The 71,394-nt window shown below is 38.9% G+C and overlaps 6 protein-coding genes and 1 long non-coding RNA gene across 8 annotated transcripts in view; 2 read left to right on the plus strand and 5 right to left on the minus strand.

The window, feature by feature from the left end:
• Positions 1 to 3,932: 3,932 nt before the first annotated feature.
• On the minus strand, positions 3,933 to 28,320 carry LOC141426342 (sodium/potassium-transporting ATPase subunit beta-1-like). The gene is made up of 7 exons (XM_074085191.1): positions 28,055 to 28,320; positions 15,387 to 15,515; positions 14,496 to 14,612; positions 12,738 to 12,838; positions 8,733 to 8,834; positions 7,852 to 8,002; positions 3,933 to 6,378 (listed from the first exon to the last, which is right to left on the minus strand). The coding sequence occupies exons 1-7, from the start codon at positions 28,194 to 28,196 to the stop codon at positions 6,254 to 6,256; spliced, it is 867 nt and encodes a 288-aa protein (XP_073941292.1). The 5' UTR covers positions 28,197 to 28,320; the 3' UTR covers positions 3,933 to 6,253.
• On the minus strand, positions 19,913 to 27,900 carry LOC141426169 (uncharacterized). Of its 2 annotated transcripts, XR_012451199.1 has the most exons (3): positions 27,813 to 27,900; positions 20,690 to 20,809; positions 19,913 to 20,065 (listed from the first exon to the last, which is right to left on the minus strand). It is a non-coding gene; the product is annotated as an uncharacterized lncRNA (long non-coding RNA). The 2 variants fall into 2 exon arrangements; XR_012451200.1 differs by lacking the exon at positions 19,913 to 20,065 and having other exon boundaries at positions 20,513 to 20,809.
• A 7,414-nt stretch (positions 28,321 to 35,734) lies between the features above and the next one.
• On the minus strand, positions 35,735 to 45,228 carry LOC141426329 (sodium/potassium-transporting ATPase subunit beta-2-like). The gene is made up of 6 exons (XM_074085179.1): positions 44,969 to 45,228; positions 39,764 to 40,021; positions 39,221 to 39,404; positions 37,269 to 37,374; positions 36,789 to 36,957; positions 35,735 to 36,259 (listed from the first exon to the last, which is right to left on the minus strand). Exons 1-6 carry the CDS (start codon positions 45,123 to 45,125, stop codon positions 36,156 to 36,158), a joined length of 978 nt encoding a protein of 325 aa, XP_073941280.1. The 5' UTR covers positions 45,126 to 45,228; the 3' UTR covers positions 35,735 to 36,155.
• Positions 45,229 to 45,527: 299 nt separating this feature from the next.
• Positions 45,528 to 46,680, plus strand: EMC5 (ER membrane protein complex subunit 5). The gene is made up of 3 exons (XM_074085182.1): positions 45,528 to 45,712; positions 45,799 to 45,851; positions 46,404 to 46,680. Exons 1-3 carry the CDS (start codon positions 45,634 to 45,636, stop codon positions 46,623 to 46,625), a joined length of 354 nt encoding a protein of 117 aa, XP_073941283.1. The 5' UTR covers positions 45,528 to 45,633; the 3' UTR covers positions 46,626 to 46,680.
• A 545-nt stretch (positions 46,681 to 47,225) lies between these two features.
• Positions 47,226 to 48,444, minus strand: Gar1 (Gar1 ribonucleoprotein). The gene has a single exon (XM_074085181.1). The coding sequence runs from the start codon at positions 48,347 to 48,349 to the stop codon at positions 47,633 to 47,635; it is 717 nt and encodes a 238-aa protein (XP_073941282.1). The 5' UTR covers positions 48,350 to 48,444; the 3' UTR covers positions 47,226 to 47,632.
• Positions 48,445 to 48,619: 175 nt separating this feature from the next.
• Positions 48,620 to 57,608, plus strand: LOC141426330 (uncharacterized). The gene is made up of 11 exons (XM_074085180.1): positions 48,620 to 48,878; positions 49,089 to 49,377; positions 49,978 to 50,049; positions 51,207 to 51,317; positions 51,663 to 51,726; positions 51,896 to 51,955; positions 52,819 to 52,987; positions 53,830 to 53,924; positions 54,885 to 55,028; positions 55,406 to 55,666; positions 56,557 to 57,608. The coding sequence occupies exons 1-11, from the start codon at positions 48,726 to 48,728 to the stop codon at positions 56,570 to 56,572; spliced, it is 1,434 nt and encodes a 477-aa protein (XP_073941281.1). The 5' UTR covers positions 48,620 to 48,725; the 3' UTR covers positions 56,573 to 57,608.
• Positions 57,609 to 62,128: 4,520 nt separating this feature from the next.
• The window catches only part of LOC141426333 (succinyl-CoA:glutarate CoA-transferase-like), a 10,718-nt gene continuing 1,452 nt past the window's right edge, over positions 62,129 to 71,394 (minus strand). The window contains exons 2-8 of the mRNA XM_074085183.1: positions 70,262 to 70,439; positions 68,413 to 69,184; positions 66,674 to 66,680; positions 66,250 to 66,285; positions 65,655 to 65,762; positions 63,510 to 63,658; positions 62,129 to 62,468 (exon numbers count right to left, since the gene is read on the minus strand). Coding sequence (XP_073941284.1) covers positions 62,364 to 62,468; positions 63,510 to 63,658; positions 65,655 to 65,762; positions 66,250 to 66,285; positions 66,674 to 66,680; positions 68,413 to 69,184; positions 70,262 to 70,439 — 1,355 coding nt within the window. The 3' untranslated portion in view covers positions 62,129 to 62,363. The remainder of the gene's footprint in view (positions 62,469 to 63,509; positions 63,659 to 65,654; positions 65,763 to 66,249; positions 66,286 to 66,673; positions 66,681 to 68,412; positions 69,185 to 70,261; positions 70,440 to 71,394) is intronic.

The following is a 71,394-nucleotide window of genomic DNA, read 5'->3' on the forward strand; positions in this document are numbered from 1 at the left end:
GAGATACTTAATGGGCCAGAGAGTGATGTAAGCTACTTTTATCCCGGAAGAATGCACAGTTCCCGAGGGAACAGAGCGTGACAACCGAAGGCGAAGCCGCGGGCAAAAGCCAGTAGCTCTATAAAGCGCTGACAATAATAATAAATAACCTAAACCAAGTTAAAAAAGTAGAAAAACTTATATTTTTAAGTTCAATATCTCAAAAATGGCTGAACCGATTTTTATTTAGCTTAGATCCACCACCCCGAAAGGAAATTCGTTTTCACGGGAGCAAAATAACATCGAATTCGGTCCATCGGTTTGAGAGCTACGATGCCACAGACAGAAGTTTCAAAAATATGTACCACAGGCTCTTATTCCGACGCAATAAGGTCACAGTAACATATTTTTGAGTGATTCTAATAGATACCTATTTTTGCACTTGACTGTACCTACTTCAGAATATAGGGTGTTTTTCTTTTCAGTAGGTATGAGTATAATTTTCTAGTGTCACTCACGCTAAGTGATTAATTTGCTTGTTGCTGTGGAGCTAAAAGCTTTTTACATGTTTTAAAAACGTCTTAAGCGACAGTTTATTCAGGGGATGACAGCAAAGTAGGCGGGGCTGTTGACGTATAAGTACAATAAGAGAGTAGACTTTGTTTGCGTCATGCAGAATACCTGGAATCTCAATTTTATTTCGCCTAATACAAAAATAAAGCGTGCACGTGTTGCGGCAGCCGCCGAGTCGCGTTGCTCCTAGGAAGATGGGCTACGAATTAGCCTGAAACATGTCGAGCTAAACTCGATTTAAGACGTGAGTTAAGGAGCGGCCACACCGCTGCTTAAAATACGATGACGGTACAATATCGCAGTGACGCATCGTATGCGCACCGTTTTTATTGCATGCTCTAGTGACGTGCCGTAAACGTCAGGACTTTACCGCATGCTCTCCACCAAAAGTCGTGACGTTTACGGCACCTCACTGTGATTTAAATACATTCGGCATGGGCCACAGATGGGATATGACATGGCAATCGACAGATTGTCCGTGTCATATCGACGTCGGTGGTCTATGCCAGTGCAAATTGTAAGTGGTTAGTGTTTTTAATGTTGTGTTATTTATGTTCCATTGTGTGTTTTGTTTTTGTTTATTATTATTATTACTATTTTTTTTTATTTGTAAGTAATTAGTTTTGTATTTTGGTTTTATTGCTTTTTGTTTGTTATTTTTTAGGAAATTTTGTCGCCTTCCGTGAAGTCGCCAAGCGGTCACAGCGGAAGACCAGCGTTGGCCTACCCGGCCAACACTATGCTGAGCTGGGACCGCTTCGCGAGTTCGCATATTGTTGTTTTTTTCTTTCTTTAATGTATTTTTATTATGTTTTGTGCGAATAGCGAATAAATATTTCTATTTCTATTTCTATTTTCTATTTCGCACCGTTTGCGTATTTTGAGCAGCGTTGTGGAGGGCATGCGATAAACACGGTGCGCATACGATGCGTCACTGCGATTCCGTACCGTCACCGTTGTAAGCAGCGGTGTGGCCGCTCCTTTATCCGGTACAATATCATTTAATACAAAAATAAAGTTTGTTATTCGGAGTTTTTTTTTTGGCAGAGTGCAAATCCAACTCGCACTTGTCCGGCTTTTTATTAGGGTTCCGTAGTAAAAATCACACCAGTGGTATATACAAGGTGTTAATAATTAATATGCCATCACAGAACCTAAAATTGTGCTTTAGACATTTTACGTCATCCAATAAGCATTGCTGAAGTCAAACCAAAACTATTTACCATGGCAAGGTTCTATCTGCCTAGCAATCAAACTGGTTGACGTAGATACTTGTCAGTTGTGATTCGCCGTTTATAGAAGAACATCAAACTAGCAGTAAAACGGCCAGTGGAAAATTATTCGCGCCAGAAAAACGAAGATTCATCTTATGTAAAAATTTACAATGTCAGTGTACTTAATACAAATTAGGTATTTTGACATTTGGTTGTTTTAAGCATAATTATGTCGTTTTGCCATGAAAGTGTTTTGAAGTTTAGGCATTATGAGACTAAAGGTATTTTGAAATTCGGCCATATTAAGGTTCCGGTGTTTTAAGAAAAAACAAATAGGCATTCTGCAATTTAGGTATTTTGAGACCTAGATGATAGATGATAAATTTAACATAATGTTAATAAATAATCCTAATAGATAAAAGGGACATGATGTAATATTAATTGATTAAGAATTTCATAAAAGTAAGTCAGTTTAATGTGATTGTGATATTTAGCTATAAGATAAAATTTATTAATTATATAAAAGCTGCCCTCTTGTATAAATATTGCTGTGCCCAACAGGGTCCATGATGATCACATAATCTCTTTGTAACATCTGTAACCATATATTGTGGAAAAGCAATAAAATATTGAGTATTGAGTATGTTTTGAGATCTGGGAACATTGATAAAGAGGTGAAATAAAATTAAGTAGTTCTAAGCCCAAAGCCTTTTCATGAGTAAAATAGTTGAACAAAACTTTATTTTGAATAATATAATTATTAGGGTGGGTTGCTCGTAAATAAACACCTGTAAGAAAACAAACGTTGTACTTTTAAGTAGATACTTTATTTATATCAAAGGCACATAAATATTTACAAATCTAATTACATTTTTTTTGTACTAACACAGGCACAATATCACCGAAAAAACTAAAAGGTGGGTTTTTCTAATAATACCTACATACATTACAATTAAATAGCTGACACCACTTATCAATTTAGCCGTGGTGGACTAGTGGTTTGTCTTCTAAAACAGATCGTGGGTTCAAACCCAGGCTAGCATCTCTGAGTTTTTGTAATTTATGTGCAAAATTACATTCGAAGTTTCCCACAAGCTTTTCGGTGAAGGAATTTTTTTTAAGGAAATGGTGTGTGTGAAGCTCCCAATTCGCAATGGATCCGCGTGGGAACTACAGGCCCAAGCCCTCTCATTCTGAGAGGAGGCATAGGCCCAACAGTGGGAGGTATATAGACTGGGATAATGGTGATGATGACTACTCAATTGACGTACTTTTTACGAGCTCGTACCTCTTTGGTTGGGTTGGGATCTTCGATTGTTAAAAGACGTAGTGTCAAAGCACCAGCTCCCAGACTTTGAGCATATAATTTCATCATACAAAAAAAATACCCACTGAAATGACATTGAATTAAGTTTCAAAAATCCACCTTGGTATAATGGAGGGTTATCAGTCAGATGATATATCGATAGATGGCGTTAGTGTCATGACATCCGTTTGACGTTTACGGTCTTGCTTGCGATTGGTTACCAATACGTTACAAAACCCAAATGTGACACATGTCAAAGTTGACAAACGGACACGATACTAGCGCCAACTAGCCTGTCACAGAACAGAAACCCTCAATGTTTATACTTGGTTCGGATAGATACCTATTTAACTAAAAGTAAACAATACAACGTCAATTGGTGTCTTATATATTGAAATTCCCTATTAAACTATCTAACTAAGCATTTATATTTCTGTATTGAAATACACTAGTCTAGTTTGTATTACAATGATAGATAATTAAAATGTTTAAAATCCTTGAATGTACCATCAGCCAAATATGTGGTCTACCACCCTAAAGTTGATAATCGTTTGCATGTCATAAAACAATAATGCCAATAGACGTGTCTGTCAACTTGAAAGTTCAACTTTAGCGACATATTCATTTGATAGGAACTTGTTTAAAAATTGATAGACCACTTATTTGGCTGATGGTACCTGGCAGCTGAAGTTTGTTTACATTTAATTAAATACCTATCGAAACCAAGTATAGTGGCGTCAACTATTCTAACACCTCTTATAACATAATCAGATCATAACAATTTACCGCAACGGAAACACACTTCAGCATGTACAACTTTGTAACATTATAGCGTATCGTATCTCAGTCTAGTATCATAATCTTTATTTCGACGCCAAAAGCTACGCGATCGTGCACCTCGCCGTATCCGGCCCTATACAACGAAGTGTACAAATACAAATACATTTCTAATCATAATACCGATATGGGTGAAGACCAAAAAGTTGCACAGCGTTAAAGCTGCGTTAGCACGTAGTTTTAATTTCCGTTAACTTTTTCCATAATTTTCGTGTCACAATGGAAAAAGTTAATGGAAATTATAACTACTTACCTGCTAACGCAGCTTTAACGGTGTGCAACTTTTTGGTCTTCACCCACATGGAAATACCGACCCTGTTTTTCATCTACACACCCATAGAAGCTCATGTCAGTTTCTATGGGCGTGTTTAACATGGGTAATCTCAACTCCGCGAAGTGATCTGACTCACTAGATCCAGCTCCGGTGTCGGTACCGAATCCGCTTATTGAATCCGACTCCTTTATTGACTCCGGTTCTTTCGAGCAATTATTAATTTATCTATGGCCGATGCGGCCCGGCTCGGTTCGGTAGGTACCAAGGTCAAGGAACTGAACTGAAGTACCGATTCGTTTCGTCCTTTTAAGTATAGTCATTCATCGTACAAAGCCAACCCGCACCCCATCCATCCCAGCCTATATACATCCCACTGCTGGGCACAGGCCTCCTCTCAGAACAAGAGGGCTTGGGCCATAGTTCCCACGCGGGCCCAGTGCGGATTGGGAACTTCACACGCACCATTGAATTGCTTCGCAAGTTTGTGCAGGTTTCCTCGCGATGTTTTCCTCCACCGCAAAGCTCGCGGTAAATACCAAATGTAATTCCGCACATGAATTTCGAAAAACTCAGAGGTGCGAGCCGGGGTTTGAACCCACGACCCTCTGCTTGAGAGGCGATAGGTCAAACCACTAGGCCGCCACGGCTTCCCGCACCATCTAGCGATATTTTGCATGTCCAAAAACTCTCATTCAATTTATCATAATATTTCATTCATCTCTCTATACACTATGTGATCACATGTGATAGATTGCATCTTAAAATAGACCAAGTGTTCCATCGATTTTAACAGCAACTCTAATGTCCTGTTTCGCCATGCATTATTTTTTTAAAGTTTTCATAACTAAGTAATAAAAAAATACCCAATAGGTACACAATTACAAAACTTTTGAACGTTATTCACGTTGACGTGATTTAAAAAATATATGGGTTGTCACATTATTTTTTCTCCATTGACTTTAACTGCCCATGATCCGATCGATCTGGTAAGTCTCTATAAATTAGGTTGCCAAATATATTTTAGCAAAATGTTTCTGGCAACTGTGGTTGCCAGACATACACTGCGTCGCTATTGCAGCGCAAGGCAAGAGCAATTCATGGCCGGTTTTTTATTTCACGCGAGCAGCTGAGTGGATAATGGTCACCTCCGATTAGATTGGGTCACTTTGGGCTTCTTCTTGGGTCACTTTCTTCTTTCGTGCAAGGTATAATCCCAGAAGTGGCAACACAGGTGATTATCTTACAGGTAGTTTATAAAATGGACGCATTGCATGTACCAGCAAGGCAATTCAGGTGAATGCCCCAGTGCTCGCATTTGCCGTGTAAAGCTGCGTTCCACCAAAGACGTGCGAGGATGTCTTTGTCATGAACCAATAGAACCGCTTCATTTACCTATCCTCGCTCAGCGCATCTCTAATGGAAACAGCTCGGCAGAGCTAAATTAAGCATTTCTACTGGCTTGGACTCTAACCCAGAAGGAAGAGTACCAGCTTCTGGTGACTGAACGTAGGATTTTTCGGAAGATCCTGGGACCCGTCAGAAGAGACGGTGACACCTGGAGGATCCGCAAGAATGCCGAGATTGAGGACTTGGTGGCTGAGCCTAATATAATCGGCGAATTTAAATCTCACATGCTTCGGTGGCTCGGCCATTTGCTGCGAATGGGGGAGGATCGAGGGGTCAAGAGGGCGTATTTGGGACGGCCAACTGGTCGTCGTCCGGTTGGTCGGCCGAAGTATCGCTGGGCTGATGCTGTGGAGGCGGATCTGCGACAGCTTCAAGCCGGCAATTGGCGTGAAGTTGCGCAGGATCGGGTTAAGTGGCAAGCTCTCGTTTCGGAGGCCAAGACTCATTTTGGGTCACTGAGCCAATCTAGTTAGTTAGTTTTTTATTGGTTCATGAAAACAGATTCTTCGCAATACATCCTCGAATATCTCTGGTAGAAACTTAACCTGGCTGTCACCTCTTAAGGCTAAGGCTAATGAAATTAAAAGTGGCAAATATTGGGGCATTGACAAGCACTCGGACGTTTACCTTAGTTATACTAACTAAGCTCTAATGTGAAGGTCTTTACTCCGCTGTGTTCTCTTCAATATGTATAAGCACCCTGGCGTACCCAGAAGCTTCTTTGATGCTCTTGTTGTACAACACATTCTTGGCTAGCACGCGGCAGCGAATTACTGTGTGGGTGTTCACTGAAATGAAGAGAAAATTATTAGAGACTCGCAGTTTAATTGTTATTTATTTTTATTTCCTTCCCCGGGACTCAAACTATCTGTATATCTACCAATTTTTTTCTAAATCGGTTCATTGGTTTAGACGTGATGAAGTAACAAACAGACTTACAAACTTTCGCATTTATGTTAGTTGACTGTGGGATTTTTGGTTCATCATCCCAGCCAATAGATGTGCTACTGCAAGGCCAAGGGTTCCTTTCAGAATAAGAGAACTGGGGTCTTACTTCCAACACGTGCCTTGTCGAACTTTTTTAGGGTACCGCTACACGCAAAGTGGGGATGATTCTATATCGAAAATACAAACTGAGACATGGATGCACAGAAAAACCAGAAAAAGAGACCAGTGCTGGGAATCGAACCCAGGTCCTCAGCAATCCGTGCTGCGTGCTATAACCCCTACACCACCGCTGGACAGGAATCTAGACACGAATTTTTCCTATGCATACATATCTCAGGTTGCTTATTTCTACTACGCTACTTATGCAGCAGCGCTGGTCTCTTTTTCTGGTTTTTCTGTGCATCCATGTCTCAGTTTGCATTTTCGATATGGTTTCACGGGATACCCGTAAAAGTAACAAAAAGACTCCAAAAAACCAATCATAATGATGATTCTATAGCCGCGTAACTATTAGAGCTGCCTCAGGCCGAGCTGCCTCGACTTGAAGCAAACAGAATCAGTTTGAGGCTGCTCGCTCTGAGGCATAGGCTCGAGGCACGTTGTGGTTCAAGCTGTGCGCGCCTCATCTTGATCCGCAACGTGCGAGCCAGTTTAATCTGTCTCCAATCTCCATCAAATGCACGGCTCGGACTGAGGCTTCTTTGAGCACGGCAAAAAACCGACAAAATATGGCTCGGCTCGCGGTGACGAATTTGCCTCGTGTCGCGTCACCGCCAGCGAGAAAACGATTGGCTATCGACTATTTTTTCGCTCAAGAAACGAACAAAAGATATAAGATCCTGTGTGAGTAAAAGAGACACATATATTAATAGTTGATCGCTGGCTGTTCACACTGTCAGCGAGAACTCACTCTTACATCTTTTGTCGCAGCGACAAGAGCTGTAAAACTTGCTGAGCTATAGATACTCGCTCAGCGATGTCAGCTTGGCGGCCGCCCCGCACGAGCGAGTCGAGTGGAGCGAGTAATCGCCCGTCGCACTCGAACACTCGCTTACAGCCAGGGACAAAACTACACTCGCTTGTCGCTGCTCACCCACTCGTTTCTAGTTACTCGCTCTACTCGCTTCTCGCTCATCGTCGGCGGTGGGACAAGTGCCTGAGGCAGCGTCTCCGCTTGCGCGGCCTCGGAGCGACGCAGCCGCTCGACCCGAGGCTGCCTCTAATGGATACGCGGCGTATACAATGTGGGATATTTGGACGTCGAGATTCCACTGGTTATCTATGGAATTTGTTGAAAAGAGACAAAAGATTACCCTCCGGCGTGAGCTGCACCGCTAGTATAGGGTTCTTGTATTCTGTGTCGACACGGAAGGGCTGGAACCCGGGCAGCGCGCGCCCCCAAGGGTACTCGACCACCGTGCCGTTGCCGGTCTCGTCGAAACACCACACCCACAGTTGGGAACGCTGCAACATTGGAAACATAATGGTGAAGTCTGGTGTAGTTACTTTGGTATGGTTACTCAGAGGTATGCGAACCCTTTAGGTGAGGGGTTAGATCTACGATTAGATAATCTTATAGTAGGGATCAGTGAACTTACGTTATGTTTTTTACAGTCAGAAGTCACTTTTTCTCAAAAATGACCGTAAAAGTCTACATTATTCCTTACATATCAGAAGGCTAAGTGCATAGTTAATGGTCAGCGTTTAGGGACGCTCGATTTTTATGAAAATTTGCACTTTAAAATTGAATATTTCGCAAACACATCACTGAATCGAAAAATCGTCACAGCAACCCCCTAATGGTTTTAAAATACCTATCGAACGATACCCCACACTAAAGGGTTGGATGAGAAAAAAAAATCACCCCCACTTTACGTCTGGGAGGTACCCTAAAAAAAATATTTTTGAATTTTTAATTGTACCATTTTGTCTACATAGTTTACTTATATATCCGTGCAAAATTACAGCTTTCTAGCATTGATAGTCCCTGAGCAAAGCCGCGGACGGACAGACAGATAGACAGACAGACAGACAGACATGGCGAAACTATAAGGGTTCCGTTTTTGCCATTTTGGCTCCGGAACCCTAAAAATGGCGGTATGTTAAATCTTTTCTGACGCATATCACCTGGTGATGAATCTTATTCGTGATATGCCCCGACACTAGACATCTGATTTAAAAGTTTTTTTTCTACCTCGGCCTCGCTTAAATCTTTGATATGTTCTACTAGATCTGCCGGGAAGTCTTCGGGAATATTGTTGACATCATTGTAGTACTCCGGCTCCCAATCCAAGATCTGAAAAGACACGACAAAATAAGTTTTTGTTAGGTACCAACATTTAATTTTTTTAAAGTAAAAGTATTTTTTTGCTGACTGTAGTTTTTGCCGACCGTACTTGCATTGTCATCCGTATGTCATGTCATGTTGTCAGAGTGTTGTCGCTCAACTCAACATAAAAGTAAATTTTCGTGTCGATATGGTTTGAACAAGGTTTGAACATAATTATCTATTTTTAACCCCCGACGCAAAAAGAGGGGTGTTATAAGTTTGACCGCTATGTGTGTCTGTATGCCTGGGTGTCTGTGTGTCGTCTGTGGCACCGTAACTTTTAAACGGGTGGATCGTTTTGAATGCGAATTTTTTTATTTGAAAGCAGGTTATCTAGCGATTGTTCTTAGACATGTTTTATCAAAATCGGTTCAGACGTTTTTGAGATATTGAACTTTGAAGTGACAAAGTCAGGGTTTTCCGACTTTTTGTTGCTTAGGTTATGTGTAGGTGAATTACGTATGGACTCTTAGAGAAGGCTAATCCACTGAAGAAAGTACCTAATATCCTTGCTCTATCTTGGTAGTTCTGCTGGATAATGGTAAGCTTTATCGGATATAAGTTCAGACGAGCCGAAGATTGAGGAAACTTGTCCCAGCTACTGCAGCCAGTATCTGTACCACCATCTGGAGACCATAAACGTGAGTGCTTCCAGCCACAAATCGAAGCGTTTATTTAGCCACTAGCTGTTCCCTCGCGACTCTGTACGCGTAGAATTCGTTTATCGCTATCCCGCGGGAACTACGGAATTTTCCGGAATAAAAACTATCCTATGCCTTTTGCCGGCACTCAAACTATCTGTATACTGAATTTCATCTAAATCGATTCAGCGGTTTAGACGTGATGAAGTAACAAACAAACAGACAGACTTACAAACTTTCGCATATACAATACTAGCTTTTACCCGCGGCTTCGCTCGCGTTAACCATTAACATTTCAAAAAAGCAAGCAATCAAGCAAGCAAGCCAGCAAGCATGCAAGTGAGCATGTAAGCAAGCATGCAAGCAAGCATGCAAGCAAGCATGCAAGCAAGCATGCAAGCAAGCATGCAAGCAAGCATGCAAGCAAGCATGTAATTATGCAAGGAATAGTGCAAGCAATCATGCATTCGAGCATGCAAGCAAACATGCATTCAAAGTTGCATTCTAGCATGCAAGCAAGCATGCAAGTGAGCATGTAAGGAAGCATGTAATTATGCAAGGAATAGTGCAAGCAAGCATGCATTCGAGCATGCAAGCAAGCATGCATTCAAAGCTGCATTCTAGCATGCAAGCAAGCATGCAAGTATGTAAGGAATAGTGCAAGCAAGCATGCATTCGAGCATGCAAGCAAACATGCATTAAAGCATGCAAGCAAGCGTGCAAGTAAGCATGCAAGTCAGCATGCAAGCAAGCATGTAAGGAAGCATGTAATTATATTATGCAAGGAATAGTGCAAGCAAGCATGAATTCGAGCATGCAAGCAAGCATGCATTCAAAGCTGCATTCAAGCATGCAAGCAAGCATGTAATTTTGCAAGAAATAGTGCTAGTAGTAAGCATGCATTCGAGCATGCAAGCAAACATGCATTCAAGCATGCAAGCAAGCATGCATGCAAGCAAGCATGCAAGCAAGCATGCAAGCAAGCATGCAAGCAAGCATGCAAGCAAGCATGCAAGCAAGCATGCATTCAAAGCTGCATTCAAGCATGCAAGCAAGCATGTAATTTTGCAAGAAATAGTGCTAGTAGTAAGCATGCATTCGAGCATGTAAGCAAACATGCATTCAAGCATGCAAGCGTGCAAGCAAGCATGCAAGCAAGCATGCAAGAAATCATGCAAGCAAGCATGCAAGCAAGCATGCAAGCAAACATGCAAGCAAGCATGCAAGCAAGCATGCAAGCAAGCATGCAAGAAATCATGCAAGCAAGCATGCAAGCAAGCATGCAAGCAAACATGCAAGCAAGCATGCAAGCAAGCATGCAAGCAAGCATGCAATCAAGCATGAAAGTGAGCATGTAAGTAAGCATGTAATTATGCAAGCTCTGCTGCAAGCAAGCATGCAAGCAAGCATGCAAGCAAGCATGCAAGCAAGCATGCAAGCAAGCATGCAAGCAAGCATGCAAGCAAGCATGCAAGCAAGCATGCAAGCAAGCATGCAAGCATGCAAGAAAACAAACATGCAAGCAGGCAAACAAATATGCAAGCAGGCATGCAAGAAGGCATGCAAGTGAGCATGTAAGTGAGCATGTAAGCAAGCATGTAATTATGCAAGGAATAGTGCAAGCAAGCATGCATTCGAGCATGCATTCAAGCATGCAAGCAAGCATGAAATTTTGCAAGAAATAGTTCTAGTAGTAAGCATGCATTCAAGCCTGCATTCAAGCATGCAAGCAAGCATGCAAGCAAGCATGCAAGCAAGCATGCATTAAATCATGCAAGCAAGCGTGGAAGCAATCGTGTAAGCAAGCATGTGATTATGCAAGAAATGGTGCAGCAAGCAAGCAAGCATGCTTTTTAACACATTATTAAGTCAGCTCAGTCAGCTCCGCGGTTAGAATACAAAAACAAACTTTTGGTCATCCCTTGGGAATGGCAATTTTTTTCGGGATAAAAAATATCCTATTATTTATTCTGGACCTCTAATATGACGTATGCAAAGTTTCATAGGAATCGGTGCAGTAGTTACGGCGTGAAAGCGTAACAAACAAACAAACAAACAAACAAACAAACTCACTTTCCCCTTTATAATAGTAAGGAAGGATAAGTAGGAAGTAGGATTATTGCTTCAAATTACTTATAGATTCCAAGTTAGTCAAACGATAGCGTGATGTAATCTACAGGCAGCGCCATCTTTTGGATATTTTTATAAGTAATTGTAAGCTCGGTGCAATTTTGTGGGTTTCGAAAGCAAAATATTAATCGCTCGTGTGTCAAATTTTTGTAAATAAATATCTCTCTCTCTCTCTCTCTCTCTCTCTCTCTCTCAAATTTCCTTCCTATTAAATCCTATTATGTTCTTCATATACGTATGTATATATTTTTTTCTAGATTTTGTGATTGAAATTGAGGGTTTTGTGTTAAGAACATCATCATCATCATCATCCCAGCCTATCCTAGTCCTGCTGGGCACTGTTGGGCACAGGCGTCCTCTCAGAATTAGAGGGCTTGGACCGTAGTTCCCACGCGGGCCCAATGCGGGATGGGAACTTCACACATACCATTGAATACCTTTGCAGGGTTGTGCAGGTTTCCTCACGAACAACTGACCAAAATTTCAAGACTAAACCCAGCGTTTGAAATTTCAACATTTTATCCCGTGGGAATATCGGGATAGAAAGTAGACTACTTATGTGTTATTCCAGAAGTCCAGCTACCTACTTACCAGATTTCATGACTATAAACCCAGCGGTTGTTATTTCGTTATTTCGAGATTTTATCCCTATCCCGTGGGAATATCGGGATAAAAAGTAGCCTATGTTTTATTCCAGATGTTCAGCTATCTACATACCAAATTTCAGGGCTCTAAGCCCAGCGGTTATTAGTTCAAGATTTTATCCCTATCCCGTGGGATAAAAAGTAGCCTATGTGTTATTTCAAACGTCCAGCTACCTACTTATCAAATTTCATGACTCTAAGCCCAGCGGTTGATATGTCGAGATTTTATCCCTATCCCGTGGGAATATCGGGATAAAAAGTAGCCTATGTTTTATTCCAGATGTTCAGCTATCTACATACCAAATTTCATCCAAATCCGTCCAGCCGTTTCAGCGTGAAAGAGTAACAAACATACTCACTCACTCACTCACTCACTCACTCACAAACTTTCGCATTTATAATATTAGTAGGATTAGTAGGATTCGCAGTCCATATAAGTATAATCCAAAACCTACCTTGTTTAACTTGACGAAGATGCAAGGCGTGTCGGGATACCCGAAATTATCGGCGCGTACACACACAGTCTGTTCTTTGTAGAAAGACTCGTTCTCATATGCTGTAAACAATAATAATAATAATATTTTATTGATCAAAAAGAGATTGTACATAATTTTATGAAGTCACTAACCACTGAACTAGCTGTAAACCTGCATCTCAGTTGTCAGCAACTACTCCCATATTAATTACAAAAATAAATAAAATATTTATTTCAAACTCAGGGCTCCGTAGTAACAGTATTCTTAGTAAACTAAGGTTAGTAGCAATGTCAAAATTAAATTAAATAAAAGCAATACAATGGAAACTAGAAACAAAACAATACAATACAATATATAGGTAGTAACAATCGAAATACAGACGAATTGTAACCCTCCTCGTGTTAATAATTAGCGTAATATTGAGAAAAAAAGCCGTGGTAGATTAAATTTAGTTATTTGATCTATGACGTCTCAAGCTGATCGTGGGTTCAAAAAAAAATCAAAAAATCAAAATCATTTATTCAGTAAATAGGCCGCAATGGGCACTTTTACACGTCTTTTTTTAAACTACCAGCGCTTTCGGAAAGACCATCATTGCCAAGAAGAATGCGCCGCAAGAAACTTGGTAGAAAGTCCTTTTTTTTCAACATAAAATAATTACAAATAAAATACTTAAAAACTACTGTATACAATTAAATAAAAAAAAAATACAAAATAAAATACTAATAATACAGGGATGAATGGGGTCCCTTAGTTACAAAACTAAACACTAACTATTATCTACGTTCAGTGGAAGTGTAGATAGCTTCCACAGTCATAAATTAAATAAAAAACTGAAATTTACATTTCAGGTCAAGTAACCATTAAGCTTTTGGATTCCGAAGGCAAGCTCACGTCTGCCGCCCCCAAAGTTAGCACATGTTATGTCATGCTCTGAAAGCAGAGCGGTACCGAGGGCATGGTATTGCTTCCGTTCCCATAAGCTCGTCGTCGTCGGGATCGTTTTGGGAACTTCGAGTCTCGCACCTCGAGTATACATTTAAATTTTACCATAAGCGTTTCGGAAGAAAATCATATTATCTCAGGAAACCTCCATTCTACAGCGAAACACACCGTCTCCATAAGGCAGTAAGTATCTCAAAAAAAAAACTCCTGAGGTAATTAAAATAAAAGTGAAGTATTTTTAGGGTTCCGTACTAAGGGTAATAGTACTAAGTCCGTCCGTCATCACTTCATCAGGCTGTATCTCATTAACCGTGATAGTCAGTTGACATTTTTACAGATGATGTATATCTGTGGCCGCTATAACAACAAATACTAAAAACATGAAAAAAAAATATTTAAGGGGTGCTCCCATACAGCAAACGTGATTTTTTGCCTTTTTTTACTTATGTCTGATATTGTATAGATAATGGTACGGAACCCTTCATGCGCGAGTCCGACTCGCACTTGGCCGTTTTTTAGATACCGCCTTTTGCCTTATGAGGGCAGTATAACCCAAGCCCTCTCACTCCGAAAGGAGACCTGTGCCGAACAGTGGGACGTATTTAGGGCGACGATGATAAAGACAACACATGCTGAGTGGAGACCCTTTTTGGTATCCTGCCGTGTCACCAAGTAACATAGTTTTAGTGCTAGTTCTAGTCTTAGCTTTAGGTGGTACTTATGGAGCCAAAATAAACCTTTCTTTCTTTCTTTCATTCTTTCTTTCTTTCTTACATACTGCAACTGACTTACCCTCAAAGAACTGCGCCAGGTCTTTGACGTACTCGTCAGTGGAGTTGGTCTCATCGCGGCTGATCTTCAGTTCTCCACCTGCCGGAAGAGGCCGCGTCGTCACTCCTGGGTTTGATCCTGGAAATATGACCAAGCACTATGAAAAAAACCATTCATATGAGTCCTGAGCTGAGTCCTTTTGGCATCACACTACAGCACAATGTCTCTTATTTTTCTCTCTTCTCCTATTTATGTTTTTATTGTGTTTTTGTTGTAATGTAGTGTGTTTTTGTTGTCAATAAATGTTGTGAGTTTGAGTATATGTCACACGTTAAGTTCTACAACTTAAAAAGTTAGGTAACTTTAAAACACGGATATTTCTTTCTTCAATTACAGTTTTTCCGTTACATTTTTATTTTTAATTAGCAAACCTTTGTAAAGGACTTTTTTAATGATTGATAATGTTGCGTAGACATGTATTCAATAAAACGAATATAAAATATATCAAAATATCACTCATTTAATTATTATTTCGATTGAGTATTATTCGATTGACATCTGTACATACGATATGTTGACGACTTTGGTGTTGCCTTATAGGCATGCATAGGGTCAATTCCAGGGAAGGCAGCGCTGGTTTGCACCGTAGCACCACATCGCCACCCCCACACCAGGGTAGAATACTGCTTTTTTTTTGATTGACTGTTGCTGTTAGCGTCAGGCTTTTACAGCTAACCGGAGACAAGGCGAGCTGCCAGATTGGCCGCTTAGCAAGTGGTGGTTCATCTTAGCATGCCAAAGGGTGCTCCTATTGACCCGACCTCGGACTTTGGACAAGAGAGAGTCATGCAAGCAATCGGAATAGTAGACACTGCCTACTCAATGCATGCCTTTATTTAGCTTTAGCCTTACCAATGAGGGACCGGTCCAGGGTGTAAGTCGGCCGCTTATTGTCAAGACTGAGGAACAGTCCGCCCATGCAGAGAGAGAACATCAGAGCCAGGACTGCGTAGAACACGAGGTAGAATGTGATCACGATACCTGGGAATTAAATAAACTAATATTGAGGTAAACGTCTGAGTGCTCGAACGCTGATGCCTAAAGGTGGGGACACATGCAGTCGCTCGACGCTCGTTTCCAACGTCAAATCTGGTCACGTGGCATTTAGCGGTAAAGCAAAGCACGAGTGCAGTTAAGATAACGCTCTTTAAAGCATACTGCACGTCAATGTACTCGGGTGCCCTGTGGGCGAGCTGCACGCAGCGCTCCGTCAGCTCCCTGCGCGTCCAGTATAATAACGCCTTCAGAGCGCTGTTAGGGCTGCCACGGTTCTGTAGTGCGTCCACTATGTTTGCCGAAGCGCGAGTAGATAGCTTTAATGCTATATTATGAAAAAAAAAGGCATCGCTTCTGACAAGAATACGTGGCAGCACTAACAGCCTCCTGAAGATGATAGCTGTAAGAGATGAGTGCTCTATAATGCAAAATTTAATTAATACCACACTATCACTCGTCCAATATGTATACTAACATAGTTATAAGCAAATTACTAATAATGTATGGATCTTTGTTGTCTGAATAAATAAATGAATTATTATTATTATTAAAGCTGAAAATGTTGAGATTGAGAAATGATAATGGCAAAACAGTGTTATTTATTTTTCATTCACCCCAATTTCTTTTATTTGTACCACTGCCATGACTGCTACTAAATTAAGATATTAGCTTCCAAGACCAGCTGGGCTACTACGAAACTCGAAACTCGAAGTTCGTATCGTACCGTCCCCTCGCTCTCGTATTAAATAGTATAAGTGTCAGAGGGACCGCACGACACGAACTTCGAGCTTCGAGTTTCGTAGTAGCCCAGCAGGACCATTCCTGCAAGAAGCCATCTTGTCGCTGCTGCTCGACGCGGTGACTTGACGCTACTTTTTTGAGTCGCGGGAAATTCAAAATCACCTTCAAAATGGGGTCACTTGACCAGATTTATTGCTGCAAACGAGCGACTAGCGACTGCATGTGGGGGCAATCTAATAGACGACACCCTGCTGCCATCTCGTTGCTAATAATATAAGATTAAGATGCCAACTATTGGGACAGCAGGGCTACTACGAAACAGTTCGTGTCGTGCGGTCCCTCTGACACTTAAACTATTTAATGACAAGAGCGAGAGGGACGGTACGATACGAACTACGAGTTTCGAGTTTCGTAAAAGCCCTCCTATGCTCCATTCCATTGACGTATGCGAGAAATGGGACCGGCGCGGGCGCCGCCCCCGGCCTAAATGCGGCCGCTAGGAATAACTCGCGTCTGCCGGCACGAGCGAGACGGCGATGGTGATTACGATAGGTGACGAGTGGTGTGACGTACGTTGTTGTCTGTAGTATTATTTTTACTATAATGTATACTTTTACATTTTTATACTATACTAGCTTTTGCCCGCGGTTTCGCCCGCGTAGAATTCGGTTATCGCGCGCTGTTCCCTCGGGAACTGTGCATTTTTCCGGGATAAAAAGTAGGCTATGTCACTCTCTGGCCCATAAACTATCTCTATGCCAAAAATCACGTCAATCCGTTGCTCCGTTTCGACGTGAAAGACGGACAAACATACAAACACACGAACACCCAAACACACACACTTTCCCATTTACAATAGTAGATTGTACAACAAGAGCATAAAACGAGACATTTTACCCGAGGCGTTCATATATAGCCACCCGAGCCGATACGGCGAGGGTGGAAAGACACGTCGAGGGGAAAATGGGTTTAGTGCTCGAGTTTTACACTCTGCGTTTCACTTCGATAGCGAGAAAATTAAATAGCAACAGTGGAAACAATTGGTCACTTACTAGGTACCTTTTATTTTTCATGCATTGCTACATAATTATAAATTTTTACTTTTATTGATTTATTTCGATTGATTTGATTGATTTTTAGTTTTACATGAAATAAAAGAAATATATAGATACTTTTTGTTTTTGGCTGTTGACACCTTAGCCTTGGTCTTAGACGAAGATTTTACTTTATACACATACATAAAAAGTAATTTTATATCGCCTAGATCCTGCACAAAAAACAACTTTACGAGCATGAGAAGTGAAAAAAATATTTTTGTTAAGTTATTTTACCTTATTGTTTACTCTGTTTGAAGAACTCTTTTGTATGAAGCGTCAGAGTACTTGGGTTAGTCCCCATTTACATTTTAAACGCATATAGTGTAATCCCTTGTATGCAAAACTAGTTAGCCTTGAATTACACAGGGGGCTACACAATCGGAAGGCCGATCTTGTATGGGTTCAATGGGACCCGGCCCAGCATTCATTAAACTTGATCTGAATGGAATATTTAGGTTTGAGCGTTTGAATAGTTGGAATGGTTGTCGGCTGCAACCAACTGGGGTAAACTGAACAAAGTATTTTTTTAACAATTTAATTTTTCGAAAACCGGCCAGACTCGTGCAGCGATGGTTTCGTACAAACTTGTTGGTATCTATGTATGAATACTCCTAAACGTGAGGTAATTTTGAATCGATGATGGACAAAAACAGTTATACTTAAATAAAAAATTCAAGGTTTTTCGAAATTTTCTTTTAGGTTATACTACCAGCTACCTTCATACCAAATTTTAAGTTTCTGGGACAACCGGAAGTACAACATAGGTTTTGATTCCCAGACAATTTATGTACATATACGGAGAGCGTCTGCAGCGTTCCATTGGCCCGCACGAAGCAGTTTGCTTCATCTTTCATAATGCGAACTGCTAAGGAATGGAATTCGCTCCCGTCGTCCGCAGGGCTACTACGAAACTCGAAACTCTAAGTTCGTGTCGTGTGGTCCCTCTGACACTTATACTGTTTAATACCAGACCGAAAGGGACGGTACGATACGAACTTCGAGTGTCGAAATTCGTAGTAGCCCTGCTGTATTTCCGGATAAACACAATCTAAGGCTCTTCAAGGCTAGAGTGAATAGGCTGTTACTGAAGCAGTGAGATACACCTTTGACCTCATCTGCACTTAACATCTGGTGAGATAGGGGCCATCACGGTCAGTTATAATAATATGTAAAAAAAACCTTCTTTAGGGGAATACTTGTATCACAGTGGATCACGATACAGTTGATTCGATAGGATAGTAGCTATTTGATACTTATTTAGCATATCTATACAATTACGTACATTCATTTGATACCCTAACCTTGTAATGCACAACACAGTTGCATCAAAATACAATCGCGTATTGAATCTTATGCAAAAGGATCACCACAAACGTAACTTAATCAACTCTGACCGAGCAGGTATGTATACCTACTGGGTACCTATACTCGTATCTATCACTATATTATGTGTCGTATATGTCGTATGTCGGTATAACTATGATTAAACTACCTGTTGAATAAGCAGGAAGCGCGGCACCTCGTAACTTATATTAGTAGGTACACCGTAAGATACCAAAATATATTTTGTTAAACTCGTTGCCGTCTCAGAGGCGCACGATTTCAATACTACAGGATATTCTAAAAGTGAAATAAGGACGTAACTAATTTTAAATTATTGCCGAAAAACTGCGCATCTCAACAAAAGGACGTAAGTGCTATGCATGCATACGCTCATACATATGCTGCATATGCTGGTAAACTATTTCAAATTATTTTATAGAAGGTGGGTGTTTCCTAGCTGTCTTTTTTTAATCCCCGACGCAAAAAGGGGTGTTATAAGTTTGACCGCTACGTAACCCTAAATATTGAAGATGTAAGCGAATTAAATAAAAGTTAACGACTTAGCGATATGTTGACTGTTTTTAATTCATTTCGACCACGGAACCCTTTATTGCGCGTAGCTCGACACGCACATAACGATTTTTTTTAATTAACATCATTAACTCGTGTCCTTACCTAGCCGTGTGGTAAAATGGTTAAAGATAAGGATAATAATAATGATAATTGAAATAACAATGACATATCACATAGCTTCTTTATTTACCGAATACACCGATTCTTCTGAACTAAATACGCATGGGCCATTGGCCACGGGCACGTATCTGAATATCGACAATTTAAATATCGATAGATAAAATATCAACGGTCAAAATATCGAACCTATTCTAACCTATTTTCGATATTTTGACCGTCGACTTTTTAACATTAGATATATTAATTTTCGATATTCAGATACGTCCCCTTGCCCACACACACACTTTTAGGTTCCGTAGCCAAAATGGCAAAACGGAACCCTTATAGTTTCGCTATGTCTGTAGGTCTGTCCTTCCGTCTGCGGCCTAGCTTAGAGACTATCAGTGCTAGAAAGCTGTATTGAATTGACATATTTAGCAATTATGCCGACAAAGACATAAGAAAAAATATTGAAAAAAAAATTGTTACAGTGGGGGTGTTTTTTTTTCTTCTAACCTAATCATGTGGGGTATCGTTGGATAGGCCTTTTAAAATCTTTGACTGAGATTTTTAGTTGACGGACGACATGTTAAATTCTATTTCCGTAACACACAAGAAACTGCGTTTGTAACGCTCGAGTTCCATTCCACGTATTTTTACTCCGCTCCGCTGTCTTCATTGAAGGTAGGGTTGCTCTTTGTCCTGCGTGTCAGGATTTTTTTAATTACATACCTAGTTATATTAAAAACTATATATATGTTTTCGTGATACATTTATTAAAAAGTTTACGTAGTTTTCATGAGTGAAATGATAAATTTAAGTAGTAAGTATTCAACAAAACGAATAATACTTCTTTTGAAAGAACTAAAAACAGGATGAGTTACAGCTAAAAAAGAGATATCGATCAATTTGCTTCAAACGCAAGTGCGTCGTTCAAGGTAAGTCAAATCAAAATCTCTGTTAGGTATAAGAAAATGTCACGACTTTCAAGGTGATGTCAGGAATAGTCAGGATTTTTATCAGGACATTTTATTTTTCCATATGGCAACACTGATTGAAGAGTACCCTAAGTAATGTAAGTACTCATAATAAAAGGTCACAACTGTAGGAAATTCTTAATTAAGGGCAGTTTAAAATTAAAACAACGGATGTTTTTAAACGGTTCTATGAATGTAACTCATTGTGCGCCGTAGGGTATTATTATATTTAATTAATAAGCTTTGTTGAAAAGTAAATAATTAGCAGAGTTAGAGATAAGAATGCTGCTGTGGATCTGATTTCATTACTACGTTACGAGTAGGCAAGAGAACGTAGCGACATACTAACATGTAATCCTAATTTCTGGTACCTTCATTAAGTATAATTATATTTGGAGGATCATGGTTGGCTGACGATTTGGGGGTTTCCGAGGGTAAAACGATCAGGGCCTCGAGTCGAGTTCATAAACTGTGAGCAAAAATTTGATCAAAAATATTTGAATACGACTCTATTGTTACGGCGTAGAAGCGTGCTCAGATATTTTTGACGAAGTGCAAAATTCGAACTTCGTATATTGCCGTTCCGTTGACGCTAATTTTATTTAATGTGAGAGTGAAAGGGACGGTACGATAAGAATTTCGATTTTCGAATTTCGTAGTAGCCCCTCTGGCTTGGTCTTATATATCTGGAAAAACGCGTCTTTTGGGGTTGCAGTTTGAGCTTCGGCCATGTTCTTGAAATATAATGTATACTTACTAAACTAAAAGCCACTTATATGTATACTACCAGCCTATACCCGACATTACCCACGAATAAACAATTATGCTTAGCAATTGAAATGAAATTCAGGGATTCCTTAAAAATTCCCGTGGAAATTCCCTAATATTTCATCGTGAATATTGAAGTTGCATAAGCCGTGGTGGCCTAGTGGTTTGACCTATCGCCTCTCAAGCAGAGGGTCGTGGGTTCAAACCCCGGCTCACACCTCTGAGTTTTTCGAACTTCATGTGTGGAATTACATTTGAAATTTACCACGAGCTTTGCGGTGAAGGAAAACATCGTGAGGAAACCTGCACAAACCTGCGAAGCAATTCAATGGTGCGTGTGAAGTTCCCAATCCGCACTGGGCCCGCGTGGGAACTACGGCCCAAGCCCTCTTGTTCTGAGAGGAGGCCTGTGCCCAGCAGTGGGACGTATATAGGCTGGGATGATGATGATGATTGAAGTTGCATTAAAAAATCCCGCACCTATATATCGATACATTTTATAAGTCATCCTACTTATATTATAAATGTGAAAGTTTGTGAAGATGTTTGGATGTTTAGATGTTTGTTACTCAATCAGGTCTAAACCGTTTTTAGCGCGATACTTCGCAAGAGGACAGCCTCCCTGTCACTCCCTGATGTACCGGGTGCGCGACAGTCCCAACAGTCTCCTACAGCTCGTCTGGACTGACCCGGCCTGTGCAATGAGTAGGCACTGGAACTCTGTGCATATGGACTCTAGTGGCAGCATTTATAGGTTAATTAAATTAAATTTTATAATGGCCATTTTGGGTGACAGTCTTTCCCGGCCCGGATACACACAGTATACACGCCCATAGAAGCTCCTGTCAGTTTCTATGGGCATGCACACAAAAAACAGGGCCGGTATTTCCATGTCGGTGTTATCCGGGCTGGGAAAGAGTGTCACCCGCCATTTTGATGAATGTTTTAATTTTTATTTAATTTCATTTTGTTTTGTATACCTACTAACATAGTCTTATAAGTGCTTTGTAACTAAAAATCTATGGATCTGAGGAATTTGAAATAAATTATTATTATTATTAAACCGCTTAACCGATTTGGATGAAATTCGGTATACAGATATTTTGAGTCCCCGGAGGACAATAGGACGGTTTTTATCACAGGAAATTGAATAGTTACCCCGGGATAGTGATAAACGAATACTACACGGACGGAGTCGCAGCAAACGGCTAGTATGCAATATTACTTAGTGAAAACTGGAAGATTAACACATAAATGCTACGCAGTTTGGCAGAGGTTTATAGTTATAAGTATTTCTGTACTTCTTTTGTTTTTTTATTTGAGTAAATAAATAATTAAAAAAAATATATTTTTTTTTTTTTTTTTACCGAACGCATAATATAAACACAGAGTTCTCTTTCAAATTATATCCTTGTAAGACGTTTGGCGGCAGTAAACGCATTAAACCTCCTGCATTTCTATAGCTTAGGATGATCCGGATTATATAATATGCATCCTCAGTCCTTTTGCAATTGAAGACCGGACAGCTGACTGATATACGGTCAGTGGGGGGCGAGAAGGCCATTCTTCCCCTTTTTCCGGGATGCCCATAGGTCTCTAATATACCAAGGTACGTATCTATAGGAATATGAGTATGTTGCTGCAGGACCATGGGCACTATATAAATATCGCCCACGAGTTTGTATTATCATCATTATTATTATAACCTAGGTTACTGTATTACATATTGTATGTAGTAAAGTATGTGGCCTCGATTAGACAAACTTATGCACTGTGTTATTTTTGATTACCGTTAACTTTAAAGGAACATTCCGCAAGTCAATAATTGGGAACTTCACTTCACTTCACCAAACACCATTGAATTTCTTTTAGGTTTTCTCGCGATGTTTTTCAGTGATCCGAAAAGTAACCCACTATGGTAAATTTCAAACGTAATTTCGCACATAAATTCCAAAAAACTCCCCCTGGGTTCGAACCCACGACCCTCTGTTTGAGAGGTCATAATATCAAACCATTAGGCTGCCTCGATTTGTAGGTAAGTACTCGTAAAGGTGACTAATGGTGATAATTACCTTATCATTGCATTTACCTGCGTACCTACTATTTCCAAGACGATCTGACTAAAACCAATGAAAACTGGTAACACAAGACTAAACTTAACTACAGAACAGAAGTTCAAACCGGAATAAAAATGTAAGATGATCGTTTGAAAACCGGCTGACGAAGGTAAATAACTTGTAAATAATATTATTGAACACGTTATATTGCATCTGTTTGCGACATTCAGTCACGGAATGAGGGCTATCGTTTTTTGTCTCACTAGATGGCGCACTGTTGCGTGAGGTTTTAAAGTAAGTATGGCTTTCAAAGTCTGTTATTACGGGCGTGAAAACAAAGTTTAGATTAAAATCATATTTAATACACCTTAAAAACCGTACCATAAAAATATCGAGCATGCCACAGTGTAGAATAGTCCCCGTTTTGTTCGGAAAAAAGGGAGGACAAAGGTTTCCGAAAGACAAAACTGTCTCAAAACACAGACATTCATTGCCCCGGAACGCATATTTGCCATAATTAATATCAGATATTGCGAAATATTCACAAAATTATTCTAATTATAAATAAACCCGCTTAGCTCACCCAAAAAACTTTGAGATTTGACATTTCGGAGACCTCACGCTACACTAGCGCCTCTAGTGGCGAATTCATACGCGATAGCCCTCATTGTTAGCTACCTATATACATACAACAAGATTATTTCTAAAAAATAAAATAGATAATTAAACAGTTTAACCTAGGTTCAAGCCACGATTATAAGTAGGGGGCTACTAAGAAATTCGAAGCTCGTATCGTACCGTCCCTCTCACTCTCGTATTAAATAACGTAAGCGTCAGCGGGATGGCAAGATACGAAGTCCGAATTTTGCACTTCGTAGTACAGGGCCAGGAACGGTCCGACTAGTTTCGATCTTTCGTTTCGTTTTCGAGTTTTCGTTTAATATTGTTTTTTTTTTTCAAATCAAAATCATTTAATCAGTAAATAGGCCGCAATGGGCCCTTTTATACGTCATTTTTTAAACTACCAGCGCTTTCGGAAAGACCATAATTGCCAAGAAGAATGCGCCGCAAGAAACTTGGCAGAAAGTCACTTTTTCAACAGAAAATAATTACAAATAAAATACTTAAAAACTACAGTATACAATTAATTAAAAGAAAATACAAAAAAAATACAGGGATGTATGGGGTCCCTTAGTTACAGAACTAAACACTATCAAATAAGTACGTCTCACGACAGCTTAATCAATAAGAATAACCCTCGCGAAATGCAGATGCGACTGTGAAGATAGACTGCAATAGAGAGATCTCTCTAGGCAGAACAAAGTCCGAAGGAAGAGCGTCGGAAGGAACCCAATGGTGGATCCATGATGTGGATATAATAGGATATTATAGCAGCGCAAGCGGCTCGGAATGGTTAGGTCCAAAGGCTAAATGATAGAAATTTCACGCGCTCCTTAGTCGCCTTTCACGACACCCACGGGAAGATATAAAACAGGGCACGGCGTGGAGTCGCGGACTGAAAAAGCGCACTCAATAATATTTTTATTCTCTTTGTTACCTTACTGTCACGCCTATGCTTACTCTGTGCATTCTGCGATGGTCGTATTAAGTGACTGAAACCGTACACCACCGTAACGAATAGCTGATAAAGGTTTGCTCGTAATGACTATATTCTACCTAGATATTGTAGATGTAGGTCAGAAAATTGCAGCTTCAGAGATTTTTCAAATGTCATCCCAACCTATATAGGTACGAGAACGTCCCACGGCTGGTCCTCTTACAATGAGACCCTATCTCTTTTGCGTCGAGGGTTCAAAGCAATTTTGAGGGTCGAACAAAAGACCAAAACGATTAATATCGGTTAGTTTGTGATGGAATCACCGCACGTTTTTAGTGTTCCACGCTCCAATCGCGGCTTTTAAACCGACTTCAAAAAAGGAGGAGGTTCTCAATTCGAATGTATGTATGTATGTATTTTTTTGTATATTTGTTACGCGATAACTCCGCCAATTCTAGGCCGAATTTCAAAATTCTTTTTTAGTTCTTAAGGACATACTTCCGAGGTGGTCCCATTGACACCAAGTCAGGATCTGATGATGGGATCTTAGAGATATCGAGGGCAACCCTAGAATTTTTAAGGCACACCTATAGCGATTTTGGCATTTCTAACATCATGTCAAGTATTTACATTTAGAAAGTATCATTTGGTGAACTGGACCCTGATAAAACAGACCGTAGGTGGTACTCTGCTATAAAATGATATAAGTAACTATGCTGTTTTTGAGCTTAATGGAATCGTTGTGAGATGCACTTTGGCTTACAAATCACTAAAAACAATGAAAAAATTTTTTTTTAACAAAAAATGGAACAGACTTAAAAACCTTGCAAATTTTTTTCTACTACTTTGAAGTCGGTGCCTCAGCACGAGCCCGCAGGAGTGATTGAAGCCCTATATATGTAGGTATAGTATGTAGGTGAGGTAAACGACTATAGTTCCACTCCTGCTGGCTCGTGCTGAGGCACCGACTTCAAACTAGTAGAAAATTATTTTCAAGGTTTTTGAAGTCGGTTCCAGTTTTTGATCATTTTATTTATTTATGAATGCTGACATCAATATTAAAAAAAAAGTGCAATCGGTTCACGGTTGGATTGCATATTATTATCAAATATAATGAATATAGTTTAAGTATATAATTGCTTTTTGAAATTTTGAAAACCTTAATAAAAAAGCATTAATTATTATGAGTTACACATTATGAGAGACATGTTTGAATAAGAGTCTATGTGATCCATATTTTGCAAGCGCTGGATAAGGTCATATTTTTACAAGCTTTTGTGACAATCCGATTGTCACATTTAGTTTCACCTGTCTCGTTGTCTGTCTGCCTGTAATCAAATCTTGCAAGTTAAATTCAACCAACTTCCAGTAGTCGGATTGGCTTAAAATTTGGCATACTTATGTAAATTGCGTGACAATACAATAATCTGGTAGTGACATCCTGGTAGTCCAGCCAGGATCGTCTCCGCGGGACGGAACTCTTCAACGGTTAATGGCATCATATTTGGAACGCAAATGTAGTTTGGGTGGCAATGCAAGTAAAGTCGACAAAAAAGGACAGTCAGCAAAAAAGCTTTACTTATTAAAAATGTTTTTTTTTTACCAAAAACTTATTTTACTCTCGGCTGTACTTTATATGGCGATGACTAGGTACTGTATATTGATGACAAGGTTTGTTTATAAAGTTAAGTCGCGTTTAATGATAAATTGATTGATGACTTGACCTGGCCTTTAAAATATTACCTATATCATTTATTTGAATATTTGTAGTATACCTATAGGTAGGTACTGAATGAATGAGGTCGTCATCCTAACATGATTAAACTAGCTTTCGCGCAGGTCTCCGCTTGTGCACGTTTGTCATGAAATTTGTCGGTTTTGCGAATGTTTGTGTGTTAACAACTTATATAGTAAAGTTAAAAAAATCGACATTGTCATTTCAAATACTTATCTTAAAAACGGCTTAACCGATTTTAATTTAATAGTGCTGATAACCGATCGCTTTCACGTAAAAAAGTGCATCGAAATCGGTCTCTCCGTTTGAGAGCTATGTTGCCAAACACACAGAACATTGGTGCCAAACTTCGTTTGTTGTTTTTTGTTAGTTTTCCTTGTTAATTTGATATATTTACTACCATCATGATTTTGTAAAACATTTTCAAAACAAAGGTGTGGCGGGACGCTCGACTTTAACAAAAATTTTCACTTTCAACGTTGAATATTTCGCAGACAGATCAGATCACTGTATCGAAAAGTCGTCTTTATAACTCCACCAACTACTTTCTTACATTTTTAACACCCCATTAGGTATTTACTTTGTTATATTATTGGCTAGGGAACCCTAAAAGAGGTTTTAAATAATAAACGGTTAGTATTTACAATGTAAAATTATGTAGACTGAACAAATAAACAAACCTTATCTCTGAAATTTTAATACCTGTTCAATAGTCACAATTATTATTATAAACGTAAAACTACCCTTTATTTTTTGTTGAAAATGTTTATATGCACACGGTAAACATGCCTATTCATTATGAAGTAGGTGTTACCTGTTGTGGTGTTACTTACTTCCAAATGTGAAACAGACTTTTCTTTCGGTAATCTACGACGTATCTATTTAGTTTGCATAACATAAGAACAAAGTAAACAAATCTTGATATTTATTTTCACTGAAAAATATTTTTTTTATAAAATATTTTTTAGAAACAGCGATAAAAAACTAAATTATGGTGTGATATGTCAGTTATTAAGCCGTGGTGGGCTCAGGGTCGTGGGTTCAAACCCCAGCTCGCACCTCTGAGTTTTTCCAAATTCATGTGCGGAATTACATTTGAAATTTACCACGAGCTTTGCGGTGAAGGAAAACATCGTGAGGAAACCTGCACATACCTGCGAAGCAATTCAATGGTGCGTGTGAAGTTCCCAATCCGCACTGGGCCCGCGTGGGAACTATAGCCCAAGCCCTCTTGTTCTGAGAGGAGGCCTGTGCCCAGCAGTGGGACGTATATAGGCTGGGATGATGATGATGTCAGTTATTATAATTTAATAAAAAAAAACTTTTTCCAAAAATAATAGGTCAGATAATTTACCTCGCTTCCATTACTGATAAAACCTCAGTAAGTATAGTAAAATAATAAATAATAAGTTGAAATATAACTGTCAACAACCGCATCTTTGTATCCTTTGAACAACCATCGAGACTTGTGTAAAAACACATTGACCGCAACACCATAACAACCAAAAATAACCTTTGCTTTCCAAACTCCCTCATCCATTTACGCATAAGTAATATTTTTTCATTTAGCATTCATAAAAGACAACAACCACTTACCCCATCTTTTGGGTGTTCTTCCTAGGAAACTTTTTTCATCGGGGTTATAAATAGCCCTCCCTACCCTTCGCCACAAGGGTCCCGAAGGAGGGGGGGCTCTAGCCCACTCCGACACATCCGTACCATTGGATTTACTCGCCATTTATTTGATAAATAATCAATTTTTATGATTTTTGCGATAAAACGACCGTCCGCTCCCGTCGGCGGTCCGGAGTCGACTGCGCGGTTACGTTATTTATTTGACTCTATGCGCGCGCGCATGCCGCCGGTGCATAAGAAAACACGTGTGTAGTGCAGCAGGGCTACTACAAAACTCGAAACACGAAGTTCGTATCGTACCGTCCGCTCTCGTATTAAATAGTATAAGTGTCAGAGGGACCGCACGACACGAACTTCGAGTTTCGAGTTTCGTAGTAGCCCTGCAGCGACAGTTGAAGGGTTCGAGAGGTCTTGCCTGCGGTTCTGTGTTTTTTGCATGCTCCATATTTTTATTTCTGAAGACATTTAATTTTTTATTTTAAGAAAAAACTATCCTATGTCCTTCCCATCGTATTGCCACTATGCATACCAAATTTCACCTAAATGGTTCAGTGGTTTAAGCGAGAAAGGGTAACATTCAAACAGTTACCTACCTGGGCTACCGAGTATTGTAAAAAGTAGGTAGGTAAGCGAAATAATTACATATATAAGTATATATATATAGAGAGAGAAAAAAACTAACTCATCCGACCTAGATCTGAACAGTTTGAAAATTATGCAAATCAAACCGTTTATGGGCGTTTTCAAAAAAAAGTGTACCCATTCTTTTTTTTTCTTTTGGAAAAAATATGATTTTTCCTACTCAGAATCAAGAGCAATTGTGCTTCCGATCGTTTAAAAAAACGCCCCCATTTTTCCATACAAAATTTTATGAGTCAGTTTTGTCGCACCCACACTGAGTGAAAAAAACGTCGCAAAATTTCATTTTTTTGGGGTCATTTTTTTAAACTATCGGAATCGATTGTGCTCTTAATTCTAAGTAGGAAAAACCATATTTTAACCAAAATTAAAAAAAAAGAAAGCTTACACTTTTTTTTGAAACGCCCTTATAATTCGAAAACACGCGTTTCTCTGGCTGGATGGATTGTTACACCCGAAACTCCTCACACAGCAAAAACTTCGTCGTAATTATTAGAGGCAATTAGAGCCATTTCTGAGATCCCCGATGTAAATAAATCTATAAATATAATAAAAAATAAATAAAAAAAAAGTATCCCGGGACAATTCACACCAATTGACCTAGTCCCAAAGTAAGCTTAGCAAAGCTTGTGTTATGGGTACTAAGCAACGGATAAATATAATTATATAGATAGATACATACTTAAATACATAGAAAACACCCAAGACCCGAGAACAAACATTCGTATTTTTCATACAAATATCTGCCCCGACACGGGAATCGAACCCGGGACCTCAAGCTTCGTAGTCAGGTTCGTCAAAACAAATAAATATAGAAGAAAAAAAATATATATAGAAGAATAAATATAGAAGAATTGCTTGCATAAAGATGTAAGATTAGTATGAATGGATATAAATACACTCCAACACCTAAAGCGACACCATTTCTATTCGTCATAATAGTTTGAGCTATCTTTGGCCCATTGTATAGACGTAACATCTGGAGGATAAGTAAACAAATTTAATGGATTTTTGCGATATAACGTTCGTCTAGCTCGTCGAGACAATGGGTAACAGTTAAATCGGTTCGAAGATAGATTTTATCTGTGACAGAATACCTAATTTCGGCTGAAACTTATTAAAGGGCAGTTAGTTCTAGGGAAGTGGGTAACTACCTAGTACTATACAGTGTGTTAACGACAGCCAGGCTTTTTTTAAGGAGGAAGAAAGTAACGAAGTATTTCCGATTGGTTTTTTGGAGTCCTTTTAATATTTTTTATTTCAACTCCAAATTTGTTACTTTTACGGGTAATCCCGTGAATATCGAAAATACAAACTGAGACATGGATGCACAGAAACCAGAAAAAGAGACCAACGCTGGGAATCGAACCCAGGTCCTCAGCAATCCGTGCTGGCGTGCTATAACCCCTACCGCTGGACAGGGATCTAGACACGAAATTTTCCTATGCATACATAATATCAGGTTGCTTATTTCAACTACCTACGCTACTTATGCAGCAGCACTAGCGCCATCTATGTTCCGCTCTCATCGAGAGACGTCACATTCTTTCGGAACTAACCGCTCACCCAGACAAGAGATGTCGCAACTAAGCAATCAAATTATGATTGGTTTTTGGGGTCTTTTTGTATTTTTTATTTCAACTCCAAATTTGTTACTTTTACGGGTATGTATCCCGTGAAACCATATCGAAAATACAAACTGAGACATGGATGCATAGAAAAAACCACGGATTGCTGAAGACCCTGGGTTCGATTCTCAGCGCTAGTCTCTTTTTCTGGTTTTTCTATGCATCCATGTCTCAGTTTGTATTTTCGATAACGTATTTCTGTAACTTAACTATGACATTAATTTTATTAATTAAAATAAACTAAAAATTCAGACTTTGTTAACTTTCTAAAAAACTATAATTGCCAGCAATGTACAGCAAACTAAATTGACAATTAAGTAATTAATTAAGTAAGTGTAAATGACAGCCGACAGATAGATTATTACTTATCAATTTACTTTGCAGTGGGACGTATTGGGGCGTATAGGCTGGGATGATGATGATAATTCCATAACAAAAAAAATGACGCACCTTCGATTCGGACCGATTAGAATGAGTACCCTAAATAAGGCGTCAAAATTTTCATCCGCCCCGGGCGGCTGATCCAGACGCTACGCCACTGCGTCCCCCTGGCATGCTCTGGTCCTTCTGCACGCCAGCCAAAGCCTGGAACCAAGCTTGATCGTGTGCTAATAAACTGTGGCGTTTCATAGCATAAAACTATCATAGTAAAAAAGAAGTATGCACACTCCGACCCTTTAGGAGACTTAACTGCCCACTCCGGCCCGACGCTTAGGGTTGTCGATGTCTATTTTAGATTAATTACCTACCGGAAAATAATTTTAGTAGGTACGAAAGTTAAATTGAAATTGTCTTATGTCTGTCTAGACAAACAAGATTCTATGTCGTTATATTATTATTATTATACTAAATTTAAAATTCGCTGGAGTGGTGATGGCGACTGTGTACATACTACTCATGTTTACCTACACATAATACTATAACTTTATTGTTCATAGGTAGGTAGGTAGATATCTAATATTTTTTCATGTGTCCCTACACGAACGAAACTATTACACTAAACTTATATACTACTAATTTACAACTACATCTAATACAAAAATACGTAAGGACGAGTACGCGAACGTACAAGGTGATCATCTCGCGAAGCGAGCGTAAGACGAGCGAGCTAAAATCAAAACGTACGGCACCGACGGCAGCGCAGCATTGACTACAGAAAACTTAATCCTCTTTAAATTATCAGTGTACGCGTGCGGCGGGTGCGTGCGTACCGGCGCCAACCGACGCGCACACATTTAAGCCGCGCGATGTACTTTTGTTTGAAGTGAGCCTACTTGTCCTCTTTTACTATGATAATACTGTCATACTAACATAATCTATTTTTCCTTTAATTATATCGATTATTAATAAGAGATTGATGATAAGCTACGATGGGCAAACCACATTGTCCGCAGTCGATTGAAGGAACAGGAAAAAATACGTTCATTTGGTATTCATTTATTTATTTATAAAAACCTAAGGCACACATTTTACAATAACTGTGGTAAAAACATATAAAAATTAAATTCTTGGACGGACATTTAAGTATTTGTCATTTTTATAAGACCACTGAGCACGACATGCTGTCCATCAATGTTATTCTTGCTCCATTTTAACTAGAAAAACTTTTTGACTAAGGGAAATTAAAAAGAATACTCTTAGAATTAATAAATAAGAAGAATAGGAATGTCTTTGTTTTGTATTTCTGTCAGGGTTTTATTTTTTTCAATCTTCATTAATTTTCTCAGCAAATATTGTTAAGACGATGTTGAGTTAAATTTTATGAAAACGAAGTCGATGCCGATGTTGAATCTAACATCAAAATTGTACTAGTTATCCATCAGACATGGTAACAGTCCTGGCTTTTTAATCAGTGCTCGTGCTTTGAAGTTTAACTTTTTTTTTCGGCTCTTCGTCCACAATCCTATTTCGTTACCTTCTTAAATCGTCCACAGTGCCATGTCGTCAGACTACAATTCCTAAATCGTCACCTTCCTAACTCGTCCACTTTCTGATATCGTCCATATCCCATTTTGTCTACATTCCTATTACGACCACAGTGCCAACTCGTCCACGTTTACCAGACGTTGTCTCACAGAGATGGTCAATTTAAGCGTTTAAATAGCAAAATATCCCGAGAGAGTAATTTGGAAAAAAGCCCCTTTTCAATAATCATTTATAGAGATTCATATTAGTCTGGATAATGAACGATGCAATAATGTCTTGACGAGTTGGCACTGTGGTATAAATTGGAATGTTGACGTGTTAGCACTGTATTCGAAAAAAGACTGCTGACGAGTTGGTACTGCGGCCCACGTAAGCGGACAAGATAGGAAAGTGACAATGTAGGAATGTTGGCGAATCAGAACAGTAGACTGTATGAGAATGAGGACGATTTAAGAAGGTGACGAAATGGGACTGTGGACGAAGTCATCCTGAGCCTTTTTTTCGAACGGACGTTGTTAGGCCCTACGCTAGCTGCCGCGGTTTGCGCGGAGCGAGTGGACGCTAATTGAAAAATAGTAGGAGCAGCGCTAACTGCGCCCGCGCAGCGCATCCGCGACAGCTCGTGTAAGGTCTTAGGTTTTAACAGCTTACAGGAGAGCGAGCTGCCAGACGGGCCGCACAGCAAAGGCAAGTTTGTCTAACGCCACATTCCTGTACCTCTATTAGTATTGTGGATAAATTCTGAGAAACAGCATGTTAAGCAGAGTAGAACTTAAGTAACATATAAAATAAGATTAATTCTATAAATAAAGAATATAAAATGTTTATTGTGTTAAGAGATTTCACTGGAATGTTAAAAATAGAGATGTAAATAATAAAAGTAAAAGAGTTGACTTGACACCTATGGATCCATCCTTTCCTAGATTTGAATTGAATTGAGATTTCTTTAAGAGTTTTAAATTTTCTAGTAAGTAATAAAGGTCGGTAAGAGTAAATTAATATCAATGTTATCAAAATTAAAATTAATTAAGATTCGTGAGATTCTGTTTTGAAATTACTAAAAAGTCTTATATACAAAATATATTACACCAAAAAAAGTATAAATCTTAAAATCTAAAGCTGTCATTCTAGTCTTTGAAAATAAATGCTACACTCGTTAAAAAGTTTAAAAAGGCAATGCGGTCAAATACAAGATATAAATAACAAATAATGTTCTACGGTGGGTCCACTACTCTTATCTAGATACACTGCTGTTCATTAAATTTCACCTTGATAAATTATAAATTGGATTTGATTTATTAATTTACAATGATCGGCAGTGTAGGCACTTCAACTTATACAATAATTACGAATGAGTAAATAGTCCTTGTGAAGTCCACGCTCCGTCCTTGTCCTGCCCAAATCCAGAACCCCGAAGCTTTCACTCTATTGCATAATCGTTCCAGTGCTAGCCGAATGCAAAACAGCGGACGAGATCAACAACGGGCTGGTAGAACTGTCAGGCCGTGGGGTAGTTTTCAAGACTCCGCGCCGGAAAAGACCTCAGAAGCTCTCCAATGAAACCATTATTAATGGAACTTCGGAACGAGATGAGGCTGCAATCTTCAACTGACATGTCGGAATATGGCAGACTTAATAGGCGAATCTCAAAATCCATGCGACACGATGTGCGTGCCTTTAATACTGCACGTATTAAGGAAGCAATTGAGCGGAACCAGGGCTCTAAAGTGTTTGCAAAGAATTCGTCTATTGGGAAAAGCCAAATGACTAAGTTGAAGATCGACGATGGCAGTATCATCTCATCGAAACCGGAGTTGTTGAGAGAGCTTGAAAGGTTTACGAACAGTTATATGCCTCGACACAGAAGCCCGTTGTAGGTGCAGCTCAAGATACCAGAGCTAAACTAACCCGTCATTACACTGAAGACATCCCAGATATCAGCCTGTACGAGATTAGAGTGGCTCTCAAACAACTTAAAAACAACAAGGCTCCGGGGGATGACGGAATCACGACAGAACTTCTGAGAGCGGGTGGTAAACCGGTACTTGTAGTCCTCCAGAGGTTATTTAATTCCGTCATACTCGAGGGTACCACGCCGGAGCATGGCACAGGAGTGTGGTGGTGCTCTTCTTCAAAAAAGGCGACAATACCTTATTGAAGAACTATAGACCCATCTCACTCCTTAGTCATGTATACAAGTTGTTTTCGAGGTCATTACGAATCGTCTCGAGCGAAGATTTGATGATTTCCAGCCTCCCGAACAAGCTGGATTCCGTAAAGGCTTTAGCACCATAGACCACATTCACACACTCCGCCAGATTATACAGAAGACCGAGGAGTATAATCGGCCACTATGTTTAGCGTTTGTGGACTATGAAAAAGCCTTCGATTCAATCGAGACCTGGGCTGTACTGCAGTCCCTCAGCGATGCCATATGACTATAGATACATCGAGGTGTTAAAGAGTTTGTACAGCAGCGCCACTATGTCGATCCGGTTGCAGGACGAGAGTACACAACCAATCCAACTGCAGCGAGGTGTGAGACAGGGAGACGTTATTTCTCCGAAACTGTTCACAAATGCGTTGGAGGACGTTTTCAAGCTCTTGGACTGGAACAGGTTCGGCATCAATATCAACGGCGAGTACATCACCCATCTTCGTTTTGCCGATGATATAGTCATAATGGCGGAGTCGCTGGAGGAGCTCAATACTATGCTCAGTGACCTCAGTATCGTCTCCCAACAGGTGGGTCTTAAGATGAACATGGACAAGACTAAAATCATGTCAAATGTCCATGTCACACCCGTGCCGGTTATCGTTGGGAGCGATGTACTCGAAGTTGTTGACCACTATGTTTACCTTGGACAAGTTGTCCAGTTGGGTAGGTCCAACTTCGACAAAGAGGTCGCCCGAAGAATCCAACTCGGATGGGCAGCGTTCGGGAAACTTCGTGATGTCTTCTCGTCCAATATTCCGCAGTGCCTGAAGACTAGAGTCTTCGACCAGTGTGTGTTGCCAGTGATGACTTATGGCGCTGAGACGTGGTCCTTAACTGTTGGCCTCATAGAGAGGCTCAAAGTCACGCAACGAGCTATGGAGAGAGCTATGCTTGGAGTTTCTTTGCGCGATAGAATCCGGAATACGGAAATTCGTCGAAGAACTAAAGTCACTGACATAGCTGGAAAAATATGCAAATTGAAGTGCAGGCCACATCGCTCGAAGAACAGATAACCGTTGGGGGAGAAAAGTCCTCGAGTGGCGACCACGAACCGGAAGACGAAGCGTTGGCAGGCCTCCCACCAGGTGGACTGACGACATCGTGAGAGTGGCGGGAAACCGGTGGATGCAAGTGGCAAGTTGTCGTTCATTGTGGCGTTCTAAGGGGAGGCCTTTGTCCAGCAGTGGACGTCTTCGGGCTGATGATGATGATGAGTAAATAGTATCAAAAAATCTTCATGGACGGAGATTTATGTAAGTGTACAAAAATATGTCTTAAATATAAGATTATTGCTGTCAATATATAGCAGGTTATAACTGTTATAAGTATAAAACTGTAGTTGAGATATGTTGAGATTCAAATATTTATAAGTCATTTTATATTTGGTCTACTGAAAAGACGATATCGTCTACTGAGAAGACCAAATCGTCTACTAAGTAGAAGATATTTTTTTTCGTGTTACATCAGAATCGGATTATTATGAAAAAATAACACGGTCTTTTCAGTAGACCAAAGTGGTTTCTTTAAATATTATTTTCATGTTTTTAAACCAGCTTAACGCTTTCAACTCCCATAGTTTACCTGTAGCTGCGGCATTAATTAATCATTCACTATTTTTTTTATCAATATTGTAGTAGACTGGTCTATCCGTCTACTCGATCATAATCTCAAAATGGACGACTCCCATTTTCTCCTTTCTGTCATATTTGATGTTTTTGGCCCACGCCCGGCATTCTATGTTGATAACTATACCCGCTGAAATAAAATAAACAATTATAGTTAGCTTTCACTTGATACCCATATTGCATTATAAAAAAAAAACCTCCATTTTTTTTGCAGGCGCCATATAGATAATTAATATACCTATCATAATCTCACTCCGACATTTTACACGAATCTAATAATACCAAGACGCGTGATTTTGTCAAAATTAGACATTAATGACATTGTAATAAGAACCATGGCACGCGTCATCGTGAATTCAACGCGTTAACAAAGAGTGCCAAAAAATAGACATACAGTCGAAAAAACGCGTACCAGGGTAGAACCTTTTCATAATAAATTTCGTTATCACTTGTTTCATGTTAATATGACATCAAAGGACCTAAGGTTCCATCTTGGTACGTAATTCAGTTTGACTAAAAACATAAATTAACTAAAAGAATTGATATGGGCCTCCGCAAAGTAACACCTGATTCAATAAATTATTCCAAAAACATAACCCCCCTTCGGAGTCAGGTAATAAAAGCTTTAAAAAATATCGTGCATTGCGAGCAGTACTCACTTCTAGGTCTCCTAAGGTGCAGCGCCACCAGCGGACTGAGATAGCCCTCAGCATTCTCGTACGGATAGAAGTACCCCGGGAACCCAGGCCGAGGCAGGTACGAGACCGGACCTATGTTCTCTTTGTCCGCTGGCGTCTCGCCTTGGCACGTTATCCACACCATGTTGGTCTGGAAACGAAACAGTATGATTAGAATAGAAGAGAGTGAAAAAGAAAAAACTGGTCAATTGAGAGTTGAACTTGTGCACCGAGTGTATTTATGAACTAATCATAATCACTTCACTTATCATAGTCATCATAATTTAATCTGCCATAATTTCACCTGCCATAACAATGTTTGTCATAAAATTTAGTTATAGTACCGTGCTGTTTTCAGAACTTTGTTATATATCATCTTAAAGATTAGAATTAGGTTAGGTTTATCAATTCTGAAGAAAATACTGTTTAAGAACTAAATTACTCTTATTCAAATGAACGGACCTGATTGGATGTAGCGGAGAGGCTGCGGATGTGAGTCTGTAATTCTTCCGGCATGTCTGCAGGCAGCTCATTGGGCTGGTAGAATTCTGGACGCCAGCCATAGATTCTGAAAAATAAAGGAACTTATTGGAAAAAAGATTAATTACGTACTAGCTGTTGCCCGCGACTCCGTTCGTGTAGAATTCGTTTATTACCACCCCGCGGGAACTATATAACCTCCCCGGGAATTCGAACTATCTGTATTCCAAATTTAATTTAAATTGGTTCAGTGGTATAGTCTGGAAAAGGTAACAAACTACCAAACAGATTTACAACCTTTCGCATTTATAATATTAGAAGGAGAGGCAGGCATTTATTAAGCAGTTGAATTTTTAAAGTTATTTTTATTTTAGTCAGATAAAAAAGCTTGATCAAAGCAAAAAAAAAGTCTTGCTACCGGGCGGCGCAGTCGTTCGTGCTGAAACGCAACAACACGCTTTTCCTCAGATATATGGCCCACGCCGCACTACAGCTAAGCCGCCGCGGTTTTTAACCTTTTAACCGCCACGGTCGGCCACAGTCGGCAAAATTTCTGAAAATCGTCCCATATGCGCCTCGAAATGCCGACATGGCCACTATGGCACTTTTTTCAGCTGTCGCGTTTTACCGACCGTGGCGGTCAAAGGCCGCGTGACTTTGTGAATCAAGTAAACTAATGCAAGCGGCCACACTGGCGGTTTTAAGTTTGCTTGTATAAAAAAGTCACGCGGTTTAAAACCGCGGCGGTTTAGCCGCAGGTAGTGCGGCCTCGGCCTAAGACCAGTGACTATTGTCTGACGTGCCCGGGCGTTCGATCGCTTTTACTATCTCTTTCTACCCTCATCCTGCACCGAGTGTGACAGAGAGAAGCGCTAAAAAGATTGCGATACCGAGTACGTCTTACTTACATTAATATTGCTACACTGTCCATCTACAAATTTGTATCGAGCCCTCAATGCGCGAGTTCAATTTGCACTTTTTTTTATCAAATACGATCACCGCCGCCCATGGACACCATCATTAGGACTGCGGGTGCGTTTCCAGCCTAAAGGGAGGGGTAAAGGGGGAGGGGGAGGGGGAGGGGAGTTGGGCCTCCAGATCTCCCACTCACCGTACGAAACAGTAGCAAAACTACTATTTCACGCCGGTATTCTGTGGGAGTGTGGTACTAACCCGGTCGAGCCGGCCCATTCGTACTGCAGCCAGCAAGCTGTTACATGTAAAACTTAGGGGCTGTTTCACCATCCATTGATTAGCGTTAACCGCTGGTTAAATGTGATACCGTCTCCGTCTACTCGAACAAACCAAATAGAGACGGCATCACACCTAACCGCCAGTTAACACTAATCAATGGATGGTGAAACAGCCCCTTAGGGTACTAAGCGTCGCGGGCTACGAGCTTTAAATCTCTTGGATTGTTACACAGTTTAACGTTCGTTTCGTTTGATTATATATAGCGTGTATTTTTGATACTACCTCAAACTGTTTTTTGTTACCGTACAACCTACGGCAAAACCTACTAGACACTGGCAAAATTGTCCTCCAATGGACAGAGCCATATTTTTCTAAAAAACGAACGAATAAAAACAAAGTAGTATCACGTAGTGATACATTGCGTGCTAATTAATTTTGTAAGGAAAATAATAAGTCTATTTTTTTTACTAAAACATAATAAAACGTGATTATTAGTGCCTTCACTAACTACCCTTAAAGTTTATCAACCTATCATTATTAACCACACAACGATTTTATATACATTTTAGCACAATAAGGGCCTGTTTCACCACTTGTCGACTAACTTTAAGTGTCAGTTAAAAGGAATGCCGTCTTTCTTTATTCGGACAAAACCAACAGAGACGTCATCACTGATATCCGTCACTTAAAGTTAGTCGACACGTGGTGAAACAGGCCCTAAAACTAATATATTATCTTACTTGTTAAGCTTCAAGAATATGCACGGTGAGGACTTGTGGAAGGAGAAGTGGTTTTCTTCGATGCACGGCTCGTACCCCGTCCGGATGTCCACGTCGCAGACCTTGCCTGGCGGAGGCAGGCGTTTCCAGTCACAGTTGTAAATGTTCTGGCCCGCGCCTGCCGTCTGACCCTTCTTTTTGTACACTGGAAACCAGAAAATCAAAATCAAATTTTTTTTTCAGGCGCTCTGCTGCTGGGGGCGGAGGGGGGCTGCTGCCGCGACCAAGAGCTGCGCCAGCGGTATGGGCAATTTTGGCAAATTACTCACAAATGTGATGAAAAACATTGAACTAAAAGAATTTCTTTGCTCACCAAAGTAACGCCTGATTCAATAAATTATGAAAAACATTGTATATTGCACAGGCGGTACTAAAATTACAAACATAGACTCATTAAAGCCTTCATTCAACTTCGAGCTTCTAATACTCTCGTTCGTAATTCATTATTTACCGGGCTTAGACACAATGTACTATTAAACGTGGGATGCTATATCAAATACTCACCCGACAGAAATTCTTTCAGCTGATCCTCCCAATACTTGTAGCTGTCATATCCAGTCCCCTTATACCATATGAGGGTACTCCTCACATCAGGAGGCAGCGGTCTGAACCCTAGTCCTGGGCTGGAGCCGATGATGCTGTACTCCTGTTGCAGCCTCGGTACACGAGGGTTGATGAACTGTTGCAGGAATGTCACCATACAGATTGCAAAGAGGACTACCAGGCACGCGTAGAAGATTGAGTAGAAGAGAACAAGTTTTCCTGAAAAGGTAATCTGGAATTGAGCAAGTACAAAAATTGCCAGAATTTTTTTAATGGATCTTTTTTCTTCATACATTAAGTATTTTCTAATATTTTTGAATAAAAAACTTAATATTAGGGCCATTGCACAGTACATTTTAGAAACGTGTTGACAGTCGCGTAGCTACCGGAGGGCTAGACGGGGCAGTGCCCCGGGGCCCCCAAGCTCAGGGGGCCCCTCGGACTCTGACTTACAAACTATAAATGTCAAATCTGGATTACGTCGAATTCGGAACACGACGAATACGTAGGGCTGCCATCTCTAAAATTTGGCTACCAGGACAAGACGCGTGAAAACCCCGGATTTTGGAGCCCAAAACCCGGACATGTCAACAGGTTTAGGTTTTTATTAAACTTGGTCAGTAGGTATAATAAAAATATAGGCCAATCAAGATAAGATCCTTATAAAACGATTTAAAGCTTGCTGGAAATTGATTCTTCGAAAAATTATAATTGCATTAATCTAAAAATTAAAAATATTTTTAAACCCGGACTACAAATGGATCCCCGCCCGGACGCTCCCCGGACGCCCTCTAAACTAGGACAAATCCGGGGAAACCCGGACGGATGGCAGCCCTACGAATACGGAACAAACGATCTCAAATAGTTGTTGGGGCCCTAGTTTATTTTTTGCCCCCAGGCCTTTGGTTACCTAGCTACGCCACTGCGTGTTGACAGTGCGTTTTTCTTTCCATTGAGCAACCATACCTACAACCGCGTTTATACTAATACTAGCGCGTATAATTGCGGTGTGCACAGGCCCTCACACTGACTCGTCGAAGCTCGCCCTAAAGATTTAATAAAACTCAATAGTTATCTAAAAGAAACAAATGAAAAAAAAAAGATTTTTCAAAATTCCCACAAATAATAACACAATAAAAGATATTTATTCAATAGCTAGTTTACAAGTTACAGGTACATCACATCACAAATAATACAATCAAACTATTAAAATGGAAAGCGACTCAGCTTATGCCTGCGCCTTGCAGAACAAAGTCCCTTGGCTGACAGACTCTGTTTTTCAGTCGCCCCCATAAACCATAACCGTATAAATTTTTATATTTTAACAAACATTGGTAACTTTAACATCCATTTCCAGTTATACATCACACTCAATGAAAGGAAAAGAGGAAAATCTATGTTCCCCAATCCCCATTACTCCCCACATATTTCCCACCAGTCCAGTCCCCAGTAGTTAGGGTTGCCAACCATACTATAAAATAGAATATTGTACTATGTAATATGATATAGATATCATGCAGGCGTACTCTATAATTTATAACACTAATAGCTAAAATACTCTTTTTTTTTCACCATGTTTAGGTACTATACCAGTCATGTAATATTATGCACCATTTATCATAACTAACCAAAAAAAGTCCACACAATATTCTTTACTCACCTCCTTTAAAATCAGACATACTCTATTTCTGCTAATAAAGTTGGCAACCCTACCAGTAGTATCCATTGGCGTGCATTGGGTCGGTTCCAGTATACCTAGGCAGTTTATACTTTGCGCTAAAGCAAAAGAATTCATAAACTTGTTAGCAAAAATTTCATCAAAAATATCTGAACACGACTCGATTGACAACGGCGTAAAGTAGAAGCAAGCATGTTCAGATATTTTTGATCAAATATTTGATCACAAGTTTATGAATTCGACTGTACTAGCGCTGCCGCGCTGCCTACTCAATGCAGGCCATAGCCACTACTAGGATCATCTCCTCGGTTTGGTTTTCATTCCCACATCAGCTCACGACAGACTGTAAACTTCATTTATCCATCAAATGGCAACAAAAAAATTATGACAAACTTAATTAAATAATACAACAAATATATGTATGTAACAGGTAACCTGCCAATTAACTATTTCCTAGCAACAGTTTGACCTCTGATTAATTGGCTTACTGAGGCTTCCAGTAATTGGATTAAAGAGCATAGCAACTATTTGTGATTGCATATAGTATACATACGTATTAGTATATGTACTACTAGTATACTCCACACTAAGATACTGAAAATTAAGATTTAGCAAAGAAGACCTTTTTGTCTAACTGACAATTTAACACATGTATATCTTCATATTAAAAAAAAACTTCCACAACTCGGTTTGTCAAACAATAAAGATATACCTACATGTGAAGAAACAAAATGATCTGATTCTATCTACATATCCATACCAAATTTCTTCTTAATCTGATCAGATGAACTTTAATTTACAAGATTGCAAGTTACATAAATTCAAGCTTGTAAGAAGTATTCAAACAAATCTTACTTCTGCTCCATGGTAACCCATGCAAAGGGCAAAACTTCATTGAACATGACTACCGATACAGCAACTAATCAGCATTTCAACAACTAAACAGCAGGAAAGACCTAAAAATACTTGAACAGCAGGAATATAAAAACTTGAAAAATATAAGTGGCAAAAAATCTGGCCCTCAAATCTATGCAGTAATAGGTAATTTTGTATGAAGAGTGTGCTAAACTTTGTGCCGCTAAGTAGATCCCTTCAATTGATGATGATTATAGACAAATCTAAATGTCTTAAAAGCTTCATCTACTTTTAGACTTCAAGTACTTATAGTGCAAATTTTTCATGCACTCCAATTTCTGGCCAGAGTTAATCATTTTAATTAAAATATTAATCATTTTAATACAGTTTGTTTTGGACAGCATCCATAGGGGGTTAGTATACAAAAGAAAGAACTTAATATACTAATACATTTAGGGGCTGTTTCACCATCCATTGATTAATTTTAACTGACAGATAAATTTAATGTCATGCCATCTCTGTTTGTTTAGTTTGAATAGACGGAGACAGCATCACATTAATCCGTTAGTTGAAATTAATCAATGGGTGGTTAGTAAACAGCGCCTTGATCTATATTAATAAAAAAGTAATTAATAAAACTAACTAATAATTTAACTGTTTCACCATTTTTACCAATTTTAACTGACAGATAAATTTAATGTCATGCCATCTCTGTTTGTTTAGTTTGAATAGACGGAGACAGCATCACATTAATCCGTTAGTTGAAATTAATCAATGGGTGGTGAAACAGCCCCTTGATCTATATTAATAAAATAAAATAATAATAATAAAAAGAAATAATAACCGGGTGTGGCTTTACCCATTGTTGGAGCAATATATATAATTAATTATTTTAATTAACTAATTTTAATCTCAGAAGTCCTGCCTGACTTAATGTAACATACACACTGCCCCTCTTAAGGCAAAAGGTGGTATCTCAAAAAAAAAAAACTTCTAATTTTTGATATGTGTAGGTACCATTTTATTTTATTTTTTCATTATGAGAGGGAGCAAAACAAGCAAGCGGGATTTGGTGGTAAATGATCACCACTGCAAATGAGTACCAAAATAAATGATGCAGAAAAGTACAAATTACTCAAATTTTTTTTAGACGGCTTTGCTTTGAGGGCATAGTTCTACAGATCCAGCTGAGAATTCCAAATTAAAATTATTTCAATAAATTTAGTTCTTATTTTATGAAATGAAAAATTGTAATCCACAATTCAGCAGTTATACTTCTCATTGATTTGTGTATGTTATAAAGTATGAGAGGACTTACGAGGTTAACCTTTTGTATGGTTTAGCCCGATCATTTTATTTTATTGTCGTCAGTTTTTCTTTACATTCCACTTTCAAAAGGTTTAGGGGTCAGACTATACCAAAGGGGGCAACAAATATTTTTTTTTTATTGCTTAAAACGCGTCAAAACATAGGAATCAAAAAGACTGCCATATTTTCGAAAAAAAAGCGAAAAAAAAATTAAAATTTTTTGGACAAAATTTTAAGCAAAATTACTATGGAGCCAGGACAAAATTTGAAACAATATTTTTTTTGATGTCAGTATAAGCCCTATTTTAAATGATTATTATAATCAGAGAATGTTAAAATGAGCATCTTTTAATAGGGGTACTTTTCTCTGTGACCAACTACAGATGAGATAAGATGTAGAAAAAAGAAAATGAGCATTCAACTTATATTTTGATCAAACAATAGCTAAGATTAACACCTTAATTCGGTTCTGGCACTTCGCCGGCGGCTGCCGCGGCACGCTCGCTTCGCTCGCTCTGCTCGTGCGTTGTGGTCACAACTCATAGTAACCACTCTTTGCTTCGCTCGTTATACCTAAATTTCAAACTTTGGGTCTATATCTCGGCTATTTTTGATTACAGAGAAAAAAAACAAACAAAATACACTTATTTTAATGTATTCTATACAATAACATCATTTAAAATATGTCATCATTTCATTTTGACAAAAAAAAACTGTCCTGGCTCCTTGCAAAACATTCAAAACTTTGGGTCCCTTTATCTCGCGCATTTTTGATTACAGAGAAAAGTTGTACAATTAAAATATGCTTATTTTAACGTATTTTATTTGATAACATCATAAAATATGTGTCATTATGACTTCATTATGATAAAAAAAATCTGTGCCCCCTTTGCTACAGTCCAACCGGTTTAGGAAGCAAAAAATAAAATAAAAAAAGTAAAAGTCCCTAAATAAAAAATATACAATTTGAAGTGCATTGGTTCTTACTATATACAGTATTTTTTATTAATAAATAAATATATCTATATCTGGCAGAGGACACGATATTGATATCTTAAAAAGTTTGTTCTCAGATTATTAATACTAAACAATCTTTAAACAAGTCTTAATTACTCACGAAGTGCTTAAAACAAAAGAAAACCAAGACAAGTAGGTCACCGGCGAACTTAGGTACGGAAATGCGAAACTTGCAAACAAAGTTTTGAACAAGCATGCCACACCCATGATCGTTTTGAGCATTAACGTTTACTGAATGCATTTACTAAGTTTAATGAGCCTAAATTAAAATAATCATGATAGAATGGTATATTGCTTCCGAAACTCACCCCAGTCTTTCAAAGATCTATCCCTAGATGGAGTTTTATCGAAAAGACGGCTGGTTGAATGTTTTCGTGTAAAGAAATCACTGCCACCACGCACGCCTTGGAATCTGGATGGCTTTCTTTCTATTTCGAATTCTTCTAGCTTTGGATTTCGAGACATATTGTAATTTTAATTGCTATTTTACTAAAAACACGAATAAAATAAACAAAGCTAAATAGTAAACTCAGCGGCGTCGCCGTCGCCCAACCGAACCGCTTTTCGGTTTTCGTGAATGTGACAGATCTAGTGGTTGAATAGTCCCGTTTAAGCAACTTGTTACCGATTTATCGATTGCACTAATTTAATTAATTTACGGAAGTTTTCAGGCGTTCCCTTAAAGATTAATTGAAAATTTATTAATTTAAGTAAAATGTTAGTCTGAAAATCCCAAAACAAAAAATTTATGCCTTTTCAGTGGAGACTAAAATAATGCTAAGCGCATATTATCACTCACATGCTGAAAAAGCAATATCGTTAGTTTGTGGCTACTATTTACATTATTTATTCTTGTCGAAAGAAAAAATATCTGTCAAAATAAATTGTCTATTGAGTGAGCTAGGAAGTGAATTTATCTCATCTCAACTAATTATAATTATTAAAATTAAGCATTTTTTTTAAGTTTTCAATAATGGCATCGTCTTTAAATAAAATGATTATCATCGTCGGTTTTATATCTCTATTTCATTCAGCATATTCAGCCGCTCAACGTAAGATTTAGCACTACGTTTTCGTTCATTATCAACCTTGTTTCTGGAATATAGTTTCCACATTCAGTATTTATTTTATTTTCTAGATCGATCATACTTAAGGATCACCGCACAAGAATTTACTGGCCTACCTTTAGATGTGAGTATTAGTTCATTAACCTTCGTTTTATACAAACTGTAATCTATAACATATAAATTTGTACATAAACACACATACATAAAGACACATTTATTTACTGTGATTTACTAATAAAACTGTTCTCATTAAACTCACAAAACTTAAAACCAACTTAAAATTTGTAGAAAAAAAGAATTTACCTAATCCATAATTTTGTTTCATTAATTTTATTTTGCAAGTCATTAAGATTACATGCATGGAAAGATTGATGAATGTAGAGGAAGTGAGCGTTGTAAGTGGAAGGATGTAGTCTCTGCATACCCTGTTGGGCAAGAGGCTTGATTTTATCCCTTTGGATCCCAGCCGTTATGATGGTGCGAGTTAATTCCATTTGAATTTGACATAGATTGTACATAAGCTCCACTGTCATAACTCTTACATTTGAATTTTGTACACAAAGTCCATTGTTATAATTCTTTTCATATTTGGCTGGGTTCGAAAGGGTTATAATGTATGTATGTTAAGATTATACTAGTGATGCTTGTTAATGGCTCCCTTATTTTTCTTTTTCAGATTGTAGTCCAAGCAGTTACCAGCTTGTTTGCTGTGATGTGGGGAGTCCTCAATGTTGCTGGAAATCTCCGTGAGATCCCTGCTGGGGCAGAACTGAATGCCACTAAGTGGGACACTCAGCGGAACCTGCCATCATTCTACATCTTCAATCACCGCGGGAAGGCCCTGTCATCGCAATATATACCAGCCAGCTCTAAAGCCGAGCTAGAAAATTTAGAATAAATTTATAGATTAATTGTATTTATTTAAAGTAAGGGAAGTAAATTGGTTAATTTAATTCTATTGTTATTTTATGCCTCCCTGGTGTGCCATGTTAAGCTGTCACTCATTATTTGGTCCCTTGTGTTCACACATTTTGTCATACTTGGAAACAAACATCACACATTCAATTTATGGACCAATCAACATGTAAGGAAGACAAGGACAGCAAACCTTTATTGGCAAATGGGTCATGTTATTTACGAAAACCCAGCAAAACCAGACTGACATATCATCAACATAGTCACCTCACAGGTTTGTGAAGCCACTTGCCTCTGTTCTAATTTAGTGTAGTTGTACCCTTATAAATGTTATCATTAATGAACCAGAATAGCATTACACAAACAAATTACGAACTGGCAGGGGCAAATGGCTCAACAATGCATGAGGACTACATACATTTGATGACTAGTGATGTTCCCAAGTTATTTTGTCATTAGTTTTGCCACCTATAATCTCTTATTTCTGGGTCCAAGTAAGAATCAATTCTATTTCTAACTTGTTTCTTATGCTCACATGCACAAATAGCCCAAATGTTTTTTGGTAAATTAGCAAAACGAGTAATGAAAGAATAATAAACTTTATTCTTAATTTAGACAATTGTTATAATAATAGTATTACTTACTACAATAGGTATTTCTTGGCCCTCGCCACACAAGAACAAACATTAAAATTATAAAATCATCCTTATTCTTATCATTATCTAAAACCTAGGTATACAACTTACAGACTGTAAATAACATGTAACCTGCATGGATCAATGATCCTACATAGTTTGCATTACAGCCATGACTTCTTATCTGTGGAAGAGAACTCACTACATCATCAATAAAGTTAACAAACAAAATATGGCTGTGCTTTATTTGGCAACAGCAGTCTCATCCAAACAAATTGAGCTTGTGTGGCGAGGGCCGACACACACTTTCATCCATAACACAGTCAATACACACTGGAGTAACAGTCCTAAACTATCATCGTCCACCTCTAAACCCACCGCCGCGGCCACCTCCTCCTCTGCCAAAGCCGCCACCACCGCCTCGGCCTCCATAACCGCCGCCACCGCCGCCTCGGCCCCCGTAGCCGCCGCCGCCGCCGCCTCGGCCGCCAAAGCCTCCGCCACCGCCGCGCCCTCCAAAGCCACCACCTCTGCCGCCGCCACGGCCCCCGAAGCCGCCGCCGCCGCCTCGCCCTCCTCCGCCTCGACCCCCTCCGCCGCCTCTACCACCGCGACCACGTTTCGCACCAGGGGGCTGTGGTAGAAACCTTTTCAACGGCAATAACTTCGCAGGATCAATATAGAACTGCTGTCCCTCCTTAAAACTCTTCGCTTTTATGTTCTCCCCGAGCTTAACAGACACGAAATAGTCGCGTAAGTTGCCGAAGATCTCGTCAATTTTTCCAATTTGTTCCTTGTTTTCGAGGAAGATTGGGGCGTTGAAGTACGGCACGTCCTCGATGTCGACTTTGCACACAAGGTCGTCTTGCACCGTCCAACCGTAGTGACCAAGCGGCGTGACGCTTTCAGGAGGCCCAAAGTCCTGTTGTCTGAAGCCGCCGCCTCCGCCGCCGCCGCGACCGCCCCGACCGCCGCCGAAGCCCCCGCGTCCACGGCCTCCACCACCACCACGGCCACCTCCAAATCCTCGGCCGCCACCGCCACCGCCGCCTCCTCTACCACGGAATGACATTGTCAGTAATAAACACTGAATGGAACAAAACTAACTTAACCTCAAATCAAAACGCCATGCGTCGATTCGGTGAGATGAATGTCATGTCATGTCATGAACGTGTTTATTTTGACAGTAGAGAGTTGGTGCTGCCATAACCAGAACGTTAGTAATGAAAGTCGAGGTGGTTCGGAGGTGGTTGATACGGCGTTTAGGCGTACCGTAACGGATCTCCCGAATTTCCATGTTTTGTTTTTTCCACGATTTTGTTGCCTGTGGCTTTGATTTGACTTTCTGCTCGTTTGTTCTCTATGGTTTAGATTAGTTAATTTTCGTTTTGAGTTTGAGTTGTATTTGTCAAAAGAAAAGAAAAACAATTAAATACAAAATTGTTTTCATGGCGACCCATGAAGATGAACTTAAAGATCTTAAAGAGAAAAACAATGAGTTGGTGCAAAAAGTACAATATTGGAAGATGACGGCGGCTCAAAGGGAGAATGAAAAACTTGAACTCATGAAGGAAATTAACGAGCTAAGGCTGAAAGTGATTGTAAGTAGCATGCGAGATATTTCGATCTTTAGCATAGTAGGTACCGAACAGCTGTCTTGTCAGGTGATTGAACTTCAGAAAGTACTTTTATAAGTATCCTGTTTTCTAGAAGCCTACCTTATCTGCTGTATTATTTTTATCCTGTTTATGTGGTACGGTGCACATCTATTTGACAGGCACAAAATTTTCATATTTTTCTTTGCCATTCAGAGACTAAAAAGCGGTGGTGCTGCTGAAGCACGCAAGCTGGATGCCGCCATCCAATCAGCCAGTGAAGAAGCCCTGTCTCACCTTGTACAAGCATCCAGCGCAGTGGCCCGGACCATTGAACTAACCAAAACATACATGAGAGACCGGCAAGACTTGGAGACTTTGTCACCAAGGTGGAGCAACATCAGTAACACCACCGAGAAGGTGCACCGAGTGCCACCTATGATGGGTGGACAGTCCATACAGCCTGTTGTGTCTTTGAGTAGGACATTGAATTTAAGTGGACAGAGTAAGCTTTTTTTTATTTAATGTTTTACCTTTTATTTCATGTTGCATGGTATTTTTTTACTCTTGTATTTGACAAGTCAAAATGTCTTTATTGAATTTAGGTTTTAACAAGCACTTAGGAATGTCAAGGAAATTCTGCCACTGGTTAGGTAAAAAAACCTCTGTTGAGAAGAATCTGGCAAGAACAGCTTAAATACCCTAAGGCAGGGGTCAGCAACCTTTTGGCAGACATGGGCCAAATAGTGAAAAAAATAGGTAAAGGCCGTGTACCTGTACCTAGTGTAAAAGACTAATAGATATCACTACTACTACTGTTAACTACATTGTATGTAAGGTTGCGGGTGAGCAACGAAATTCTTTTAGTTCATTGATATGGACCTCCGCAAAGTAACGCCTGATTAAATAAATTACCTATTGTAAGTAGGTATTATAAGTGATATTACAAAACAGTCGCGGGCCGCAAGAAGATTGGTCTCGAGCCGCGCGTTGCCGACCCCTGCCCTAAGGTGACTAATTCAGCGTCATAGGGAGGGATTCTCTAAAAGAAGGCCATATGTGAAATTTTTTAAAATCAGAAATAATTAAAGAGTCTTTTTTTCAGGAGCATCTGCCAGGAGTCCAAATTCGGCACGCAATGTTACAGTGAGAGCAGTGCCAATGCACATGTTACAAGGTATTTATACAAATACTAGCTTTTGCCCGCGGCTTCGCCCGCGTGGAATCTGGTTATCGCGCGCTGTTCCCTCGGAAACTGCATTTTTCCGGGATAAAAAGTAGCCTATGTCACTATCTGGCCCATAAACTATCTCTTTGCCAAAAATCACGTCGATCCGTCGCTCCATTTCGACGTAAAAGACGGACAAACATACACACAAACAAATATACAAACACACACTTTTGCATTTGTAATATTAGTATGGATTATGAGAGTTGTACAATCATATTTGTGTATGGGATGTAATAAGACTGAAGACCTTATTCACTGTCATGTGGAATGTGATCAGAATAAGGACATCAGAGTCGGGTATTTGGATGGTATGGGCTTGTTCAATGGAGGTGTAAATGTAATTCTCAGTCGACCACTTTCAGAAGAAGCGACGCGAATTTACAGATTCATTGGACGGGCCTTTGCATCCAGAGACGTGGTTTCAGTGCAAGGGAGTGTAATATCTGTCTGTAGTGTGGTGTATATATCTGAGGCTCTCCATGAGGCTGACATAGTCACATTTGCTGTGCTAAAGCCTCGTTAAAATATCACAGGGAAAAAAAAAGTATGGATTATAAATGCAAAAGTTTGAGAGGTTCTATGAATAAGTACCTGTTGCCTACAACTTTATATGTGCTGAATTTATCGCACTGCCAACAGCTACATAATATACGTAATATATATTTGCCATGCAGGTATTTTTTAAATCCATGTTAACTGTTAAGTTAACACATTTTTATTCCAGAAAATTGCATAGTTCCCTTGGAAAAGTAGAAAATAAATTATTTCAGTATCTCTTTGATTTAATCCTGCATAATATATGCCAGATGCCATATCCAACCTGCACCACCTCCACCTGTTTCCATGCCTGTCGTATTGTAGTTAGGCTTACACACAGCATAAGCAGGCCACGATAGATATGGAACAAGGCACATGAATGCTACAAAATTACAAGTGTTTCCGGCCGAACCCCTCCTAATTTCCCAGTACCTGTACGCGTAGCTACATATTAGCAGCAAGCATATAGAATGGAGGCCACATGACATGCTACATTACTACAATAGCCTTTATGTTTATGCAAGTGTTTCTGCATAAGAAAGGTTTACATTTTAATAATTTTTCAGATGTATACATACCACTAACGCGGATAGATACAAGACTGATCCCAAATAACAATGACACGGAGCAGCTGGAAGTTGTGGCAGATAATGTTGAGGAGAACATACCGTTTGACAGTGAGTATTATAATGTTGATGATACATATTTATGATGATATTTATAGCGATACCAGTTATAACAACATTCAATGTAACAACCAATACTCCCAACCGTGATCTGAGATACCAAAATAACAGTAGTTTTAGCGACTAACCACCAAATATTGCTATCCCTTCAATTAGGCAAGAATTATTTGTTTTTACTACAAGCTTATATTTCACTTGTTTGAAATCCTGCAAGTTAATTTTAATCTGGACAATTTAGTCATAAAAGTATTGGCCAAATTACATAACTTCCGACAAAGCTGAATTTTGGTGGGGACCTTTGGGTACGTGGGTGATTTGACTAGTTTTTTTTTGTAGCCAGTATGGAGGAAGCGGCAGATGAATCTCAAAACATTACAGATGAAGATGGCTATGAAACATCGTAAGTAGCTGATGTTTCTTTTACTCACCGATTTTCGTTAAGCTTTTAGTCCCCAGGACAGAGTCATAATTGCCATATTGAAAAAACTACAATAGCATTTTAACTGAAATGGAGATCTTTTGCTCTTGCTTGGTCAACAAGGATGTAATGTTTATGTATTATTTTTCAGGCGCAGGCTAGACATAGTTGAAGAAGACGCGGAAGAAGATGTAGTGCTAACACCACCACGGTAAGCGAACGTCATTAAAATGTATAATATGCTAGTATCATAAAAAATCGAATTAGTCTGTCAGTTCATAATGAAAAAAATATTGGATATGTATTTTTCTTTTTTGTCAATTAAAGAAAAAATTATGAAGATATAGCCTCATATGGGCCCGCCCCTCTCGAACTCTGATGCGCTTCATCTTGGTCATTTTTACCCGACTGCCCGAAGGAGGGTTATGTTTTTCATATGTGTGTCCATTTCCTGTCCTCGCTGCAGCCTAAGCGGCTGGACGGATTTTAACATGATAACGAGGTATCATTGGATTCGTCATAACTGTCGGAGTGACGTAGGGTATATAATATTACAATATGGCGTCTGCGGAAAAAAATATGGCGGAGAAATAAAAACTATTTTGTATTGTAACAATATGGGTATCAAATGAAAGCTAATAATTAGCTCATTCTAATATGTATGGGTTATGGTACTTTAAAACTACCATTTTCACAGAAATAACAAAGTATAAAATAAAATATTAAATTCAAAAAATCAAAAAACCCGACTGCCTTAAAAACTTAAAGGAAGAAAATGAGTCTAGTGGTGTAGAACTCATGTTAAGTAGCAAATTTAAAGTTCAGTCGGATCCCATTCAAATTGTGACCAGCTCAAAAATTTTTGGTTATGGGTCCCGACTAATAATAATAATAATTCGTCGTAATTAAATATTAATAGTTATATAATGTTTTTTTGTTTAATTAACAAAAGAAAATACATTGTCATCGAACCTACAAGGACAACGCACGAACAGTGCCTAAGTAAAAAAAAATGTTAAAAATTTTTTTTTTTACTAAATACTTATTTTTAACTCGGCCACTATTATTACCCAGTGCTAGGGTGGAAAACCCTTTGGAAGGTCCTAGTTGGCTGCTAGACGCGTTGGGTACGCAGCGGGAGGCCACGGAGTCCAGAAGGCGCCCTAACTTGGAACCTGACTCGACGACCCAGGGCGAGGAGGCCGGCACTCCGCCCATGGACCCGCCCAGGGAAAGTCCCGAGGTAACATACAATGCACCACTCATGAACAAGTTCCTCGTTCATAGTGACCGGTTGTATGTTTGTGCACAAAACCAATATTCCCATTTTGACTTAAAAAAAGATTTAACCAATTTAGATCTGATACTAGTTTCTGTAGAAGTTTGGTAATTTATTGGCACGACATGCAAGTTTTTATTGCATTATTTACTCTAACACATTTTTTTTAAAAGCTAAGTTTCACACATTCAAACACACAAAGCATTTTTAGTTTAATTTTAGTCTTCATAGATACCTACCCATGGGCGTACACAGCTGCCCCCCCCTGGAAATTGTATGTTCTGCAATATATTACGCCTCGTTTACATTTTTGATTAGTGATTAGGTCGAGTTCATGTATTTTGTGTACCTACATAAAATATTTAAGTCGTGTATTTTTTAGCTAAATTATTAACCTGTATCTAGGTAGAGTAATTCACGATGACGCGTGCCATGGTTCTTATTACAATGTCATTAATGGCTAATTTTGACAAAATCACGCGTCTTCGTAGATGGCACTAGGTATTATAATAATTGTAAGTTTGGAAAATTAAAATAAATGAATTAATAAATATTTTTTTACTCGCACTCGCAGAAAATGTATGAACTTGCTCCGTATGACAAAACAAGCGCGGGTGATCTGACCTAAAAATCTGCCTTGCACCCCCTTAGGCCAGAAGCTGGGTACGCCAATGTACCTACCTTTTAGTTATGAATACATTTTTTTTATACACACACACACACACACACACACATACAACGGCTTTCTTGTCTAATTTTTAATCATCATAGGTACCTATTATAATTATGAACACCTTTTTCTTTAGTTGGAGTCTCCGGTGGAGCCCGCGCGCATGTTCACGCCGACGGTGCGCCGGCGCCGCCGCGTGTCCCCGCCCCGCCCTTCCCCCGCTAACGACACGTAAGCCATTTGTGGGTCAATCAACTTGTTAGTGTATTTTATTCTGTCCCGTTACTTAGGAGATATCAGTGATACGCTTGGTTAGAAAAATGTTTGTAATAATAATTTAGCATGCTTAGGAGATGAACCTTGAAGGAATTGCCTTAAAAATGTCACAGCTCCTAACTTTTAGTGGATTTGTACTGTACCCCAATAAATCATAGTTTTAATAAGCAGTAGGAGGACGACGGATACAATTTACGTCAAAATCATGTCGAACAATATACGTAATATGGATATGACTACAATTGGTTTAATAAAGAGAGCATAGTTGAAAAATGTTGGATAATTTTATTGTTGTAGTAAATATATTACATATTTTTACTGCATTCCTTTTATAATTCACTATCCACTTATGAAGGGGAAAATTACCTCGTTACATCTACAGATGTAAGTGGTACGTATTTGTAAAGTGATACTTCACCATTATTAGGAAGATTATCACCATCACTCAAATTTCTATACATTTTTACACAAAAATATTAATCGAAGTTTAATAAAAGTTTTATCCATCTTATGCTTTCGTCACCATATTGCATCCATCGTCCGCCCTTTATTAATAAGTAATTCAGAAGATGTTACCACGGCAACAAGCCAGACTAAAAAGTTGATTGACCCTTATAACTCCTTCCCGGCCCGTATACTACCGACCCTGTTTTTAACAGAAGCCCATAGAAGCTCATGTCAGTTTCTATGGGCGTGTACACAAAAAACAGGGTCGGTATTTCCATGCCGGTATTATCCGGGCCGGGAAAGAGTGTCACCCAAAGCTAATATTAGCACATTCTAAATACCTATACGCGCACCTGGCCGCTTTTATTTAACTTGAAATGTATGTAGGTAAACAAATATGCAGATTGAGCTGAAACTGATACGCTTATTCTATACCATGATAATAACCTATATGTGTATTGTCTTCAGGCTAAGGCAGTTGCAAAGCGAACGCGTGCTCCAAGTACTGGTCCCGAAGATGCGTCTGGAGAGTGACGCGTCGCCGCCTAAGCGCGTCATGCGGTTTGACGCGCCCAGCCCCAACGGCGCCACTGACTCGAGGGTCATTGTGTCGTGAGTCATTTTGTTAAATGTTTTTTTTTAATGAGCCACAATTTTTTTATGGTATACAAACTTACCAAATGACCGAATAACCAAGTGGTTAAAGATAGAGTTGTACAATTAACTACAGAGGTTGAAACAGCCAAAGTTACAAAAATATGTCGTGTATTGACTAAGTGAGAAAAAAAAACATGTTAAAATTTTCATGTTTAAAGTTAACGTTACACACAGGGACCGGAACTTGCCACATATTAAATTAACATTATATTTTCTTATACTTATGGTTATTTTTATTTATGTATGGTTAATAAATGATTTTTCGTTTTATTTTCTTTCTTTAACTGAGAACTCGGACATGATTGATATTTTTTCTATACTATGTATTCTAGGGAAGAAGTAGCCCGCGCCACAAATTCCCGGCCATCTTGCGATGAGGGCCACAAGCCGCCCGGCACCAGCGACCCCCGCGCCCGCGGCGACAACAGCGATAATAACGACATAACTGACAACCGCGACATCACACAAGCCAGCCAAGAGAGCCATCGGAGAGAGAGCGGCGATAGCGACAGCAGCGGGACAGGGAGAGTTAGCGAGGGCAGAACGAGACGGAACAGGAAGCCGGTCACTTATAAGGAGAAACCGCTTAATAGGTAAGTTAAGTTGATGTTGGAGTTTCTTGCGGCGCATTCTTCTTGGCAATGATGGTCTTTCTGAAAGCGCTGGTAGTTTAAAAAATGTCGTGTAAAAGTGCCCATTGCGGCCTATTTACTGAATAAATCATTCGATTTTTTTTTTGATGATTTACCAGGAAACAGTCAAGTGGGTCTTGCGCAGAGGCCCACAGTGTCCGGCGTTTGCACTTGGCGACATCGGTGACATTAACTGCTACTGCGACATAAGTTCCATAAGCGATATTCGCTACATTAACAACAACGAGTATACTAGAGACAACTGCAACATTAGCAATAACCGCAATAACACGCAAACCTGCCAAGAGATCAATCAGAGAGAGAGAGGGGGAGAGAGGCTTGCCCAATCTGAGCTTGTCTGGACAAAATTACAATAAAAAAATGGTATCGAAAAGTACACAAAACTATCAAAAAGAAATACCTTCTGCTTCTTGAATCTTATTAAATAAATAATCTTATTATTATCACCATATAGTAGATTGTGCAACGAGAGCATAAAACGAGCCATTTTACCCAAGACGTTCATTTAGCCACCCGAGCCGGTACGGCAAGGGTGGATAGACACGTCGAGGGGAAAATGGGTTTAATGCCTGAGTTTTACACTCTGCTTTTCTCTTCGATTGTGAGGAAATGAAATAGCAACAGTGGAAATAGTTGTTCACTTACTATGTACCTTTTATTTTTCATGTATTGCTATATAATTATACATTTTTAGTTGTATTGATTTACTAGCTTTTGCCCGCGGCTTCGCCTGCGTGGAATTCGGTTTCGTGCGCTGTTGCCTCGGGAACTGTGCATTTTGAGAAGTGAAAAATCTATTTTTTTATTTAATATAAAACCTATTGTTTCAGAAAACTACGAAGGTGATTGGAGACGGTATAAGAATTAATTATTTATTTTATGGTTACAGTATTTAATATCCTCTGTACCAAATATTTAATGAATACCCACCTAAACTAATTATATACCCACTTGAGGGCACGTGTCACAATTTAATCCCACGGTGCTTTAGCAACGTGTAGCTCTTACTTGGGCGATTTAAGTTGCCTCAAAGCTACCGTAACCAACGATTCCAAGGCACCCATGATTTTACTGCACTACATGATTTTTAATGCTCATTTAGTGATAATTTTTCCCGGTTTCGATAAAGTGGAATGTTCGGTATCAACCGATCAGAGCGCAATTAGTTGCCAGCAACTGAGCAATTTAAATCGCCCCTCGAAGAATAGTATTTTTAAATTTGTATTTTAGAAATTGTATTTGTAGATAGTCTCTCCAAAATTTTATGTTTATGCCCGCTTTCCACTACAAAGGTAACGAGCGGAAATGCAAGGGCTACTACAAAATTCGAAAATTGAAGTTCGTATCGAAGCGTCTCTCTCACTCTCGTATTAAATAATATAAGTGTCAGCGGGGCGGCAAGATACGAAGTTCGAATTTTGCACTTTGTGGTATAGGGCCGTGCGCCATTGCGAGTTGAACGGACTCCGTACGGCCTCCGTTCCGCTTGCTAGAAGGCGGGCATTGCTTAAGTTTGCGTGAAATAATAATGTATAGAATTAATCGATTATTCAAATTTAAATTGTCAATCATTTAATTCAAATAGCTTTACAATTATCAAGAGTCGGTGAAACGCACGCGACATAGCAGGTACAGTCGCGAACATAAATATCGGACCAGTCTAGTTGGCCTTGTATACTTGTAGCTTATCGACGTATGTATCATAATGTTGTTTCAATATATCCTATACTTTAAAAGATAAATTGTTATGAAATAGACAGATAGATAGAATATATGAAGTACTTAATAATTTATTGAACAGGCGTTACTTTGCGGAGGTCCATATCAATGAACTAAAATAATTTCCTTACTCACCCGCGACCTTACACCCTTGCGACCTTATTTTGCAATGTTCTGCCGTCAGAATGCAGCACTCAAACCGTAAAAAGTTTTTTTAAATGTCTTAAGTAGGTATGTCTTTTAAATGTCCGTAGGATTGATATCATATTTTCTTGGAAATATAGCTCTATCGTTACCATCGATGTAAATATCACGTTGTTCTTTGATTACCTATATACAACACGGTGTTGTATATCATCAAAGATGTTGTTGTTGTTTTTTTTTAATATGGCTCTGTCAATTTGGAGGACAATTCTGCCAGTGACTAGGAAGTTTTGCCGATGTACGGTGAAAAAAATCTGGAAAACGAAATATGAGAGGTAATTGTGGATGAACGATAACCAAATATCATGTTATTATGTTACTAATAAATGTCATGATCCGTCATGGCGACAAACTATAATATAAAGAGACTAGCTTTTGCCCGCGGCTCCGCCCTCGTGGTATTCGGTTATCGCGCGCTGTTCCCTCGGGAGCTGTGCATTTTTCCGGGATAAAAAGTAGCCTATGTCACTCTCGGGCCCATAAACTATATATATGTCAAAAATCACGTCGATCCGTCGCTCCGTTACGGCATGAAAGACGGACAAACACACAAACACACTTTCGCATTTATAATATTAGTATGGATTGTCGTGGCTATGGATGTGAAGCTGGTTACTAACATTTCAAGCCTAGCGGCTAGAAACGGCTTATTTGGGTTATTACCTACCATTTCTAGCGATAACCAGCGGCTGGGAACGACTCCTTTCATTTCATTGCACAGAAATTAAAATAAAACTAACCTAAACTTAAAATACCTATTACTTAACTTATGACAATTATGACAAATTCAAATTATGGAAAACGATACATTATGGCATATGAATTTTGAGCAAACGATAGAGAACCTTAAATTTGATATGCGTCGTTGTTTAATGCGCGGGCGCTCGTGACCGAATCCGCCATCTCTTTCTACCCTCGTGCTTGTACCGTTTGACAGAAAGAAATGGTGAAAGCGCTTGTGATTCAGAGTGCGTTATAAAGCCTCTAGTTTGGGCTTGACAAAGCCCTTGTGTAATAACTCATTGTTTATAGACTGAAATATAATGTAATATTATAAATGCTGTTTTATTACTCATCCCAAAAAAAAACCCTATTAGAATAGTTGTTTTCTCATTTCTCGCTGAAAATATTTTTCCTACATGATCCATTTCGACTGTTTCATATGGACGAACCTTTTATTATCAGACTGCGAAGGAGGGTTATGTTTGACCCGCATGTATGTATGTCTATTCCTATGTCCTCTCGCAACTACTCGACGGCTGAACCGATTTTGGCAAATGATACGTCATTGGATTCTTCTTGATGACGCGAGTAACACGGGGTACATGAAATTCCTGAAAAATCAGAATGACGGATTTTTGGCGCCTATATTTCTAACCTATTGAGTAGGGTATCAAATGAAAGCTAATAATAAGCCTTTTCTAAATATATATAGATTGAATCTACCATTTCAACAGGAATATTAAAAAAGTGTGAAATAAAACAATACTTTAAAAAAAAATCAAATAACCGCCTGCTTTAAAAAATACTAAAAAGAAGAAAACAGGTCGTGGGCTACAACTCTGAGTAGCTAACTTAAGTTCAACAGTCGAGACCTATTCAAATCGTGACCAGCTCAAATTTTTTTACTACTTAATAGCCTTGTTTTCTACTTTTTAGTATTTTTAAAGCAGTCGGGTTTTTGATTTTTTTAAATTGTACCTAAGTACAGTCAGCATTAAATGTAGCACACTTTTGTGTTTTGTCGTCTTACAGCAACGTACTATACTTACTTCGTTTTTTAGCATTAGAAAGAGGTAAAAAATCTAGTCTTTATGGAAAAACGTTTTAAAAAAAACAGTAACTATTATGATACCAAAAGCACCTAAATGATCATAATGTCCTTGCTAATTGTTACTATTTGCTGTGACTTATTTTTCAAAAGTGATTTTCAATAAAAAGACATCAAGATCGCTTACCTTCTTTCTAATGCTAAAAAAAAAACGAAGTATAGACGCCATGCAAGATTGTCAATGTGTCAATGCGGCATAGTAAAGATTGTTCAGGATTGTTTTGTGTAGTTTTTTTTTAAACTTGTGGTGTTCTAAGGGGAAGTCCTTTGTTAGAAGTGACAAAAAAAACAAGAGTATTTACAAATATTTATTACCATCCTACAAGTAACATACATTTAAATATTAAGTAAACGGTCAACTTTGATTTGTTTAACAAACATCAACTTAGTTTTAACACCGAAATCTTATACAACATTTTATTATCTATATTTAAGTTTCGCCGACGCCTCCTAAGAGCAACGCGTACGCATGCTCTTTTAAAACACATCGGTGTGTACCATATGTGGCACACGACGACATGGTGTACCATATATGGCACATCTACAAGTCTACTGTAAGAATGTTACAGCATTCCAACATGTCGAACAGTTGTCACAGCAATAAAAAGTAGAACGGCTATTAGAAATTCAATTTTTTTCCGAGTGACTTGCCATATTCAAGCTTTTTAAGTGTCACAAATGTGACAGTTGTTAAAAAAGTTGCCCTCATTTAATTTCTACTTTTTATTGTGACACTTCACTCATCTTCATTGTGTCAAGTGCAAAAATAAGTATCTATTCGCACCACACAAAAATATGTTACTACGGCCTTATTGCGGCGGAATAAGAGTCTGTGGTACTTATTTTTGAAATTTTGAATAAGTTCATATTTTTACACTTGACTGTACAAAATATATCATGCATGAATTACGTAGTGGTTATATTCTCTTTGTTATGTATGACCGCGGTGTAGCGTCAAAACGGTTACCACTTTTGATTCATTACACAAATGGAGTACACAAAAAAATTAAAAAGGAATATATTCCATTATTTTTAAGGCACTGATCGCTACATTATGAGGTATTTAAAAAGAATAAAAAAAATGGAATTGGAATTTAAAAGGAATAAACGGGCCAGAGTTCGATGTTTAATTTGTTACGGAAATTAAAGTCGCAGAACTAGTCATATGAGGGATAGATTTTAAGAGAGGAACTGTTCGACCAGTTTCGGTCTTTTCGGAAGACCTTGTTCAACACCGATGCAGTACTCATACTACGCAGCACTCTGTACGCCGTGAGGTAGTGCGGGAGACACTAACGTCATAAAGTGTGAGTGCACTTGAAAAAGGTCTTCCGAAAATACCCAAACTAGTCGGACCTTACCCGACTTAGTTTTGTGAATCATATATCACGAGACTCTGGTAACAGAGAAGTCCTTATATAACTATGTATTATTGAGTAGGTACAGTCAAGGGCAAAGATATCGACACGGCCAAAGTTGCAATAATATGTATACACGGCCTTAATGTTAAGTGCATAAAGTCGTGTATACATATTTTTGTAACTTTGTCCGTGTCGATATCTTTGCCCTTAACTGTACCTACGCGTTTTATGAAATTTATAGATTTCACTAAATTACAGTGCTCATGCTCACATGTTAAAAATAATAATTTTCGAAATCTTTTCTATTGTTCAGGCTATTAACCTCGTGCGGCCCAATGTGCAATAGAATGTACACAATAAGTTCAAGGGAAATAGGAATCTATGACAATGTAACAAAATAAAAATTCTATTGTTTTACACCATGGCAGTTAAGCTGGTTTTCCACCGGCGAGACGAGACAAGAATTGAAAATGGTAGCGCCCGCGGCAGCTCGCGACTTCATTCTCGAAACAATTAAATTCTAATTGCTTTGTCAATTGTTTTCAAAATATTTTTATGGTGGGCTATTTTTAGGAGGTTATCTCGAACAGCGCTACGTAATAGACAGAGTCGGGAAAATCTTTTTTTTTTAAGCCAGATAGGCACCACACAATCTTATTATTAGTTCTGTGCCGAAAACTACAGATAATTCCAATTAAAAAAAAACTAGGTGATACTTGCACTAAATTTGATTGTAGTAAACTAGTAATATATAATATTGTTGACGTCACCCCGATCCTAGTTTATGCCTTTGGTGTACTACATATTATTATATCGATGCCTTCGTTCAGCATTGATCGATTGGTGTAGTAGAATCTATCGATTATTGTGGCAATCGCCCTTCAGTTCAAGGGCAGACGAGAAAACGGACAATGACTATTATGGTAGAGTCGAACCAAAACGATAGGAGCGCTCGCCATGCACTTCTGTATCGTTCCGGCGTTGAACTGTGTTTCATGGTACGTGAGTCGCTATCTGTTAGGTTAGACATAACAAACATCTTTCGACATGTCTATTTTGTTTTATTATTATTTGTGATTATTTAGTATTGTTAATATGTAATTATTTTCATGTTTTGAAACTTACAGCGCATTATTGGCATCAACTGTACCTAACCGGATGCTAAACACGGATTTTTATTGATAAATAATATGTAATTATTCTCATGTTTTGAAACTTACAGCGCATTATTGGCATCAACTGTACCTAATGCTATACATTTTTATTGATAAATAAATAAACGTTTATAACGACGATTTTTGAACGTCATCAAAAAACATTGACCGTGGTTGGCACAAAGATTGTCCTTTTTTCCGCCTGCCCTGTAATAGGTATTTCATAGTTCAGTAACCGTTTTTTCAACCGCCCCATATCTGCCTCTCACTCAAACCCATTATGCATCTCGATACTGACGTATTAGACATAAAGCAGTTACGTTCAGACTTCTTGTCTCGACTGTATCTTGGTGGTTCCAAATTGGAGTTTATTCGGAGGTGGAGGGCTTGTCTTTGTCGGGCGGCGCGGGCGCCGGCGGGGACTCATCCGGCCGCAGCGTCACCGTCGTCGTCGGTTCAGGCGTTGGACCATCCTGCAAAAAAAAAACAGATTCTGAATTTGAATTTATGTGTGAAATTGAAGTTACACTTTATAGCGCCATCTAACGGCTCGGCTTGGGACTGGACAGGTGACAGTTACGTTGCGCGTAACGCCCGCGCGTTTCAGCCAATAGGAGACTATCTTTTCCCCCAATTCCACAATCATATACTGGGGACGCTACTGTTGACTCTCGCCTTACAACTCTGTTATCCAAACTTTTTTCCTACTTAATAAATGACAATCCCCTTTTGGAACGCACTACACTGGCGCCCAACGTGTGACTTATTTGACCTTTACCTTATATTTTTTTTCTATAATTTTATGATTTGCCCGAAAGTGAATTATCAGGTAGAGAACCAATGAACTAAGCAGTCTGTCGAAGTTACCTGTACCCAAGAAATCTACTGTCTACCGGGTAGAAACGATAAGTGATCTCGCTCGATTATTTCTAAACTATACAAGATATCGAAAAACTGGTTACTGGTCCTGGAAGTGCTTCACGAGCTCTATCAAACGGTATCAATATTAGGTTAGGTTAGACATAAAATTCAATGTTTCCAGCTCCCATACATTTAGTACAGCCCAGCCACAGAGATACTATTTTATCATTTAAGTACACCACTCGAATTTTTTTATTAAGTAAATAATAAACTCGTAAATTGCATTCTTATTTAAAATTATTTATGGAAAACATTGGTTTTACACTTTACTTGCTATGGTATTATCAATAGATGCCATGTGGCTATACAGTCACCAGCACTAATATCTGTCACACCAAGCGTACTTAAATATCTGATACGACTCTATTTCTAGGGCCGGAAGGACGTGTCAAATATTTTTGCACGCTCTGCTGTGGCAGATATTAATGCTGGTGACTGTACTAAATGTGTGGGAGCTGGAAACATTGAATTTTATGTGTAACCTATTATTGTTACCATTTGATAGAGCTCGTGAAGCACTTTCAGGATCAGTAACCAGTTTTTAGATATCTTGTATATTCCACCCAGTATAGTCAACAAAATGGCCGCCTTACCTGCACGTCAGTAGTGGTGACCGTAGCGTCAGCCGCATGCTGCTTGGCTTTGCGCTTCTCAACATGGCCGAAGCAATGCTCGCACTCGTCATCGCTGTCCTCTGAATCGGACTCGTCGAAGCGCCGCGGCTTCTCGTAAATACAGCAACCTGCAAATATTACAATTAAAACAAAAATAAAAAAAAATATTACGGGACAATTCACACCAATTGACCTAGTCCCAAAGTAAGCTTAGCAAAGCTTGTGTTATGGGTACTAAGCAACGGATAAATGTAATTATATAGATAGATACATACTTAAATACATAGTAAACACCCAAGACCCGAGAACAAACATTCGTATTTTTCATACAAACATCTGCCCCGACACGGGAATCGAACCCGGGACCTCAAGCTTCGTACTCAGGTTCTCTAACCACTAGGCTATCTGGTCGTCAAGATTGGCCACAATTGGCCAATTACTTTTTTTTATTTCTACCGAGACCAATAAAAAAATTTAAAATTGGTACTCAAAGAAAGACTGCCTTAATTTTTTTTCAAAGGTAGGTATAATCAATTCTAGTATGCTGAAACTCTTTTAAAATACAGTCGGGACCCATTTAAAATAGTGACCATCTTAAGTTCCAAGTAATGCAATGCATTTCGGGCAAAAGTACTAGTTCGATCCTTCAACTCATCTACTACACTAATATGTAGGTAGTGCATAATGATCTTGGATCGTATTTTATCGATTTTTTTTTCCTGCTTTCTCAATTAGCTTTAGTAGGTGAGGTAAACGTCCGAGTGCTCGACACGCTAATGCCCAATAGACGACACCCTGCTGTCATCTCTATTGCTAATCACATAAGATTAAAGATGCCAACTATTGGGACGAACACTCGTGCGTTTACCTTACCCATCGTACAGCCGCATATTTTTTTTATTTTAACATTTGACATTCAATAATAAAGTTCCTTATTAATAGATATGAAAAAGTCACTCACTTAATCGTCGAATTTCGGTTGAGATCAGACTTTTACCGATGGAAATATGCACTATCTATACTTAGTATAGTGAACGATTGCTTTTGGAGTCGTATTTTTATTTCAACTCAGACTTTTACGGTCATGGAAATATGCACTATCTTACTGTAGTATAGTGAGAGTAAGACAGCCGGTGAAATTGGAGTCTTTGTATTTTTTATTTCAACTCCAAATTTGTTACTTTTACGGTCATCCCGTAAAACCATATCGAAAATACAAAATGAGACATGGATGCACAGAAAAACCAGACCCAGCGGTACCAGCGTTAGTGTAGGGGTTATAGCACGCAGCACGGAATGCTGAGGTCCTGGGTCCAATTTCCAGCGCTGGTTGGTCTCTTTTTCTGGTCTTTCTGTGTATCCATGTCTCAGTTTGTATTTTCGATAGTGAACTAGTGTTCCAGACTACCATAGTTCTCCCTAGGGTCTCAAAACTATTACCCTAAACCCTATTAACCTAAATCGGTTCTGCGGTATAAAGCGCAACGCACACAGAGCGTGTGCAGGTGGGTTCGGTTCAGATGCGTGAGCCGCGCGGTTCGTTATATTCACACAGAGAGCAGGTCGGATCGGGGACCGGCTACATTTTCAGTATCAGTACTTATACGCCCGTCGCGGGCCCTGCACCCGTCGTCTGTGTGTGTTGGGCTTAAGCGTGACGGACGTGGTAACAGGCAGACGGAGTTACTTTCCCCTCTATAATACTGTATACTCTGTTTATTAAAACCAAGATACTACAATGACGTTTCATGTGTTACCTGTTTTTTACATCTCATAAATAGCGTTGTGCCATAACCGGTAACCACCGAAAAGTTTCTGTAAGTACCTAACTAAGTTATTCGACTTTTTGTAGATGTTGATGTTTAAGTTTCATTTTGATTCTAAGATTAACTGCCTAAAAGCTCAATGCTTATGGAAAGTAGAATATTGAGTTCTTTAATTTTATTTTGTTTCCATAAAATATTTTGTTTTATCGATTATTTGCAATTATGTCGAAAACCGAAACCAGAGAGCAGCACTATTCGTACTATGCTGACCACATTGTTTATACATTTGACATTTCATACTGTCACTTTAGTATCTTGGTTTAATAAACAGAGTACCTATAGTAAGGACGGTACTCACACTTGGACTTCTTCTTGTTCATGTGTTCGTTGTCGACGGTGTCGTCCGTCCAGACGACCTTCTTGCGCGTCGCGCGCGTGCGCAGCGTGATCACGGCAACCGGCTCCGCTGGCTGCGGTCGTTTAAACGTTCACTTACAAATATATTTTTAAAAAACGGACAAGTGCGAGTTGAACTCGAAGAGTCGTAGTATTGTATAGCTGGGCTACTTCAACTTTCGAATTTCGGAGAAGGCCCTCAAGTCGATTCACGAAAGTAATGTCACCTTAAACATTTTTGAAGGAAAATGACATGCACGGTCATTTTTACATTTATGTGAAGTGTATTGGACACACAGACGCTTTCATTCACTCATTCAATCCATTCGTGCCAGCTCTTGTGAGTCAACCTGTAATTTTTATAAGTTTTTATTTAGTTTCACCTATCCCGTTGTATGTCTGTCTGCCTGTCTGTAATCAAATCTTGCAAGTTAAATTTGACCAACTTCCAGTAGTCAGATTGACTTGTAATTTGGAATACTTATGTAAATCGCGTGACTATACAATAATCTGGTAGTGACATCCTGGTAGTCCAGCCAGGATTGACTCCGCAGGACGGAACTCTTCAACGGTTAATACGTGGGTAGCATCGACTTGATATTTGGTATGCAAATGTAGTTTGGGTGACAATGCAAGTACAGTCAACAAAAAGTACAGTCAGCAAAAAAAGCTTGTATTAAAAAATATTTTTTTAATAGTTAGATTATTGTTTCTATGACCCCTTTGGTGTCACCCCACATTATCGCGAACAATGACGCTAATTCTTCTGACCCTTGCTCATTCATTACCAAGCTTCTTAAGGACCAATATAAAAAACGTGGCATGGGGCCTGATAACTCAAAATTAATAATAATAATAATAATTCATTTATTGCATGTAAACGAGTACAGAGAGGTAAAAGGTAAAAATAAAAATAATTAAGTACATGACCGTAATCTACCATATTCATGGTGTACAATATTCAGATAGATTAATTATTACATTTCAGCTACTATTTCATACTAATTTACAATGTCAGAAATTACAATAATTATAATATAAATAAATTACAAATAATATCCAGATGTCACATAGGTATTCATGATATAAAAAATTAAAGTTAAGTTTGAAACGCAGATTTAAATTAAAACTAAATGGCATTAAATATAACTAATAGCAGCGTTATGTATGATTAAAATATTCATTGATCGAGTAAAAACAGTTATTTAGGAGCCATGTATTCATTGTGGACTTGAATCGGGTAGATATTCAAATATAAGTATCAGAGACACTCCAGTTGTTATCAAACGGAACCAGCGACAGTATCTTATATAGGTAAGTAACATAATCTCGATACTGAATTATCACGCAAGTCGCCATATTTAGATTTCATCACTTCTTCAAATATTTACCGAAATGCTCTCCAAGACAGATAAACAAAAGAAAAATAACTTCGCGCTTATATTTATGTAGGAAGGTAAAGAGTAGGTTGAAATTCAACGCTTTTACTTTAAAAATAAACTTGCCCACTCAAAAATTGGTCAGGTATTAAACAAAAAAAGTAAAGGTATCAAGCGAAAATTATATCCATATGTTTTGATCTGAATCTTTAGGCGAAGGATAGGTAGTGAAAAGACAGCAAAATTAGGTAACAATAAACGATTTAATATTACTAAGCAAGTTTTTCAAAAACATATTGCAGACACTTTATTCGACATAATTAAATACATCCAAAAATAACAAATATTCAGAATTTTTATACTTAAAAAATACGACTAACCTTGCACCTGTCTAACCACAAGGCACTTTAACAGAAAATGGAAACGTTCTAAAAAAAAAATAGCACACAAACACAAACATTACGCCTATGGGGTAGGCGAGCACACGAAACGTTACCGCTTCGGAGCCACTTTTAGCAAAAAAAAGAACCTAAAAAATAATATAATCATAATATTATTTTACCAAAAAAAATTGACTTCAATCTTTTTTAGGGACAGTGTCTTTTGTTCAAATTCAAATGGGATCAAACGGCAAGTATAACCAAACAAAAAGATTATGTGTCTTACATAACTTTGCAAGAAATTAGGTACGCCGATGAGCGAAGCCAGAAGGAGGTTTAGGCTCATTTGCGACCACAACCACAACGCGCGAGCCGAGCGTACGAAGCGAGTGAGCCACGGACTTAATTAAGTTAGGAAATAATTTAGCCGTTAAGAGTGCTGGTTATGTAAAAAAATTACCAATCGTTTTTATAGGGACAGGGTCTTTTCTTCAAATTAAAATGGGATCAAACGGGAAGTTTACCCAAACAAAAAGATTATTACATAAACACGACGATTTGACGATTGAAGTATTTTTTTTTTACATAACCAGCACTCTTAAGGGCTAAATAAATTCCTAACTTAAGTTAAGTCCGTGGCGCATTCGCTTTATACGCTCGGCTCGCGCGTTGTGGTCGCAAATGAGCTTCAACCTTCTCCTGGCTTCGCTCGTCGTCGCACCTAATTTCCGGAACCTAAATTGACAGTAAAATGATCAATTGCATTATCGAAAACTCTTTCAAGTAGGAAATATTTGACCCCTTCCAGTCCTGGTTATGTAAGATGTGTACGGAGGGAGGATGTATCGGTTTATACGATCGGCTCGTACATGACGGAGTTCCGAGGCAACAAACCAAAACAGACAAGCGAACTGAGAACCTCCTCCTTTTATGAATCCTGTTAAAAATCCCATTATCGCACAGCTTTAGCGTCAAACAAACCCTCAATCTTACTCTCGTCGTAGCCTAAGAAATTCGATAAGACATCTTTAGTATGCTGCCCTAACGTCGGCGGCGCAGTTCTGGCATAGTTCCCTCCTTCACTGTACACCGTTGGAGGCCCGACCAGCTTCACAGTCCCACAATCTGGGTGGGGCAGTTCCTTAACCAACTCAATAGCTTTCACGTGCTCGTCAGCAAACACATCACTCATCTTATTCACTGGGCCATTAGGAAAAGACGCTGTCTTGAAAATCTCCGTCCATTCTTTACTAGTCTTCGTCTTGATAACTTCGCTTATAATCCTAATACACTCGTCTCTATTTTTGACCCTATCCGAATTATCTTTAAACCTGTCATCGTTGCTCAGTTCTTCTTTACCGATGAGCTTGCAGAAATCAGCGAATTGAGCGTTCGATCCAGTACCTATAACTAAGTCTCCATCCTTGGTGTTGAAAGCTTGATACGGCACCAAGTTAGCATGAGCCGTGCCCCATCGCTCACATTCTATACCACAGTTTAAATAGATGCTAGCTAAGTTGATCATGCTAGAAATCTGAGTGGACAGAAGGTTGCAGTCAATCTTTTGTCCCTTTCCGGTCTTCTGGCGGTAGTATAGAGCAGCCATGACTGCTCCGAAGCCGTGAAGACCTGTGGTCAAGTCGGTGATGGCGATGCCTGGCTTGCACGGGTTGCCGTTCCGTTCCCCGGTAGCGTTTAGAAGGCCACCCATAGCTGCTGCAATTACGTCGTAGCTGAAATGAAAATTAAATTGGCTTCGACTTTTTTAACGTAAACACCACCAAAGACAAGTATGGATACCTACTATGTTAAAATAGCAACAGATGACATCTACATCTGTTAGATCTGTTCTAATTTATCCTGGTGACAATGAGAAGTAATAAGATGTAACGTCTCAGGTACTAACGTGGCAAGAGGTCGTCTCTTTTCGACTCCTGACTTGATTTACTAGTTACACATTGGGCACAGGTTCTACAACGTTGTGAGTGTGACCACCTTCGAAATTGCGGAAAACATTCTAATCCAGATAAATTTGAAGAGATCTAACTAATTTACAGTCACTTGCATTACCACAGCGGAAAGTGCAAAAATATCTGACACGTCCTAGAAATACAGTTTTAAGTATCAGATTTTATGCACACTTTGTCTTTCCCAGTATTTTTGGAAGTATTATAGTCGGCACTTTATTCTCGCCCTCCCCCTCCTTATTTCTAATTTCTAACCATAAAGAATTGCACAAACTATGTTCTTTTGTCTCGCGCCAATGAAATAAACAAGAGGCTGATTACTGATCAATATTACGGCCTTATAAATAGGCTGAGAGTGAGAGGGTGAGAGTTGCTCAGCAAGCTATATTATTGTTGTTTTTTATTTTTTAATGTATTTCAATTGGGCTTTTTATGTAATGTGCGAGGTCCGAATAAAATATTTCTTTCTTTTCTTTCTTTCTTTCTATGGAGAGAGCCAATGCTCGAGGTTTCTCTTGTGGATACGTAGAAGAATAAGGGACACCGACATAGCCAACCGAATTAACTCGTTGAAGTGGCAATGGGCCAACCAAATAGCACGGATAACAGATGTCTATTGGGGTCGAAAAGTTCTCGAATGTCCGCGAATCGGCAAGCGCTGCGTAAGACGTCCACCAACGAGATGGATGGATGGTTCACGGTGGATGCAGGCCGCTTCCAACCGAAGCTCTGGCGGTCTATGGGGAGGCCTATGTCCAACAGTGGACGTCCTACGACTGATATGTTAATGACGATGATGGGTTTTAAGAGGATTTAAAAGCGAAAGAAACACCGACTACTCACCCAGGCTTTTTAGAATAGGGTCCAGTGGGCCCAAAGCCAGTGATGGCCAGGTAGATCAGTTTAGGGTTCACTTGGCTCAATTTCTCGTAGCCAACTTTCAGTTGGTCCAGCTTGCCCGGCAGATAGTTCTCGACGACAACATCACATTTTCTGGCCAGGTCGTAAATTACATTCTTGCCTACGGATGAAGTTGCAGAAGGTAATGATATGATATAGTGCTCTATTTATACGGCAGGCGAATAAACGTACTATGGGCAACCTTTTCGCATATATCTCTCAATGTCATCCTAAAACATGATACAAGATAACGTCTTGAGTGACCACTGACAGCCCGTACTTTGAAAATTTGTACTAAGCAAATGATAAACCACACTAAACCCTGCCCTAGTCAGAGAGAGAGAGACGGAGTCTCTGTATATACGGCTGATATGATGAAATAAGTTTGTTCGATGACAATTTATTATACACAAATATAAAAATCAGGGGTTCTTAACTCATTGCAATTGCGGCTCAATAATTACTTTTACCAATAAAACAATTATTTTAAACAATTATTAACCAACATATTGTATAAAAAAAAAATGCAAACACCCAAATGGCACACTCAAAACTTTTTTGCTACCAACACAAACCAAAACCGACTTTCAGTTTGTATTTTGTGCTTAGCCATTGATGTATAAAAATGTATCTTAACCACAAAAAGTAAACAATCCCGAAATATATTTGTTATCATTCAGTCTAAGTAACCCAAACCTTTGATATATTCCTGAATAATTTGAAGACATCTTGCATATAAAAAGAGGAAATTTTCTTTGTAATAAGAAAAGTAAACATAATAAATGTTGTTAAGTTTTTTATTGATTATTCCTTTCATGTTCAAAGATTATTTGTTACCCAAATAAGTATGACATTAGTATATAAGTAAGAACATCTTACTGCAAACTGTTGTTGTCATACATTCTTATCTCTACTTATCAGTTATTATTTATAATCTAAGATCATTGTATTGTGGACTTTACGAAAAGCAAATACAAATCTAGTTGAGTTCTCATGTCGAACTTTGGACCTGTACCTAATGAAAATTACGCCTAGGACAGAGTGGACTGCAGCTGATATGATGATGATGAATAAAA

The sequence above is a fragment of the Choristoneura fumiferana genome, chromosome 3, assembly GCF_025370935.1.
Source record: "Choristoneura fumiferana chromosome 3, NRCan_CFum_1, whole genome shotgun sequence".
NCBI lineage: Eukaryota > Metazoa > Arthropoda > Insecta > Lepidoptera > Tortricidae > Choristoneura > Choristoneura fumiferana.

Coding starts and splice junctions, on each gene's coding strand:
- LOC141426342 (XM_074085191.1), bottom strand. CDS start 28,196: ATGGCGAGTAAATCCAATGGTACGGATGTGTCGGAGTGGGCTAGAGCC. Junction 8,003..8,732: donor AAGATTTAAGCGAGGCCGAG/GTAGAAAAAAAA, acceptor CCAATGTTGCAG/CGTTCCCAACTGTGGGTGTG. Junction 6,379..7,851: donor GGTGCAGCTCACGCCGGAGG/GTAATCTTTTGT, acceptor TCTTCATTTCAG/TGAACACCCACACAGTAATT.
- LOC141426329 (XM_074085179.1), bottom strand. CDS start 45,125: ATGTCTCGAAATCCAAAGCTAGAAGAATTCGAAATAGAAAGAAAGCCA. Junction 37,375..39,220: donor ATATTCTTGAAGCTTAACAA/GTAAGATAATAT, acceptor TTTATTTTTCAG/AATCTATGGCTGGCGTCCAG. Junction 36,260..36,788: donor GCACCTTAGGAGACCTAGAA/GTGAGTACTGCT, acceptor ATTTTATTTCAG/CGGGTATAGTTATCAACATA.
- EMC5 (XM_074085182.1), top strand. CDS start 45,634: ATGGCATCGTCTTTAAATAAAATGATTATCATCGTCGGTTTTATATCT. Junction 45,713..45,798: donor AGCATATTCAGCCGCTCAAC/GTAAGATTTAGC, acceptor TTTATTTTCTAG/ATCGATCATACTTAAGGATC. Junction 45,852..46,403: donor TTACTGGCCTACCTTTAGAT/GTGAGTATTAGT, acceptor TTTCTTTTTCAG/ATTGTAGTCCAAGCAGTTAC.
- Gar1 (XM_074085181.1), bottom strand. CDS start 48,349: ATGTCATTCCGTGGTAGAGGAGGCGGCGGTGGCGGTGGCGGCCGAGGA.
- LOC141426330 (XM_074085180.1), top strand. CDS start 48,726: ATGGCGACCCATGAAGATGAACTTAAAGATCTTAAAGAGAAAAACAAT. Junction 51,318..51,662: donor GGAGAACATACCGTTTGACA/GTGAGTATTATA, acceptor TTTTTTTTGTAG/CCAGTATGGAGGAAGCGGCA. Junction 51,727..51,895: donor GAAGATGGCTATGAAACATC/GTAAGTAGCTGA, acceptor ATTATTTTTCAG/GCGCAGGCTAGACATAGTTG.